At 26.8% G+C, this 72089-nt stretch overlaps 4 protein-coding genes across 8 annotated transcripts in view; 2 read left to right on the top strand and 2 right to left on the bottom strand.

Moving 5' to 3' along the window:
- The first annotated feature begins 16003 nt into the window (after positions 1-16003).
- Positions 16004-35636, top strand: LOC112601437 (sphingomyelin phosphodiesterase). Of its 5 annotated transcripts, XR_003115055.1 has the most exons (13): positions 16004-16533; positions 29610-29699; positions 30163-30359; positions 30722-31039; positions 31165-31329; positions 31825-32052; positions 32116-32288; positions 32431-32799; positions 33294-33486; positions 33562-33746; positions 33808-33993; positions 34176-34257; positions 35174-35258. XR_003115055.1 is itself a non-coding variant. In XM_025349074.1 (12 exons), the coding sequence occupies exons 2-12, from the start codon at positions 29624-29626 to the stop codon at positions 35244-35246; spliced, it is 2163 nt and encodes a 720-aa protein (XP_025204859.1). In that variant the 5' UTR covers positions 16004-16533; positions 29610-29623; the 3' UTR covers positions 35247-35636. The 5 variants fall into 5 exon arrangements, 4 of the variants coding, with proteins under 4 accessions (XP_025204859.1, XP_025204860.1, XP_025204861.1 ...); XM_025349074.1 differs by lacking the exon at positions 34176-34257 and having other exon boundaries at positions 35174-35636; XM_025349075.1 differs by lacking the exons at positions 16004-16533; positions 34176-34257 and adding an exon at positions 23537-23626 and having other exon boundaries at positions 35174-35636.
- A 1250-nt stretch (positions 35637-36886) lies between these two features.
- On the bottom strand, positions 36887-41515 carry LOC112601432 (F-box only protein 43-like). The gene is made up of 3 exons (XM_025349070.1): positions 41000-41515; positions 38126-38911; positions 36887-37303 (listed from the first exon to the last, which is right to left on the bottom strand). The coding sequence occupies exons 1-3, from the start codon at positions 41498-41500 to the stop codon at positions 37037-37039; spliced, it is 1554 nt and encodes a 517-aa protein (XP_025204855.1). The 5' UTR covers positions 41501-41515; the 3' UTR covers positions 36887-37036.
- Positions 41516-60500: 18985 nt separating this feature from the next.
- LOC112601431 lies at positions 60501-67150 on the top strand. Its single transcript, XM_025349069.1, is given in 7 exon segments — positions 60501-61159; positions 64728-64989; positions 65152-65211; positions 65762-65830; positions 65997-66056; positions 66648-66810; positions 66885-67150. Coding segments are annotated over 7 exon segments (1080 nt in total). The 5' UTR covers positions 60501-60813; the 3' UTR covers positions 67005-67150.
- Positions 67151-69768: 2618 nt separating this feature from the next.
- The window catches only part of LOC112601455 (zinc finger protein Xfin-like), a 6449-nt gene continuing 4128 nt past the window's right edge, over positions 69769-72089 (bottom strand). Inside the window, exon 2 of the mRNA XM_025349098.1 lies at positions 69769-72089. This exon is cut by the window's right edge and continues 2450 nt beyond it. Within this exon, the coding sequence (XP_025204883.1) occupies positions 70895-72089 (1195 nt within the window). The 3' untranslated portion in view covers positions 69769-70894.

Genomic DNA, 72089 nt, shown 5'->3' with positions numbered 1-72089 from the left:
AAATGAACTATATTCTTATTTATTATAATGAATGCATCGTACGTTTAATATACAATCAATATGTTTATAGTAAAAATATGTATAGGTATTAAGTAATTAGGTTATTAGGTACCTGTACATATAAAACATACGTATTATATCATATTAAATAAACACACGTGGATAATAAACAATGTAATATCATCATTAAATCATTAAAAGAGTAAAAAATATTTATACATTGTAAATAATATATTACTAATGTCCAGTTTATATTCTATTGTCTACTCCGTCAGTATTACATAATATACGGCTACGTTTGTACTTATCGAACTATTGGACGTTTTTTGTATAGGTACTAAAAGGTATAATTGTAAAAATTCCTACCTAAAATTAAAATGTTAAATTTTTAATACCTATGGATAGTAATACACATTTCCGATCAATTACACCATTTCGTTTACGCGTTTACCTAATTAAAGGAAAATAATGGTTATGAGTTATAACTTATGACACAATTATAATAATATAGTACTCAATATAATATACAACTTACTGTGAACGTGATAAATTTACATTGTATTTTTACTATTATTTATCAACAAACTAGTAACTTCATATAAAAAAACGGTTTTCACCTTTTATATCGAATATTAGTTATTCTTCATTCAATAAGCATTTAGCTCAATTATCTAATTAATCACGTACAATAGTTTAAGTCTTATAAGAAGAAAATTGAGAAATAAATAAAATAGTAGATTTAAAGTAAAACCTTCTGTTGTTTTGTTGCTTGTAATTATATTGGTTAATATTTGACACTTCAACAAATATTAAACATTGTAGTGCCAACAAACATATTATAATTACGACTGCTTATGCAAAATACTTATAGGTACTAAGACCGTGTAGTTATGCGATAGCTGTATCATAGTAATTAAATGACTGATTAATTTCAATAAGTATAATTAAAAATAACTATTATCTATTTAGTTAATAGAATACAAACAAAATGTAAACTATTAAAATATACCACAAAAGACAATAAATTAAGAAATATAAAAATCGTTGGCCAACAAAAGAAAACAACCATCATGCCTTAATCTGTAAATATCAATAATTATGATAACCTAATATAAGTAGGAGGTGCAAAAATTCAAAAGTCATTCATAATTTAAAATTGCTGTTAATTAATAATTTTAATAATGTTAAGTAATAATATTGAGAAGAATTCTAACATATTTCACATGTAATTATTTGTATTAATTATTAGTTATAACTTATGATGAATAAAAATTTAAAATACCTAATACCGTTAATTGAGCAGTATTTTTTGTAGACAACGAGAAAATTGTAACTTATAAATTATAGTGACTATTGTAAAACAATGACAAAAACGAAACCAATTAAAAAAGCCTGTTTTAAAATAAAACCAAAAGTAATTAAAGAAAATTACAAGCAATACTTTTTAAGTAGGTATTTATTTATATAATAAGTTTAATTTTAAAATTTCAAAAATTTTAAATTTTAAATTGTTATGACGCAATTGAATTGCTGAAAACCTATAACAATATTGAAGGTAATCAATAATCATATAGATTATTTAAATAATAATGTACGGTGAGTGATAGTATTCAGTATAGCCATTCAGTAGTCGGCAGACTATGGGCGAACAAAAGAAAATGACCACCATGGCGGACTTAATTTGTAAGTATTACTGTTTTTTATTTTATCTGCTACTAAGCCAAAATTATCCTGATAAATAAACTAATATTACGTACAATTCAGTTTGTTGATAACATAACTAATTGTTTGTTTCAAAAAAACATCCTAGGTTGAACATAAACATGGTACTATTAGGTAACTAATAACCAAGTAAAAGTATTTGATTTTAATTCGGATCACGTGTATTATATCTATGACTTATTTATAATATATTAATAAATAATTGAAAACAAGTTATAGACATAAGAATAATTATTTACAGAATTACAAAAAATGAATTAGAATCGATTTGGTAAAAAAAATGGTATTTTGTATTTTTTTTATTACAATACTTACAAAAAACAATCAAACATTTCAACTACATAATATTTTATATTTACCAATTGCCAGTGCCATTATTGCATCGAATACATCGTGATAACCAACAAGATAGATTATATTATTCATTGAGAGAGATAAAACAATCACCGTAGTTTACATAAATCATATAAACACGAGAATAAATTGCTTACAAACGCTATATTTTGTTGTCATTCAGGTTGCTTTATATTTTAAAAAAATGAACTTGAAAATCACAAAACATTCATAGATCGATGAGATGAATAATGAGTACCTATTAATTAATATATTATAATATACGTATATCTTACTATCAGAAATTACAACTCAATATGAATACCTTTAACTACGAATTATTTTAATTAATTTATAATTTAAAAAATTAGATAAGTGTGTTAACTGTATAATTTGACACCAATATAACTAGCATTACAACAAAATAAATTTACGCGTAAATCCATGGATGACATTCGTTTGCACAACGCTATTATTTTAAAACCTTTTTGTTCTATGTAATATGCATAATTTTTGCCGCTTTGTTATTTCTTAATTAAATAATATAATAAATGCGAAAAAAAATGTAAAAATCTAATACTTCAAATTCAAAAAATATCATGTCAAAATTCAAAATACCTTCCCTATTAATAATTAAAGGTAAAAAACAGTCTAAAATTTTTAAAACAGGTTCTAGTCAATTTAACATTACTAGTTAATAAAGTTTATATTATTTCCTTCGATGAAATGTGAAATTTAAATTTTAAAATTAGTATTTCGACGATGTTTAATATTAATATTTTTCCAACTGACTGATTAGGCGCTAGTGCAATTAAAAAATTACCATTTTTAACTCCAATACTACAAAATATAACATAATAAGCTTCTAACTTGGGCAAGATATGGTACTATAATTTAACAAAACAAGATAAAATAATATAATATTACCAACCCACTTAGCTACTTATATTATTATTCAGTGTTCAAACACTACCTAAACAATGCACAAAAGGTTAACTCAATTTTTATTATCTGATCCACTAACTCTAACCACCAAAGCAAAATTAAATAAGTCATGCTACTCATCCTTCACCAACGTATTACAAAATAATGACCGTAATTCAAACAACACCTCAAGGAATTCGTTATTTTTATGCACAACAAATGCAACTGCAACAACTGCAACGAGCCATGAATAATAACGATTTAATAGAAACACCGGTCCTTCGTGATTGAAACATTCTTAAAAATCACATGATATTACGATAACTCATTAACTGACGGTGCTCAGAAATTCAACGGACTATAACAACATAATACATATATATCGACTGTAATCATTGCTTGACAAAGGAAAATACAGAAGGGAACTCAGTATAAAAATTTGTTTTTCAAATATTTAGTATTCCTATATTTACTTTATAATGTACACTATTTTAATTAATAGTTTGATTATCCTTCTTTTTAGATTCTTCAAAATTATCATTTTTTTATATTAGTTTACCTTTATATACTTATAGAACCAGTAAAATTAATCAATACTTATTAAAATCTATACAATATAAAAAATATAAAATTTTAAAATAAAAAGAAAGACACTTTTTTACTGAATTTAAAATACCTATTTTATCAATCTCGTTTAATTATGGTATTATCTTGTGCATAATAAAATAATTGGGTAGAACACGATTGCATATGCAATGTTACCAAATTTATAAATATACAAAAAGTTTACCATTTATACATAATATATATATATATATATATATTAATAATCTGCAAAATAAAAGTAAATTCAAAAATATATAAGAAAAAATCTAAAACTATAATATAAACTAAAAACCATCGAAACAATAATTCATAAATTTTACCAAATCACATTAATACTGTCAAAAAAAAAAAAAAAATAATAATAAATGTTTTCTTTGGTAAATAGAGCCTATTTTAGATAAATACATCATATTATTTTTTTTTAATGGAATCGACACTTAATAAAATAATAATCTTTTTGCTGTCACGAAACACCGTTTTTGCAACCTCGTGAGCAACAACTTCAAAATCGACATGCAATTGTTTTATACTTAGCATTTCAGATAAATATTTTGAGCTTAATTCAATTAAATACGTCACATTTGAATATTAATTTCTTAGCATTTATCAATTTAAAAAAACAATAAGCCAAAGGTAAATAATAACCGTTTTTTTTAATCCGTGTATCGTATAAAGTTAGCAGTTCAGCAGTTGCATAAAATACTTGGATGCGAATTTAAAAGTACCATCTACAAATACATCTTCACGCTATAACAGTACATTAATATTTGTCTTCGTTGTAATACAAATAAATTGCAAATTGTCTGGCATATGAAAAAAATTTTCATTTTTTAATTTAATACCACCATTTCCTTTCATTTTCTCAACTGAAGTATAGCACAGGTCAATGAATCTGGGAAAGAATGATCATTTTTCCGTCTTTTTTCATACATCTTTTATATCTGAATGCGGCACTTCAAAATCTGTCCCCATTAGGTCAGATCTAGTTTTTTTTATGGTCTAATTGAAATTGAGTCATCTGCTTTACGTTTACAATTTTATCGTAAAATTTGGTGTTCGATTTTCTCCATTGTATTTAAAATATGACTGTGCTTATCCAACATTGATAATACTTTTGAATGGTCTGATAACATACTGGCAAACCATGTCCTGTGTATTCATAACCATTAAACATGCCCGTCTTTTCATTGTCTTATAAAACGATATTTGTTTGTACCAACAAATGCCAAGTCTCTCCCTCGTTCAGACGTAATTATTTGTATAATTTCATTTTCCATTTTAAATTACACAATTATACTACACTTTATACTACACTCAGAACGTTCGTCGGTCAATTATTAAAATCTACTGCAGTTATAAGTAGTATGAACTTATATTTTACAATAATCACGATAATCATTTAATATTTCCAGTTTCGTCTATATGTGACTTCCGGCTAGCATGACAACGTTGCATAAAAATAACGTACACAATCGTGTTATGAAAAGGTTGAAAAAGGTACCGACGATAAACTGCGTACGCGATCGTATTCTACCCAAATAATTGTTGTCTATGGGGTAAACATGAGTTTCAGCCCAGGTTTTTTTTTACGTTTTATCCGAGTTACGGTCAGATTAATATTTACTATATAATACAAATAATGTAATGATTAAAAAAAAAAGTAGTGATGAAACATTAAACAAACAGACTTGAAATAATCAAATAAAACGAAAAGCTGTTAATAATATCGTATTAATGAAAACCCGAGTAAAATTATTCATAGTTATATTTTACAAAATGTTAACACTTTGGCAACATCATATATGTTAAAAAATATCCTATATAGGCCGCAATTCGTATGTATCTATTATTAAAAAAAACTCGAGCCGCTATTAGAAAGACATTCTTATCATATGACGCAACTATAGTAGCTACCAAGAAAACGCATACCTATTTGTTAGTCATCAGAGTATACCTGCAACTTTTTTTTTTTTTGAATCAAACACTAACTTGAATAATATTATACAATATTATTTACCAAATTCATGACGTTTTACGAAAACCAAACCAATGGACAGTGACCACTAACGAAATATTCGATGAATCATTGTAACAAAATATGTATGATAGGGTTATTATCAATAGTTATATACACACATATATAATAATTATTTACTTTAATAATTTCATAAAACATAAGAATTATAACGATGTTATTCGTTAACAGAAAATTTATCGCAAATTGCAATCACTCGTAAACCGATAAAAGTCAGTACACCTCTACCTATAACCTACTAAACCCTATTACATATCGCTGCTGTTAAAATTACCATTTGTCAGATGCGAGCACCGCTACTTGGCATATTTTCAACTCGTTCTATCCACTGAAGAGTGCCGACTTACAACTGCAGCAACGATAGACGACCGGTTAGGCACCAACACTTTGAGCGTTGTATTCCCCTAAACATTTTCGATAGGAATAATTTCAGCTGATAGTATTTTGCACATTGAATAATTATATGACAGATGTATAGTACTGTAGAAACAAACAGCTCGTCGAATTCAATAAATGATAATTTGCTTATACTATACTATTATAACTGTCATTTACGGTCGTGTTGATCTAACGAGGATTGGTAAAGATAATAGTATCGTAATTAGTATTACATAATAATATAACATAAACACAATTATTAACTTATTAAAAAAAAAAAATACTTTTCTTTCCAGACAAAATTGCACAGTGTTGCATTCGTGCCTCAATACTGTTTATCACAACGGGTGATGATTGTCGTAACTCGTAACGCGCGAAACAACACAATCAAACTTTCGTTCCGACGATAAGGAACGGAACAAATTTCAGACAACAATCGTTTTTGCTGTTTAATAATATTCAATGCATAACGTACACGAAGCCTAACAAGGAGTAACTTTTATTCCATAATTTAATCACTTTTCAACGTTAATGTTAAATATCACGAGTAGGAAATAAGTTTATAATATAGAAGTCCGAGAAAAAACTTAATTTGTATACGAATTCATAGTAATCAAATCGCCTTTCACGCTTGATACCACAAACCAAAAAAAAAAAGGTTTTCACACAGTTATTAAACATCATACTTTCATTTGTACGCACCCCAAAAAAAACTCGGCCGTAATTCGAAAAAAATTTTTAGAGATGTCCTGCAGGTGCAAGCAAAATGTTTTTTCAGAGAATGTCAGCGGGATGTTTGTTTTTTTTTCTCAGGCCCAAGCACTACATAGACAAAACGAATTCATGCAAAATCATTATTTTTTTTTTTTGTATTTTCGAGTAATTTTTAGAGTAAAATCCATATGTCAAACCCTCAAAAACATTATCCTCTATAATTTTTGTAATAAATGATTTTGATTTTACACTATTAAATTATTAAAAAAATTATATATCTAAACGATGTGTTTAATATTTTTATCTAAGTGTCTCGTGAGCCTGAGAAAGAATACAAATACCTATTTATTGCGCTGACATCCTTTTAAAATTTTACTAGTTAATTATAAAAAATCATCTTCTGAGTTTTGATAAAATAGGTACCTAACATAATACGGAACGAGAAAGAAAAAATAATGGGTAACGGTGAGTAAATTATGTTTCCAAACGGTAAAATCTTAACGATTCATTACTAACGAACCGTGCAACAGTACGACTATAGATCTTAAGTATTTCATAGGTATAAAATTGTATAAAATAAGTTCTAAATATTGATGCGTGGGCGCTAGTATCGTTAGGTTGGTTTACAGCAAGCTACCACGATTTAAACACATCGTCAATTAATTTGAAAGCCTCTTATCATGAAGCGGTGGGTAATCATAAACCGTGGTATTGGATAACCGGCTGTAAAAAATAATAACACGCGAGGGTGACCGTCGACCGATAAGCGCCTGAGCGTCTCACAGTAACGGCGCCCACGGTAAATTCTCCGAAAAAAACGGGTTTTCGTCGGACCGGAAGTGTTAAGACTTGTAAATATATAAAATACTCGTTTCGCAGAGATGTCGCACAATACTTCACGGACGTTCGCGAAACGATTTGGTTGAAATCAAACGGGACGGCGCGTCGACCGCATTTCTATTTAGCCGGACCGATTGACCACGAAAACATCGCGGTTACCCGTTCGCAAATATACCGTATACACGGTATAATGTTTTCCGTAGCGAGTAAGATGGTGTTGAGGCGGTATTCCACTACCGTCGTGTTCCGTGTAAACCGTGTTCAGCATTTTATTTAATTCACCAAAATAAATAATAACGTTCGTGCAAAAACAGAGTTTCTCTCATCATTAGCAACTATAGGTATTTGTTACGACCTGTACCTCTAACTACCCAATCCATACAGTGAAATAGAACAACAAATAGTATTATTTTCTACCGTATAGTACGTATATTGTGAAAACATATGCTGATAACGTGGTTTACGTGGAACACGATATGATAGTGGAATATCGTGTTCAAGTGAAATAGAATCGGACGGATTTTTCTTAACACTGATCAACGGGCGACGAAGAATATTTCGGTTATACTGAATATGACACACACATGTAACACAATGTTAATATCAAACGAACGCATTATCTACAAGATGAATACATTTAACTATTTTAACTCAACATAACACGGTGAATTGTTAACACCTTTAATCGCTATTCACGAGCGGATTACAGCGATATGACTATTAATCACAGTTAGGCGTGTATCGCTTAAACAGCGGTCCACACTATGCATGATAGTAAATTGCGAGCGCGTACGTCGTACCCACGACGATTTCGATTATCACATATCTGTCGTCAACAATTTTTCCCCAAGTCTGACGGGACTTTCGTTTCTGAATCAAGGTATAAAAAATTAATCAATACACCATGTCACCTATTATTCGTAGGTTCCCTGTGGGGGTAGACAACAGTCATGCATATAATTCTACAGCCGTCATTGTTTTTACTATTTACATAATAATATTGCCAATCATTTTTTTTTTTTTAATTTCTCAAATACTTACTGTATATTTTGTATATTTCTCATGAATTAAATGTATTTTGTAGAGTAGTCCTTATTACACATGTATGTAATTACTCGTGACTCGTGTAATTCGTATAGGTAGTTTTGATTTGCGTGTATTTGTTCGTGGCATTAAAGTTTTACGTGTATTTTTAATTCACATGTATTATTATATTATTTATACGTGTATAAGTTCGTGTTATTTAAGTACACGTGTAAATGTGTCATTAATTAAAGGTTTAAATGTTATGACTTATAAGACATAAATATATAATCTATTTAAAGTTCTAAAATTAATGACTTTATTGTCACAGTAGTTTAGTTTAAAATTTTAAAAAGTAAATAATCGCTTTTATTAGATGAAATTATTTCAACAATTAAATTAGTCTAATAGTCTTATCGGACGAGTTTTCAGACACCGAATAATGTATAAAATATGTGGGTACCCAAGTGATACACGAAATAGTGTTTTATAAAAAATATATTATAATAATACTTAATCCAACAGGCATTATTCTCATTACTGGAACAAATGATAATGTTCACTTTACATTAATGATTGCATATCTTATCCTCATAATATATAATATATGCATATTCCATGTAGTACACGTGTATTTTAAAAACATGTCTAAAATCGTTACCTCCAATTTTATATAATGTAAATTTTTATTCCCAGATGAAAGTACATAGGTTTAATAATATTCAAACTAAGCCTTGATGAAATAATCGCAAATTTAAGTCCATCGATTTTTTGTAGATACCTCGTGAGTATAGTCAACTTAATATTATAGGTATAATCAAAATGTAAACGTAATATAAAGGGGCGAGCGTTGAAGCATGCTTAAAATATCACCTTACGGTATGTAAAAAAAAATATGATTATTTAAAACCTTAATCGTTAAATTAACAGAAAAAAATAAATACATTTACTAACCAACATCGACATACATTTTTACCGTAAAAAACTTATACGGTATATACACATATAATAGCAATATACAAATTTCACAATTTAAAACAATAATTATAATTTTTAAACTTATTTAACTAAAATCATATTTAATTATTACTTATTCTTTACGATCAGATAAAAAAAAAAACTGATTGATAGTACTATTTACCTATAGATACCTACAGTGTTTTATATGTATGAAAATGGAACAATTTTTAATTAATTTATTATTATTATTATTATTATTATTATTATTACTATGTCGTATTTATCATTTTTATTTTGCACTGTATATTTGAAGAAAATGCATTTTTACTGTATATATATTTTAACAATTAAAAGCGTATCGAATAGTGTATAGTAGAGTGTTATATGGTTTATTATTGTATTAGTATATTATATATGTTACGGTAAATGATGTTAAATGGAAATTAACGTTATTCACCGGTTATTAACGTTATTTACCAAATATACAGGTAATTATCGTTATAAACTGGATAATCACGTTAATGACCAAATACACAGGTAATTGATGTTATAAATCAGATAAGCGCATGAATCTCAAATACTACAATTTGAAAAATTATGTAAGTACCCAGATATTTTTAAAAATAGAATAAATGCATTATTATTTTTTATTTATTTTTACAAGTTTTACTCCCATGACATTTAATATAACATAATTTTTCAGCCCCAAGGTAAGCACAATGCTTATTATTATTACAACTAGTCTTGCAATGACAACGCTGGTACCTTCGAGGGCTCGCAACCGAATTATTACTAGCTACTTCCCTCAGTGTCAACTGTCTACCATCTGCTAATTTTATCACATTGTCCATGTCTAATAGATTTTATTTGCAAACAGCTATTTTTGGCATGTGAAATAATATTTAAGAAAACTATATTCCGTATTTATAAAATAATAAAACAAATTTTAATTTTAATAGTATATTTTTTCATTAAGAATTAACTTACAGAGTTTGTATAAATCATGTTCAACTTGAGTGACAACTAATAGTATATTTTGCATAGAATCACGAGCTCTATCAACGTTTGGTATAATAATACACATACAGTTAAGCCTATTTCAAGCTGAGGAAACTTTTCTTTAGAAAATTTCATCATTTCCTCTCCTTGTTTTTCTAAATTTTTTTTTGAATTTTTACATGCAATACAAATATTTTCTTGACAATCATCAAAAAAATATTTAAAATAATTTTCAAATATTTATATTTTAGTTTTATTTTTGTTATATTTAAAATTCGGAAATTTATCGTTAAATAATTAAAGAATATTTAAGTACCAAGTTCCGAATTTTTTTCTGCGATTTCTATGATTTAATTTCCGATTTTGTCTTCTTTGATGATTGGTTCTTTGGTTATTTTTTTAAATCTTCCGCAATAACCTCTTTTATTTTATAATCAGATCAAAATTTCCCAAATCATACGGTTATTAACGTTATTCACTAGAAAATAACGATAATTCCCACATTCGTAGGTAAATAACGTTAATAACCGGTGAATAACGTTAATTTCTGATATAACATCATTTACCGTAACATATACAAGATACAGCTGAGTAGTATACGCACAATAGATCGGATTTAACCGAGTGCGCACGATGATAGTAAAACATTAATACGCAATAGTTACAATTGTGACAGGCATTAATTGTTATTTAATATAAATTACCACGATAACTATATATACATAACTACATGGACACGGGCATACCTAGGCTTTTAAATTTAGGGGCTTCAGCCTAGCACTTAAAATTATATTTTTAATACACCTACTTTTTTTCCAAAACGTTATAAAAAATACTTATTAAAACACCTATTTTTTGTTCTTAGAGTAAGTTGTTTTCCACTGCTCTTCCCTACCATAAAAAATGTATGTATACACCATGAATACACCATTATTTACCCATCATAATTAATTCCATTAAAAAACAAATAATATAAATAATACTCTTTACACGATTGCACTTAAACAAAGACAAATTTTATTTAATATAGACTTAGGTACAAAAACACATAATTTTCTTTGTAATTTATTATAAAATTAATGATTTTTATAATTTTAAGTTCTAAGTACTTTGCAAATACTTTAACTATGAGTTTGGCTTTCATAAAATTGTTTTTCATATGCAATTTGATGATACATAGTATTATACCATAATATAATAAAATTGCTTTCAAATATTTAAAATAATAAAGTGCTTTCAAATACATTATACACTCATCAAAATAGCAAAATTATGGCATACCCAGTGACCTTATTTGCTCGAGTTCCTACGAATACGTGTTGAATTTTCTTTGTGTGGTAATTATATTTGGCTTTTTGAATTTTAATTTTTTTGTTCCAAACTCGGCAAACCTAATCCTGAATAGTAATTGGTAGGCACACGTTTTCAAGTCTCTCGTTTTCTATTCAATGATTTTTATTTAATTTCCAATACTATATTATATTTTGACAATAGTTATTGCTATTTATGGTTAAAACTCATAACATATAACTTATAAGTAACGAATTTATGTTTAGTATAGATAAGTACCTACTATATATTTTACATTAATTCAATTTATCCACCTTAATTGCAGATTATATTAGATATACTGTAATTTAAAATGTAATTAATATGTAATTTTACAATAAAATATTATGTAATTTTTAATTATATGTTTTTCTTAGTTAGACTATTTAAGAAGGTATAAGTAACTATTGTCCCATTATTTAATATTTGCTAATAGGAATATGTAAATTTCAGAGCATTTATATTAACTATGCGTTAATATTATATGTATAGCAGTATAACTATTATTTTTAATCAAGTATGTCGATTGAAAATGGTATATGTTGTTCAATCAGATAAATTTACAATAATTTGATTAGCTGCTGATTCGCGTTTACAAAATATAATAGTGAAACTAGAATTAAACAAATAAATATACTTAGTAACTATCATATTATTATAATGAAGCTATACAATAAGTCCAATTTTTAATTTTGTATTTTCAAACTATTATAATAATTTGAAGACGTTAGGAATACAGTATTCATAAGTTCTTGCTTTTATGTTTTATGAGGGATGTCAGTCTAAAAAGTTTATAAGTGCGTCGTGCGTGTAAACCTTAAACCCAAACTTAAATTAAATATGAAGCATATTCAGACGACCTTATTATTTATTGATATCCATAGTCAAAAATTTCAAGAAAAAAGATTTAATGTACATCTACTTCCTCTAAAATTATTACTTCGGCGGTCGTAAACTGGATTTAAAATTACCCATTATTACAAAATAATAGTATTGTTGTCACTTGATCACGCAACCAGTCACTAACCCATTATCTAGCTCTTTTCCTTCATTCTACATATCTAACAATAGATACTATTATTATAATACAAAAAAAAAATATTATACCTGATAAATAATAAAAAAAAAAAGTTAATATAACGTAATTGTAACCGGCAATTACTAAAATTGTTACATTTTAAGTAAAGTATCTATGTAGAAACTCTGCAAAAAATATAATTTTTTAATTAAATTTATCTTCATATATACCTACTTACAACTTATAGTAGGTATCTATAATATATCAACATTCAACAATTTATTTAACTAACAATATTCTTGTGTTAAACGTTAAACCGTTTAACTATTTTAATAGTTACTAAAAATTTAAAAAGTTATTCTATGCTTAAACAGTAAATATAAAAAAACGATTTCGCTCAAAATCGATTTTCGAAAGTAAATATTTATAACTAATGACCGAGTTTAAATGTATTAAAAATTTTAAAATATGCACTTCAAAAGCACAAAATATGCTTTTTTATCATTAAATCTATTTAATTATTGTAAAAATATAAAATCAAAAAAAAAAAAAACTGCAATATTATATACAATATAGTTTATGATTGCGATGAAAAAATACACAATTTAATCGTTATTGGAAAAACAATAATTAACAATATTATGTTTCATATTGATCTCAATTAAATTATAACGATGGTTTGTAAGAATGTGTTTATATGCAGAAAAACTTCGTTCCACATCAACGGCTGTTATGGGTGCATATTTAAAACTCGATAACATTTCCAGGAAAAAATGTTTGATAGAAGAACTCTCCAAAATAACGTTCTCACTTGATATATTTTATATATGTCTTTAATAATGATCTACCGAGACATAATATTATATTATTTTTAAAAATATTTTCAATTTTTGTGTTATAGAATAAATTTATGTATAATAATTGTATATAAAACGAAAAAATTCAAATGTATACGTAATATGCAAAAACAAATGTTTTTATGAAAAATATACAAAATTATGTAAAATAAAAATGTACAATATTATTTATTTAAGCATGATCGATAAAAATTCATTTATTGCATGTAATTGCTTATAAAAATATGAACACGCATTATATTATGCAAAATCCAGTCTTTATTTATAACAGTATTACCCAGGTACTGTACAATATACCTAGGTGTTAGTGGTTCACTCAAATAAACTCATCCCATAACGACCACAACCAATAACTAAACGCTAAAGCATTTGTCCAACATTTTCTACTTTAAAATCCATATTTATTTACTTTACAATCTTTACTTGAATAAAGAATATCGAATTATAAAGGCCAATATTTTATTATGTAAATACTTTAAAATGGATGTATTGCATACATATATCAACGTCACATACTCACATGATTCATAAATTTATTGGAAATAAATATTATAACATATTATAGGTATCTACTTATAATCTGAATTAGAATAAAAAATAAATAAAACATTCCAACTCATTTTTATGTCTTCGTAAGTTACGTTGCTAAGAATTTTATATCACTAATTTACAATAATTGATATAATTTATTCGATAAGAACAAATATAGTACTAATTAGATAATATACATAATATATGAAATTAAACTTTGTACCTTAATTTAATTTTATTAAATGGTCAATAGTTTGAAATTTAACAATTAATACTTTATATCAAAACTAAATTATATTTTTATAGTATTTTACAATACATAAATCGCATTTATCACATTTTTTAGTCTGCTTCATTATATTTATATTACGACCTGAGGATTTTTGCGAAGTACAAGAGTATAAATAATAACGCTTTTAGTTTAATATTAAAATATTTGATTAATATTTAAAGGATACTAATACAAAATATTATATTTATTGGATATTAATTCATGTATAATATTCACTATTGTATACATCTATGTATTAATTAATCGTTATTGCCTATATCAATATTTTTTAATATTGCATTATTATTTTATATATTTTTAAATCAAGTTAAAATGAAAAACAAACAGTTAAAACAATTTATTATTATACACAAATGCTTCTTTATTTTCAATAAACAAAAAAATAATTAATTAATTAAATGTATACGGTTAACAGTGACATTTAATAAATAATCATATATTTCAATAGATTACATAATAATTTCTGCCCATTGTCACCTGTACTGCAGTTTGCAGTAGAGTAAAGACAATTCAATTTCGCATGACAATTCAATTTTATTTGTCTATATTATGCTATCCTTTATGGCTATTAGCAATGATCAATTAATTTTATATTGATGTATTATGACAACCGCATTTGAAAAAAATAATTTTATGTATGAATTTTATTTTTTCATTTCGTGAAATCTTTTATTTAAGTTTATATATAAAATGTTATTATAAATTTATCCTCGTTTTCGGTTTTGATTTTACTTTATAATTCTGTTTTAGGCTATTTTCTTAGTTTCGATTTCAATTTCATTGAAATCTTAATTAGTTTACAAAGCCTCTTTGGAAACTAGCTACAAAATTTGATGATAAGTAATAGCATAACCTATACGGTTTGGTCTTTTGGAATTGTTTCCTCAAAAACTTTGAATTTACGCAGTAATAATTTTCAAAAAAAGGTCTCCAACAACCACGGTTATTATGCAGAAATGCATACCTAAGTTCAAGAGTTTTACAACGAGCTCTGTCATCGTAAAACAACAACCAACTAACAAGCGTCATGTGAAGTATGGATTATAATATTATTGTAAAACGAACAACATAATAATATGAACAATACAGTAACAATATTATTACATATAATATGGGTTTACAATTTTTGGTGCCGACAGCGTAGAAAAAAAAAAAAAAAAATTACGAAGACGACCGCCAATAATAATAATAATAATAATAATAAATTAACAACACGCAATAATATTGTGTGAATGTTTAGGTAGTATAGCGTAATACGTATATATATATATAATGTATATAAAATATAATATAAATAACATCTTTTGGAGACTTAAGTGAGCGTCCGGTACGTGGCAGCACTGTGCTAATTATTACTATATCTATACGTGTCGATGTGCGTGCGCGCGTGTGTGTGTGTGTGCTCTCGCGACCAACGGTATACGAAAATCCACTGGTGCACTGGTGCAGTCGGTAATATCGTGTCCACTGTGATACTTTCTCGTGTATATACCTACAGCGCCGCAGTCGTCGCCGTCACCACGCCGCGCGCCGTCTCGTATTCGAAAAAAAAAAGGATAAACGGTTTACTTAAAACGACATTATATTATAACTCATTGACATAGGCATTACATTCGCTCGACGTCCTCGCGGAATATAAATTCAATATCATAATCGATCATCGTAAAAGTTCGTCGTACACTTAGACGCGTATACCTGCCTACGTTTCTACTACTACCGTGATATACATACCTAAATTTAAATTCGTAGTGCACTTGTCCGAAACCTCGTCTTGTTCTTGGAAACTAATTTCTTTTGTTTTTATCAATACGTCGTGTCATAACAAGTTCAGCCTCGTAGTAGGTATGCCGACATTGTGAGACGCAATTTTTTTCCCGTCGTAAAAAATTACGACAAAAGGAAAAAAGAGGGAAAAGCGTGTTGATCGCCGATTCATGGTGGTTATTTTGAACACGAAATAAGTGGCTCGCACGTGAGTATAAAAAAAAGAAATTAATAAATCATACGTTTTATTGACACACTCACATATGTGAATATCGCTTTCACTCGAACCTATCCAAGTCGTAAGTGCACACGCGCGACCATTGTAAACACATTTTTTAAAGTTCCGGGAACGGAGGTGAAATCTTTTGGATCCGGAAACGGTTCGTTCGCTGGTAGTACTTTTATCTTCCATAAGTCCCATAAGTACATATTATGTAGATGAACAAAATTCTTACAAAAACGGCGGCCTTTAAAATATATTAACATCTATACAATTGATTCTATTTAAATATTTCAATTTTAACCCGATTGCTATAAAAATAGGTGTCCCATATTTCCGAATTCGATCTTTGAAATGTCGTATAACGGATTTTATATTAGGTATAGGCGTCTACTAATAAATATAATACATCTACTCTAGTTATAAAAAACTCATTATATATGTACGAATACATCAATTCTAATCCACTATTCAGTTAGTAAGCACAATCGAGTAAAATGAGTTTTTGCAATCTTTTATTTGAAACACTGTAAATATTTACCGATATAAAATAATTATTCATCCAACGCACAAACACCAAACGGGTTCAACGTATTTTCTTTTCATATATTAATAATAATTACAGTAGGTAGGTACGTCTCTATAGGGAGCCATCTCTAACCAAGTAAAACATAATAGTAAACATCAATATCATTAGTCTAGCTATTGTTGCTAGAATTGCCAATTTATGTATTGTTGTTGCTTATTACGATAGTATTTCAATCAAAATATTAGTACGTGAATAAATACACGAATTATTAACGGTTTAACAATTAGATATGTAAAATATTACTCGAATTGCAGGATTCTCTAGGAATATTCGTATGAGTAACTTATATCAGTCATATCAGATACAAAAAATACATAATAATAAAAAATTGAAAATTTTTATTTCTATAAACATTATTATATGATAAACTGTTATCATGGTAATTTTAATTAAAAAAAATTAATTACCCTAGTGTGAACTTTATTATAATACCACATCAATCATACTTAATAATAATTAAATTTTCTGTAAAAACAAATACCATAGTTAGGCCATATTGTATATGGTTCACAATAAACGAAAAATATTAAGTTAATGTTACATTAATGTGATCCTAAACGTAATATCGAATTATTTTTAAAAACTTCAAGCCTAAAAATAAAATCGTATTTTAAATACAATAATTAAATTTTGTAATTCTATATGAATGTTTTTATATTTAATAAAACAGAAAAACATATTTCTCGTGAATCAATAATGTTCAATACGCAATGTACCTGCATAATACATTATAACCTTGAAAAAGTTCAAGTTTATCTTCCTATTTATTATTGATTATTTTTTGTTTTACGTCAAAAACTATGCTCTGATAGTTAAAAATAATCGTCAAAATAAATTGTAAATCGTTAAATTTAAATTTTCCAATTTTAATTTTTTCCGAATACATTTTTATACTAGAAATGTATACATATATTTTATAATATGTATATACCGTGAAAAATATTACTTGTCATATTTCATAGTTAAATAATAGTATAAATGTATTTCATAGTTTCTGAGATGCATATTTCATTCATAATAATAATATAATATGAAACGTGTAGAATTTCAAACACTATAATATTGTTTTGCAAGACGCACTTTCCATGTAATAACTTTTCACATGTGTAAGTTTTTATCACTTCTGACCACACATCAGCCATAATATTTGTTCGGGCGCTACAATATTGTTAGTGATCAAATGTGAGCGAAAGTCGTTTTTTCTCTAATCCTCGATCACTTATCAGACGATGCGGTTAGTTATGATTTTCATCTGGATGTAGATTGATGATGGTCTATTGCGGTAACGCGTGTTTTATGTTGTTATATACCTGACACGTGTGTGTAATGTACATTATATAGTGAGAGTGGCACGTCAAAACGGTTGTTTGACTGTCGATCGGTGGTGAGCGTCATTTCCAAGTAGGTTAATCTCGACACACCAGTCACGTACCAATATTATTATATTATCACTATAGTATGACCGGCGACATCTGATGCAGGGCACGGGGAAATAAATTGTGTATATATTATTGTGATTGTACGTAGATTATAGGTAGGTATAATAATATGACCTGGGAGTTAGCATAAATTAATGAACATAGATAATATTGTGCTTATTGTAAAAATTTTATAGAGCTACCTGTAAATTGTTATTTTATCATAAACATCGAACGAATGACAACAAAATTGTTTGTATCATTCCGTATATCATTCGACGACTAATTAGCACGTATTCGGCGTAATATTATGTTATATCAAATAATATTACGCGCACTACTCGTGTTCCCATATCGAAACATTGAAATTAACGTTTAAAACTATTTGAATGGACATATCTTATTTGAATAATATTGTTTTACTAAAATATCAATCGATAATAAAAATCACAAATATGAAAAATGTTTAGTGCGTTATTCGTTAATCAATAAGATTTTTCTTTCTGTTTTTCATTTTTCAATAATAATTGTTAGCAGCGTGTTTATTTTATTCACGCAATACTATGATTCTTATATTATGTATATTTATAATTTGTTTAATAATTATATACATATATATTATCCTCTTATTTCTCTTGTTAAGACTCGCGAGATAATAATAAATAATAATATTTTTGTAACAATTATGTTACGAAATATAAAACATCATCTTAAGACTTATTTATTTAGTTTGGTTTTACGAGAAGCTCTTCAAACTACAAACTACTGCCCGAATTATGACTTCAGACTATATCTTTAAGTCTTGTTACCTTAAAAGTATAGTTTTTAAACTTGATTCAAATTTAGAGTATGCCAATTTTTCTGTTATAGTTTTATTATTAAATCTAATGGTGTTAAAAATAATAATAATATAGGTAATGTGGATAATTTATTTAAGTTATGATTCAACAAGACTCCCCACATGTACAACCATGACAATTTAATACAACTATTCCAAAAGAAAAAATACTATATCAACCGGTTGATTCGGTCATGTAGCGGACCACCGAGACTAGGTCAAGGTTACAACAGTAACAAACTTTATAATAATCGTTAAATATTGATACAAACCTAAATTTTTAAAACTCGATAATGATTACAGAAAATTATTAGATGGGCACCCGACTTTTTTTATTTATCTATCAAATACTATTTTATTTATACTCGTAATATACTTTAAACACATTTTTATTGTAGAATAAACATTTTGGTACTGAAAATATTTTTAATTCAAAATAATTGTATAAATTGCCATGCACCTCTGTCAAATAAAACACAGCTTTTATTTTATTTTCACAATAATTTATTTTCATTATGTTTTCAAATGTATAATTGACCACTTATTATGAATAATATTCCTGTTCTATTTCTTAATTCCACGCTTGATAAAGATCTAATATAGTATATAGTGATTTACGTGTCAAAAATAACTAATTTATATCATTACCCATAAAACAATATAATACTACTTCTTTATTTTAAATTTGCATTAATTTATGAACAAATACAATTTTATGAGAAAAAAATTCGAAAAAATGATGTATAATTTGTATAAATCTATTTATTGCTAGTGATCACAGTTTTTTTTAAATTAAATACTATAATTTTATATGACACTAATTTTTTTTATAGTTGAGTAATTTATTCTTATTTTTTTAAATAAAAGACCGATAATTTATCCCGGTCAAATATTTAGACTTCTTTAATACGAGGATGGTAGTTTATATTTTAAATTCTTTTTAGAAACACTTACGACTTACATTGTAAAGTTACAATAACTTACCATTTTTACACTAAATAAATGAAAACAGTCGTATTGTTAGGCAACGACCCACGATCATTATTTCTATAATTCAGGCATTATAAAATATATATTTTATAGATGCACGAAATAATTATTATCATTATTCGGTTATATAAAATAAAAAATAAAAGAATTTCGGTTAAGAAGTATAATAATAGAAATGCAGCTATGTAATAACGATTAAGTGTTATCTCGAAATATTAATGAGATACAATTTTATGAGGGTTGTACGCTCTATTCTACACTAGTGATTTGATTAATACTACAAACGAGATAAAAATGTATCTTACCGTGGTCTTAGATTAAATGTTACTACCGGAACTCGTTATCGCTAACACGTTATGTGTCTACCTAAATCTAGATAATTATTCAAAAACCTTTTAGCCTTTATATTATATAATTTATCATACAGATTAGAAATAATGAAATAAACAAAAATATCATTAGAATTAAATTTAACTCTAAAATATTTAGGTGTAATACATTCATTAGAACCTATAAAAAATAATATTTAGGTACTAACTATGTACAATTTATTACATTAGTATTAAATATTTTGGTTTTTGTAATATTCCAAATAGCAAATATGTGTAAAATAAAATACTATTAGGCAAAATTTAAATCATTAATGGTATTTATATTTATAATAAATGTATTATTTTTATGTTTTTCAAACATCAACCAAACCTAGAAGCAATGTATAAAATAAATAAATAAATAGTGTAATTTATATTTATTTATTGTATAATATATACGTAAAATAATTAAAATACACCAAATATTTATATAACTTTTAAATCAAAAATCATCCGATCTTAATTTACAGGTAGTTACAGTAGTAATTTACAAGGCACCCTACACAGTTTTAAGTTGTAACCACACAGTCCTTGTACAATGAAATCACACCATGATAATTTCTCTCCCTTCTATTTAATGCATATCCCTCTCAAAGATCTTATCGTTTGAATTATTATTTTTTTTCTACCCATCATGTTATTTACTTTCAATTCTTGTGTTATTTGAAATAAACAAAAAAATAATTCTATTAAAAATGAAGAACTATTTTATTGATTTAAGTACATTCCGAGCATAATTTTAAATTATATTTTAAAACCTTAGATGTTCCTTAAATTTAAACGGAACGAAAAAATAAAATATAGCTATTAGTTTTTAATAAAATATACTTTACATGGAAAATACTCAGCTTATATTGTAAAATCCTAAATTGTAGGTAGGTACTTAAGATTCTATTTTAATTTTTACTTACTTTCACTCCTTCAGCAACATATATATTACCTACCTATAAACCTATATAACCTAATTTACATAATATTTGCAAAAATAAATGAATGTCAACTAACGGAGAATATATTATGAAAATTCTTTTGTAAACTTGTAATATAATATAGTGTTGGTATCTCTCAGGTAGGTACTAATTTCATCAGACATTTAATCATATTTAACTTAGCCTTTTTGTATTTGAAGATTAGTTTTTTAACGAAATCCTCATTCAATATTATTACGATATTACATCCAAGTACCTACCCTGTGATAATATTATATTTAATTTCTAGTTATATTATTTGCGTCATTAACATTCAATTTTACTGAGTCAAGGTTCTATAAAATATAAATAGGTAGGTACGTGAATAAAATAAATTATAAACCGGAAAAATATTGATACCGATGAATGAAATGTGTAATTTTTTGTATACTATGTAGTTTATTCTTCAAATTAATTTAACTATTTAACCTGATAGTTAAATTTAAAAAAATATTTAATACAGAATAAAAATAAATAAGTACCTAGTACCTATTATAAAATATTAATATTTTATCTTCTAAAATAGTTTGTATAACTTAACATTCAAAATTATTTCCTCCTTTAACAATGACCTCAATAAAATATGATCGACTCGATTCTACACATCATTTTTACCGATAGTATCTTTGTTAAGGACAAACAGGAAATTACTTAATTAAAAATAAGCATATCATTATAATATACTTTTTCAATAACGGTGCCTATAGATACCATTTTGAATCACGTCAAAACAAAAACGTATTTTATTAAATTTGATAAAAATATTTTTAGAACTTGGACTTTTTTAATAAATTATACATAAATGTGAATTTTTAATAAATTTAATATACAAATAAATATTATTTATTTATAAGAAGTTAAAATAAATATAATGTACTCACAATTGAAAATAAACTGTAAATTCATATTTTTTACATTATTTTATATTGGATTAACTTTTTTGTGTTTCTTTTAATGTTAGTATATCATAAATGCCTATTGGAATATTATAATGTGTTAGATAGTTACTTAAATAATACTCATCAGCCGCCATGACTAACTTATCTATTTTATAATTAAAAATTCTTAGAAATTTAAGATTTCATAATTAAATAACTGATAGGTAAATGATTATTAAATGAGGGAATATTTCTACACGAAAAGAACATTTTCTTAGTTAATAATAAAATGTTAAAAAGAACTGTAAACTATAAAACTGTTATAAAAAAAAAAAATGAAAACACACATTTATTAAAAAATGTAAATAATTTTATTTTTAATCAGTTTTTAGCTCGTATACAAATCTACCTAAAATATAATTGAGTAAAATATGATCATTTTTCATTTTTTTTATGCGTATTTATATTGTGTACTCACATTATAATATCTACTTATCGTGTGATTAATAAAATTATAATGTATAATTCTAAGCATTCCACAAAAAATATTAAATTGAAATATTATGAATAATAAATATAACATGTATACCTAATGTTTGTTATTTATAAATCACAGCCCGCTATTAATTAATTAAATATATTTATTTAATATGTTGTATTTTTAATTGTCTTATTAAATTTAAATAATTTAATAAATTGTTATTAATATAATAATTATGTATACAAGTATATTTTTATTACATTTTAAGTGTTTATATTTAACTTAATTGTATTTGTATTATAAAGTAATATATAAATCTACTGAAATCAAATTATTAAACACTCATAAAAGTGGTTAACCGTTCATTCTTATTAAGAGGGGGTCAGTAATGGTAATGCAGTAGAACCTACACGAGGTTAGGTTTGACCCGTTGACCATTCAGTGATCGGTTACAAGTAGTATGAACAACATGAAGTACGAAGATTCTTACGAGGTTTATATATTTTTATTTAAAATTATAGACAGAATAAGTTAAATGTATTAATAAGGTATGTACATTAACTAAATATTTATTTTTCTAATTGATTATGGTTAAAAAAAAAAACATAGAAATACAGGAATTATATTTAAATTTTTATAAACATGGAAAAATTTTTGTAAAAAACTGTGTATGCTTGGAAAACGTTTTATTATTGAATAATATTTCACCTATCGCAAAATACCTACACAAAAACATTTAAAATTAAAAAAATGTCATAAGCTAGGTATATTACACAAAAAACAAATTAATTATAGGTATTTTGTCTCCATCAATAAATTTTCTAACTAATTTTTGTAATCAAAATTTTACAGACTATTACTATATTTTATAATTATTATAGCGAAGTTAATTTTTCTATTTGGGGTTTAAAATCTGATTTTTTTCAACAAAAAAAAAAAAAATTTAATAGGTTAATTAATTATTTAAATAGTGTTAAATAAGTGCAAATGTATACAAAAATTTGAAATTATTAAATTACATATAATCATAATATTCAAAAAAGAAATGTTAGAAATATTATAAGTTAAATCAAAATCTCTAAGATCTTAAATCTTTCAAAATTATATCATTTGACTTATTATTTCAATAATTGAAATTCATAATATTAAAGTAAGTAAATACCTATATGTCCTATATTTAAAATACATTTAGCAGCTACCACATCGAAATTTTTTTTAGTTAATCAGTATTTTATATAACTAGCTACTTATCTTTGATAGAATGAATGCTATTATATAATTATTAATTAAAACTTTAGTTATTTCTATATTTTGAACTTCTAAAACGTTTAAATAAGTACTTAACTTATAATTCGTAAGTTATAATTATAAACAAAATATTGTATATGGTTGTATGTAGTTTCCTAATTTGTTCAAATAAATAGAATTAGTAAAAATAATTTAATAATTTGTAAACTCCAATTATTTGTTCTCTCAAGATAGAATGTGAATATTACAGCATTTGTAAAATAGTTTATAATCATAACATCTAGGATTGTGAATACTTTTTTTTATCAGACACGTAACTAAGTTTACTATTTTTGTATGTGATGTGACCCTGATAATGTTTTGAAAAGGTTATTTGGTCAATTGAAATACGTATTATTAAATACATATTAAAACCGTTATAAATATTATCGGTATAAAAAGGAGAACGGCGTGCAATTGATCGGATTAGACGATTATAGCATGGCGCCAATAACATAAGTATTATGAATGGTCAAGGACGAATCCTATACTTCTGACGATTTTAATCATCTTATAACTGAAAAATAACTTTGACGTTTATTAGTTATTACTAATACTTATCAACTTTTTAGATTATTTAGGTAGATACCTATCTGGCTATCTATTTAAAATCCTGAACAAAATTCCAATGATGTCGTTATAAGAAAATTGCACATTTGAAAAAATATATATGTTAACTATTAATTCACTAAAACAAGACAAAAATCATCAAATATTGATTTTACGCAAGATTTGTATTCTTTTATTTTATTGAGATGATAGCTAGGCCATGGATTGGTAGTAAATTTTTTTTTTTATTCTCAATACATAAACAAAATGTTTATAATAGCTGTAACATAATTTTACCATCTCGGTTTAAATGGATTATCAATACAATCATAAATCATAATTGAATTCATACAAATAAAAATATTATACATTAAAAATAGTTAATGATATACCAAACAAATATTATACATTTATAGACTAATAAATATAAATTAAATAAAAGTATAATATTTTAACCTATTACATTTTTTTATACTCAATAGAAAGGACGTTTACGTATAAGTAACAACCTATATTTTTATATCCACATTTTATTTATTTCCTATTCTTGTACATAGTACTTGAATAACAATCAATTTTTTTTCTTATAAATGTATAAATAATAATAAATATTATTTACTTTATTTGTATTTGTTTACTATAAATTTTATACCTCCGTGATGAACTCAATCGAATTAGTCGTATGCATTAATACTAGAGGAGATATTTTTTTTATTTTATTATACAATTAGATAATAAAATTTAAAAAGAATTTAAATTTATGTCAATTGATAATTTATAAATAAAAAATATCAAACTTTTACATTTTTAGAGACGTCGTTTTATCAAATTAGAAAATAATACGTACACATACTCATAGTATTCATTACTTTTCACCATTTGCTCATGTAGGTACACAAACAATTATAAAAAAAGAGTGAAACTCGAACAACGCGAAAAATGTTAGTTTTATCTATATTGCCTACATGTATAAAATACTTGACGAGATCATTACAGATTGTTATTTGTTTTCGATTTTAAATGATTAGTGGCATTGGTATAAAAAAGAGAAACATACGTGTTTGTACACATTTCATAATGATAACAGGAGAAAATTTAAGTCATATATAAGACATATAGGACATAGGTATACGACTATACCCATTTTTATTTAATGTATATAGTCCAGTTATACACATAAATCATATTAAAAATTAGTTACTGAGACCTAATTAATAAAATGTTTTTAATAGAAAATATATAGCTACGATTTGCATTAAATATTTTGATGAATTAAAGTTAAATGTTAGTAGTGCACATGCACGTCTATGTATAAAAGGTCTAATTGGTCTAATCTCATTTATTTAGATAGATTTAAACACCAAATTCCTAAGTAAGTGAAATATATTTATAATAAAAATACAAGTAGATAGTCAAATAAGTCAATCGACTATTTTTTACGATATTCTTAAATATTTTAAACTAGTACCTAAGGGATAAACTATACGAAAACGTGATAACACAATAACACTATTAACAATTTATTATAAATCAATTTATTATTAAACGCATTAAAAAATGAAATGAATACAATAATATGCTTTTATATCTATGTAATTGCTTTCGCCTTGACTTCTAATATCATACGGATTATTAAACAGCTTAAATAAATAAAAATATTGATTTTACATCATTACAGGTAGGTACTTACTACGTAGTACGTACCATACCTAATCGCTAATACCTATTCAAATATTGAAAACCTCAGTACATCACTATGATACACTTACGGATTTATTTTCTATATATCATACGAGTAATAAAGAAAAGTAAACTTATATTTTACATTTATTCTATTATTATTTCCTGTTTTATTGTTGGCTATATTATATTAAAATTAAATTACATTGACGTTTTGTTATTCAATAATTTTTCTCTTATGTTCGAAGGATGTGCTATAAAGCGTAATTTATTTCATTTATTTTATTTTATAATTGTATTATAGTCAATTTGTAGCTATAAGCTTGTATAGTATACAACGAACCTATTTAGAAACAAAAAAAATAATATTTTTATTTGCTGACAATTTTTTTCTAAATAATATATTATATATTATAAAATTTAGTTAGGTACCTATTAGATATCAATTATTATTTATTAATATATAGAAATAAGTTTCTTTTCATTCTTATAACTATTTAACCAAGTTATTATACGTATTACTTAACTATATAAACACTTGAATAACGATAAGAATTAATTTCTTTTAAAAAAACTATTAGCGTTAGCTATATCAAAATGCTAGTAAATGAACATCAGTAACATAAATCAATGTCAACTGTTAAATGATTGTGAAGCAAATTTTCAAGTCAAGTAACTCCAATTACTAAATTATAGCCTATGTATAAATTAACATTTAAAAAAACTAACTGATAACAAAACTACCAATTATGATCATAAATTTTGTCTTTAAATTAAAAAAATAAATTTTGTCTTTTTTTTTTTTTTATAATTTTTGTCTTTAATTTTTAGTCTTTCGAAATTCTCAATGACAAAAAAATATATAAACAAACTATATTCACATGCAACTTTATAAAAACACCACTATAATTTTTCAAAAATAAAAAATTGGATTAAAGGGTTTATCTCAACGAAATTAGTATTATACTGTCCGTTATCTCTTTACCTAATATTATTACTTGCCAATAAAAAATTATGAAATTTATTAGATCATAGCACTAAATTTATGTATAGGTATACATATTAAAAATCTACGATTTACAACGCAAACATATCTTAAAGAATGTGAATCACATATCCAATTAGGAACTGTGAGATATTTATTAATAAAACAATAAAATAAATATAATATATGTATGTAATTTAATACTCACAAATATTTATTAGATATTCAAGTTTAATGTATTATGCTTAGTGGCCAAAATATAACACAATATATAATATTATATCCGAAACATCTCTCGAATTAATAGCTTTACTTATTATGAATTTATGAGCTAATATAACTAAAATGTGTTTTATTATTTAAAATATGAATTGCTAATCAAAGCATTATTGATATGGATTTTATTTTATTAGTATGTGGTCATTAGAAAAGAACGATTATATCTATAAAATCTTATCAAATATAACCATATTATGTTGAAAAACTACAATTAAAAAAAAAAATATTTCATTTCTAATCTTAACTAAGTTATTTTAAACAATATAATTTTAATATTATATTTAAATTTTTACTGAATAATTATTAAAAAAAAAAAAAAATTAATTTAATGATTAAAATATTACTTTTTACTTTTTTACTATGTGTATAAATAAAAATTAATACGATCGCTAGTAAAAAATTAGGTCATTTTATCAAAAATAAAAATATATCAATACATTTTATACAGTTTATTTTTACACATTTAGATAAGCTTAAATATATCGATAGGATAAATTATTTTATAGACACTTAATGTTTTAGACTCTAACACTAAACAATTAAAGAAAGGTTTTGAATAATTGATATTCTTAAATAATACTTTTTTTCCAGTAATAAATCATCATTCCCCGGTTCTATACTAAATAATTATTAACACTGGTGTAACTTTGTTAGGTTCCAACTTAATAGTTAAAAACAAAAAATAAATTGATTAATTAGTTGAAAATAAATTTTTTTTAACTGTTTTGTGGTATAAAACCAAAAAATGTTTACATTTGAGTTCTGTGAGTGTACATTTTAACCTTAAAATTAGATTTTTGTTTTTAATATCTCTTAACATTATAGCGCTTCACATAAAATTTTAAATAATTATAATTTATAAATTTAATGGTATCATAATATAATATTAGGTACTTTTCTTGTAAACTCATCGTAAATTACCAATAACCACGAATTTATAAATCTGAAATGGATGATCTACATTCATTTTTTTCAGTAAAAACAATATTAATTTTAGTAAATAATATAATAGTCAATAAATTATAAATAATATTTTAGATAAGATTTGATGACAATTGTATTTATATTTTTAATCTAAGGATTTTAATGCGTATGAACTATTTATTATATAAATAAATAAATAATATATGAAATTTCCAAAGGAGGAGGGTAAAGCCCTTTGAATCCGTGACTAAAAATATACAACACATTACATTGTATAATGTATTATAGTATTTAATGTGATTACTTTCATACGCGGTAGTACTCGCATCACGCCATATTATAATCAATGATGTGAATTGCTAATAATTTAATAATAATATTAGGTAGGTAACTCATTTGTATACACCATGTCAGTATACCTCATGATTCCTATTATTCCTGTATAATTAATATACTGACTTACTGGTAAGTGTTGAAACCGTTTGTGTATCTTAATACTATACGTTGGTATATGCGTATAATTGTCACTTACTGAAAAATTAGTTAAACGTATTGTTAAGTGAAATAATATTTTTCTAAAGAATTAAAATTTTAATACTTACGGGTCTTAAACTGACTGTATACCATCTATTATATATTTAATGATAGCATGTGTGTATTTTTAGTTAAACACTTACAGTATCTAAATTTATATTACCACAAACAAATTAGATATTTACATATTCTACTATTATATATTATTATATATTTATATCAATATTAATTTTCATACAAACTACAACATGTACTAATTTTTAATTATGTTATTATTTTGTTGTTATCTTTAGATTCTCAACATATTATGCAGTTCAGTTTGTTAACAACATGGTCACGTCAGATAGTAACGTTCATTACTGTGTGTGCAGTCTTCGCGGCAGGTAATACTACAATAACGACGATGATAATTCATAATATAAAAACCAGTAGTCAGTACACTGCATTTGAAATTCTAAAGTATATTTAAAATTCATACATTCTTCGTTCATATAACAAAGGCCGTCAATTTGTAGAATCAATGGACAAACATGCAATTAAAAAAGTAATGTAATGACATCAATAGAGTTAACTACATCCATCCCTTTGCTTATTCAAATCAGTGGCATTTTTAATAGATATAAGAAAAATATGATTTATTTTTTTTAAACTTAATTAATTTTTAACTGAAACTCCATGACTAAAATCATAAAGATATTTGTTTGTTGTTATTATTTTTGTTTTTAAATACAGCGAATAATAAATAGGTAGGTACTAACCTATATAAATGTCAATTTAAACGAAACATTTTATCTATTTATTTATAAATCTAAATATGCTAAATTTACATTTAAAAATGTATTATAGGTGTTCCGGTAGAAAAACTACGAACGGCAGCGCCACAATGGACCACTCACAATATGTCATTGTGGGAAGACGTAATAGTATTGAGCTCAGATTCCAACCATCAGCCGTTGCTGATGATCAACCAAACTGGTGTTTACACTGCCCCAGACATCGAAAAAATGGAAAACGAGACATTAAAAAAATTCCAAATATTAAAAGTAATTTATCAAAAATATTTATTTTTTTTTTTTTCAATGAAATAGCTATAGTGACACATTATAAATATAAATTTTAAATTTTTGAAAAAAAAATCGGTTATTTTTTAATTTATATTTTATATATTAATGTAAATAAATTAATCGAGTATCGAAAATTAGTTTCTAAATAAACACTTAACCTTCATCACTTCTTACTTGATGGAGGGATTCTTAATTTAATTTATTACGCAAAATGTATTATTATATTTAACTGTACGAATATAATATTATAGATTGTGCATATTTTAAATTAAGTTACATGTATTTATATTTACATAATATATTAAGTATTTTGATTAGATGTATTTCTTTTCACTATTCAGGCAAATTACACCAAGTATTTCTATGACATTAATGGTACAAAAAGTAAAGAAGACAGTCGAGCTTCTCGGGCTGCACTGCCTGGATTTGTGGACAAAGCATTACAATTACTCAACTTAAACCAGGTAGTGGGTGAGGTAGAAACTAGCGTTATGTCTAAAATGTCATGTACCGCTTGTAAAGCTGGCGCTGGTCTTCTACAACACTACATAAAACATGGTAAAACTCGAGATGACATTGTAAAAATTACCTACCAGTTCTGTACAAGCTTTAAATTACAAACGCCACGTGTCTGTGAGGGTATTACTGAACTATTTAGTGTAAGTCATTTTCATAACTGAAATTAAATAGCATATATTATATTGGTATAAACTATAAGATACCTAATACAGTTATATCCAATATGCATTTAAATTAACACTATGATTAATTTTACCAACTTTAGGGTGAAGTTGTTTACGTTCTGCAAAGAATAAATATCGGACCTGAAGAAATTTGCAGTTTTGTTATTGGTGACGCCTGTGGAGATGTTTACAACCCAACACATGAATGGGATGTAGTTTTTCCTCCTGTTCCGAAACCCACTCCAAATGAAATTAAAATATTAAAAGTAATGTATAGTTTATATTGTATGGAAAATTAGGTAGGTATACTATGGAGTGAGTAAACACTTAACATATTTAATACTCATAGATAGGTTAAATTCAGTAGTTATAAATCATCAACATAACTTTGTCAAAATATATAAAATGTGAAAATTTTTATCAGTTTGGATAAAGTTTTAAAAAATTAATTAATATACAATATAATATACCTACCGCTGGTCATGATGATAATTATTAACTTAAAATATATAAGTCGGTAAGTATATATTATGATGTAAAAATTTACTTAAACTATACTTTACAATTTACACTTCTAATATCTTAATCACTTTTAAGCAAGCACATAAATTATCATAAATAAATCAAAATGAAGAAATAACTATTAATCCAATCTTTCGTCATATTCGTAAAATTTTAAGTTATTATTCATAATCCATTGATATATCTTAGTAATTCTATCAGTAAATTTAAAAATAATTGTTAAATTTAAACATTTTCAGGAACCAGTTCCTCAATTCAAAGTTCTCCACTTGTCTGACACACATTTTGATCCATATTATGAAGAAGGAACAAACGCCAATTGCAATGAACCTTTATGTTGTCGTTTGACAAATGGCCCAGCTGCAAGTCCTCAAAATCGAGCAGGAAGATGGGGTGACTACAGAAAATGTGATACTCCTAAACGAACCATTGACAATATGTTGCAACATATTGTTTCTACACACACTGTAAATAACTTTTAAATAAATCAATTGTAAAATTAGAAACTTAAGATAAATATTTTATTTAAGGACATCGATTACATCATATGGACGGGTGATTTACCAGCACACGATATTTGGAACCAGACAAAAGAAGAAAACTTGAACATATTGAAGGAAACTGTTGCTCAATTACTCAAAATGTTTCCAGGAATTCCCATATTTCCAGCACTCGGCAATCATGAAGCAGTTCCGGTGAATAGGTACTTAAATATATTATATACATTTATATTGGTGCCAAACGTTTAATATTATGCGCAAGTATAATATTAAAATTTTGAAAAATTAAAATATTCTTATGATCATGAAGTATGTGTACCTTTTAAAAATTAATCAAATTTTCAGTTTCCCTCCGTCATCGTTGGTAAACAAACCTGAATATGCCATCGACTGGCTGTACAGCGAATTGGACACACAATGGCGACGTTGGCTGCCGGGTTCCGTTAGCAGGACCATCAAACGTGGGGCGTTCTACAGTGTATTGGTTCGGCCTGGGTTCCGCATAATATCGTTGAACATGAACTATTGCAACAACAAAAATTGGTGGTTATTAATTAATAGTACTGATCCAGTCAAAGAACTCCAATGGTTCATATACGAGCTGCAGAATGCTGAATTTAACGGTGAAAAGGTCCACGTGTTGGGACACATACCACCTGGGCACCCGGATTGCTTAAAAGTCTGGAGTCGAAACTATTACGCCATAATCTCTAGGTAGGTTTTTCATAGACCGGCACTACAATTATGGCATTCACCTACAGTTAATTATTAGCATTTAGTACTAGGTACCTAATTACTTTATTGATTACATGAGATCGTGTAGGAGTAAAAGGTGTCAAATGCGTGTAGATACAGCTATACATATTAATAATGTACCTATTGTTACAGAAAAAATCATGTAGCAACCTACGTTGATACTTGATTATATCAAAATATAAATAGAATTAAAAAATATGTTAAATAATTTATTAGGTACCTATCTATTGGCGATTTTGAACAACTTGTTAAACACTTATTAACATTTTTTATGATTTAAAATAGCATTGTGTACCTACGATTTTAATTTCAAATTAAATTAAATAAATACTAAAATGATATTTTACCAATTAAAAAAAAAGTGTTGCTTATAATTGTAAAAATATAGTTACCAGCTAGTATATTAAATTTAAAATTTAATTATATTACAAAACAAATATTTATTTCAATAGGTACGAAAGCACGATAACAGCTCAATTTTTTGGCCATACCCATTTTGATGAATTTGAACTGTTCTATGATACACAAGACCTTGGTAGACCAGTAAGCATAGCGTATGTTGGACCTTCTGTTACTCCATACTACGACCTCAATCCAGGTTACAGAATATACTATGTAGATGGTGATAGAGAACATTCAACCAGAGTAATACATTTTAAATTATTCAACTTACAATTTACAAATTCCAAGTGTATTTAATTTTTATTAATGCATCTGTAGGCAGTGCTAGACCACGAAACATGGGTGATGAATTTGAAAGAAGCTAATTTATATGACTATCCTATCTGGCAAAAACTATATTCTACACAAGCAGCTTATAATCTACCGTCATTGAGACCAGAGGACTGGGATACTTTTATTAATAACTTGGCTGAAGATCAAACTGTATTTGACTTATATTACAAGTAAAAATAACAATAATATATTATTACAAAAAATTATAAAATATATTAATGATATTTATAGGCATTACTGGAAAAACTCTCCAACAAGACCTGCATGTGATGCAGAATGCAAAAAACGTATGATTTGTGATCTCAGATCTGGCCGATCACATGATCGAAAGACCTTATGCCAAGAAATTGAGTCACGTATTGATGCTGGTTCACGAATTAGTTGGCGTGCATGGCTTTACAATGGATTCACTGCCTCGTATGTTTCTCTAATATCTATCAAATATTATTGGATACCTATTATAGTGCCAAGCATGCCAGTCAACAAAACACAGGGCTTTACTTTAAAACTAATGCTATATTAACCGCTATACTTACTTCTTTTAATAACTTAACACAAAAGAAAAAAAAATAATATATTTTATTTTTACTATTTCTAAGAGTGACAATGATCTAAATTCTAAGGTGACGGTCATCTGTAACTATCACTGTATATTCACCTACAGCAATCTTCTATTTATTGGTGAGTGGGTTAATTTTAATACCTAATAGAAATACTTTAATAGACAATTAAGACAAAATAGTTGAGAAAATATTTTAACTACATTATTTTAAATTTAAATTTTAGGATTTTATCATATAATATTAAAATCAAAGTACCTACCTACCTGGCAAAATTATTAGTAAAGTTTAAAATGTTAGCCATAAAATCAAATTTTATTTTAATTAATATTTATTTTTTTAAATTTGCATTATTATAAATAGAGATATTTGATAAAGTTAACCAAAAATTATGTAGATAAATAGTTTCAAAAAAAAAAACAAATTAACTTTTCTTTAAAAGTTCAAACTAAAATACAAAATAATATATATATTTAACTTAAAACTGAATAAAATACTTTTAGACAACATAAAAATACATTTTTATCAATAAAATTATGTTTATTTTAATTAAGAGACAAATATTTTACTAAAAACTCTGTTTATCAATATTACTGTTCAAAAATCCACATAACAAATTCAATTTTCTCTATACATTATACTATTATATTATTATCCTCATACAGACTGTTCCAGCTTCAAACAAAAAAGTTATAGTTATTAATAAATTAAATTTTTATATTCAATTCCAGTTGAGAAATAATAAAAAATAATGATAAAATTAAATATATATTAAACAATTTTGTACTGGAACTAACTGTACTTAACTGTTACTTAATAGTTATATTGATATTTGATTATTGAATTACTGTATAGTAGTTTTATCCGTACATGGTACATGCCACATACCTAGTTAACCAAAAACAATGCGTTAGACAAAATGAATAGCACAGTAGGTGGCATGTACAACACAATAATTCAATATTACAATAAGCAATAGCCATTCACTTACTCATTTTTAAACTGTTATATTAATTTACAAACCGTATTATTAATAGGATGTCTGTTATCATGTCCATACCTCACTACACGTACCAGATACCGAAATACCTACTAGGATACACCAGATGAGAAGAATAGTGAAGTAATGAGAAACAACAATAATTAAATGCAGTACAAATTACAGCCACAATCAGATCAAATAAGTTGGGTGACAAACCATTTATTCTGAAACATTTGCTCATTTCAACGATCAAACAAAAGTGATGCGATTAAAAGTAGGTCGCTTTTACACTTAGAGAATAATCAAACAACACACAGGCCATGGGCCATGATATGGATTTAAATATACATACACACAAAACATGCACTACTATGTATGTGCAATTGTGTATGAGTATATTTAATTGACATATTTTTTTTTTTTTTTTACCAGCATTAACATGTTATGTGCAACTATTAATGTAAATATATTTATTTATTATGCGCTTAAGTCTGTTGATGGATACTATTTATTATGTACAGCATTTTAAAATAGAAAATTGAAATAAATTAATTGTAAATAAAAAGAAAAGTACATAAATATCATTATTTTACATTTTGTTATCAAGGCAATTTTTTCTCTTTCATATTATAATGTAACGATTATTGAGTCAATCAAAGAAAATATTCCAAGTAAATTAAATTATTCTCATTAAACCTTATATGCCTGGACCATTAAATTTAAGTTTTTATATGTTATTTTCTACAACTACCTATACTAAAATCCAAATAATACTATTGAGGAGTATTGACTATAAATGATAAATAACATTTACAATTAAATATGATACTTGTTATAAATAAAACATATTCCCTTCTAAATATAACTGTAGTGTTAAGTATAATTGTTTTAAATTATAACACTTAGAATAAAAATAACTGCAATAAACAATATCATATAAATTAATTTTTATTTCAAATCAATTTAAGTATATATTATATTTGTATATATATATATATACACACACACACACAATTTTCTTATGTAAATAAATCTTAATAAACTATAAAGTACATTTAATTTTTTTTATTACTTAACTTTTAAGTACTATTTAAAAGATACACAGTATAAAAAAAAATTGAGCAGAGGAATGTTTAATATCAAGTATATATTTATAAAATATAAATGGCATTCTTATCAAAATAATTTTGGTTAGCAATAACCATAAAATTAAATGGAAAATAGATTAGTAAACAAAGTGATCAATACAAAATAAAAATAAATGAGATTCAAGTGTAAAATTAAGTCATGAAAATCAAAAATATGTACCCGTAAAGTTGTAAAAGATGGGAACATAAATATATTAAATTATTACAAAAAAAATCACTTTACGTTAATATAAAAACTTAGTTAAAATAAAAAAAATACAAAAATTAAGTAGAACTTTTTTATTTAAAAAATATAAAAACAATTATTATACATAATTATATAAATACATTAGAGAGCTTAATTAACTTGTACCTAAGTTTTCAACTAAAATTATGTTTTTTTGGTAACATTACTTTTTAAAGTTCAGTCGATAAAATATGTGATTTAAAAACTTATATGTAATCATTTCCTTTTTTCTTTATATATTAATATTTTGAGCAAATAATTTCAATTATCCACTTGAAAATAATAATTATGCAAAATAAATTTAAGTTACATAATTGAAATTAAAAAAAAAAAAAAATTTATAATTATAAACAAGTAACTATATAAAAAACCAAATTGGTCAGAACATTGAAAAAAATTAAATTAATAACAACAACATATAAAAAAAATATGATTCTCATACAGTTACAAACACATTTTTAATAAAGCATACAACTCCAAATGTTTAGGTAACATTTTAAGACACTGTCGAGAGATAAAATGTTTTGAAAAATATTATATTTACTTACAGTCTTCGCAAGTTATGTTTCCTTTTGCTTAAATTGTAAACCATTGGGCGACAGTTATATGATGACATTGATAATATTGGCATAGATAAACATTTGTGTTCAAATTTGTTAGAATATTCACACTTACACTCTGTGCAGAATATGAATTTACAATGAAAACCTTTACATTCTGCTCTAGTTGATTGGGAGGGTGACCATGATGCTGGCCTTGAACACCGTGGACATGGAACCAATTGCTGATCTGAACTTAATTTCTTGGCTTCCTAAAACAAAAATATAAGTCAATATTACATTATCTTTACATTATTTACTATTTAGTAAAAAAATTGTTAAAATAATTATGATTAAAAAAATTGGAAAATGTAGAAGTTGCAGTTGCATATTGTTCATATTTTGGGAAAATTAGGCATATTTCATTAGTTTTAAAAACAACACATTACATTATTACGCATACTTAATATTTTCTTGAAAAAAAAAGAATGATTTATTTTTTTCTGAACCTATATGTATTTGAAATAATATTGAACATACATTTTGTACTAATGGTATTTATTATCATCGTTTCAGTTGAATATTAATTTGATGATAATAGTACTATGTGTATTTTATTTTTATTATGCTAATATGCCAAAATAGTAATTTACTGTCGTTAAGTAATTGACTTATGTGAATTTTTTTATTATTATTGATTAGTAAAGCAGTGTACAATTTACGTTTTATAGTATTTATTCAAATTTTTATTTTTTAATAAAATATCAAAATTTCAACCAGTTTTCCATCATATTTTAAATATTACCTATCTATTCAATTTTTCCATATTTTACATTTCTTTTTTTTTTTTTGCACATATCATTAACAATAGATGTTTTTTACTCAAAACTTTGAATAATTTATTCATATATTTATTTTATTTTAGCTCTTAATTCTCAAGCCCTAATTATGAGTATTTAAAATATACCTAAGACTAATGCAATATTTTTTCAAATTACAAAATTATCTTTACGTCATAAATATTTGTGATTAATTAAACTAGGTATGATATAGCATAAATACAAATAGTAAAATAAATTTTAAGTTTTACTTACTTTTTGGAATACATGGAATCTATATTTACTAGGACTGACAGGAGGACTTCTTTGAGGTAATTCTCTTTTTGATGGAGAACGCATAACATTGCTAATATTAGCTAGACATCCTTTGTTGTTAAAAGCTGAACGGTCTCGACCAACATATCCACAGCGATTTTCTTTTGATAATTTAAAATACTTCTGTTTCTTTTTTTGAGCAATAGGGGAATTTTCAATAGCAGTACACCAAATTTTAGATACCATACACATTGACATAATATCACTACCAGATAAAAAAGATAATATTTTTTCTATGACTGGTTGGAAATGATAACGCTCTGATAGAAAATACATTAAGTCAACTTTTTCTCGACCTTCTATAGAAATTCGTTCACGGTTTACATTTTTTGGTGGAGAGTGTTTCTTTCTTTTTAAAAACTGACTGTCATCATTATTTGAAGGTCCGTGTAAATGAAAATCTAGTTGCAAGTTAGAGCACAATTTTAACTTTTTTGTAGGAGACTCTACTTTATTAGTAATATCTTCTAATTTTCTATCATTTTTGTGTATGGTAAAATCATGAGTTGGTGAAGATAATTGAAGTGAATCAATATCTGATTGTGTGTGATCAAATGAAATAGATACTTCAGATATCTGACTGAGATTAGAGGAAATATTAGAACTTGGAGTATTGTAGCCACTATCATTTATGCTTTTGTAAGGTGTTGAAGTAGTTACTAAAGAATTTTTGTAACAAGGAGATTCTTTCATAGATAAGTCTGCCATTGTTTTCTTTTTGATTATCTAAAAATAATAAAAATTTAAATTAAAATAATATAGGTATGTACTTCAATAAAATCATTGCATGCGTAATATTGAAACATTATAGGTAGGTAAATAATGTAAGTAATTGATAAATATAACAACTAAAAATGTACCTAATATTTATTGTTCCAATTATTTTTTATTAAATTTTGCTTTTAGTTTTTATTAAATATACCTAATTTTAACTCAATACTTAAAAATTCAGTTAATTAATAATTTAATAAATATTTTTATAGTGTCTAGGTTTAAAACAAGTACAAAGTGTTGATACAATTTGTATATTAAACAATTATAATTTACCCTCAACTGTTTTCATTTAGAAAGGACTTTATTAATGTCATTTTAAAAAATATATATAAATATATATACAAAAATTAGGAATTACAGAAATATGATAGAAAAATATTAGTGAAGTTTAAACATTTTTACAAAAGTAGTTACATAATAAAATAAAAGGTAACCTAATAGAGATAATACTATTAAATATTATTCAGAATATGTTATCATTCAACATTTATTACAATCATACCTTTGTATGTAGCTAAAAATTTGTTATTAACATTTTATCTTATTCTTTGAAATAAAATTTAATATACATATTCAACTTATTCAATCAGTTAGAAATAATTAAGTGTTATTCATTCAGATCTTTGTGTACAACTATATAACCCTACACCAGGGTCAAACTATTATCATCTGAACCATTAGGAACATCAATGGTTGTCGGTTGTTACCGAAAAATACGTTAATTTACATTGTTTCTAATGTCTAGAGGAAAAAAAATAAAAAAATAATAATTTTGATACAAATGCATTTATATTATTGATATTTAAATGGCATAAGAATGGTAATCATGAATTAATTTTGAATTTTTTTCAAATTTAAATAATTAATTGTATTACATAGGTAAACAATTTCTTATTAAAAAAGTATATTAACACACCTTGATAAAAAATTTAACAATAAATAGAAAAGTATAAAATAACATAATATAAACTAATTAAAAAAAAAAATTATAAAAACAAATATTTACTATTAAATTACATTTGATATACAAGTAATAATTAAATACCAGATTAAATAAGTTTAATCTAATAAGCATTAGCCAGGTTCAAAATATAATTAGCGCGAATTATTATGAAAAACAATTTTGCCGCCATTAATTATAATTAGGAACATTTTGACTAAGAAACCCATATCTAGGTACTTTTATAACCTAATGTAGAATACCAGAAAAAATTATCATCTATTATTTAAAACACGAAAAAAAAACAATTTCGAGAATCACAAGTCAGCTATTCCGATTGCTCTTGAAGCTCATAAAATAAGCCAACAATCGGCGCAAAAAATTTCACCATAAACAGTCTGATAGGAAAAAATTTGGCAGCGAACAGTCACACAAAGGTAAGTACCCTTATCTCAATGATATAATCATAACGGGCGGGAAAAGCAGAAATCGATCGATGCAAGACTATAACATGTAATCGTACAGACATGTCTAATAATAATCGGTATCATAGTCTTAGTCCGCTAATAGTTGTAGAATACTACAAAATCGTACTCGTCAAGTCGTAACAGACAGAAAACAAATGGTACGCAAAATCGGGGCGAAGGGACACAAAATACCGGAACTCGCGCGTTCCGATCTACTTAGTTGCCGACTGCCGAGACAGTGTCGTCGGATTTGGCGTCCTCGGCCATTTCGACATGGGTAAAACACGACTGCTCAGCGCTGAAAACAAACAATACGCACACTCGCGACACTCGCCAAAGGTGATCTCGAACCGTAGACCCGAGTTAGATCACTCGCCAACTTGAAAGGGATAAATATTATATGCCCCCGACTAGTGTACCTAACAATTATAATAATAAATTGTAGTCACCGCAAATAGACGGCGAAGGTCAGACGCACGACGATTGAAGTATCCTAACGACGAGCAATTAGGCTAATTGGCGGCGGTACGTTTAGCCCGGGACATCGTTATTATTGCCCATTAACTAACTACTGTATTAAACGATAATTATAATTAGTCGCCGTGCGTTAGCTGCTATAATTTACATCATTACCTGTTCCGGTCGACAGGCGAGATTTGAGACAGTTGATGAAACGCGCGCAAAAACGTCCCGCCGACGACGTTCTAGATCACGTAAAAACACGACGGATTTTCGTGGGTCACGCCGACGATTTGCGTCCTTCCGGCGTGTGTTCGCAACGGCGGCGGCTGCACCGCATGATAACGACGGACGACGACGATGATGATATTGTTGAGCTCGTGTGTACTGCACACGATCGGACGGCGATGTTTCTTCCGCGGCAACAAAACGAATTTTATCACTATTCAGTAGGAATGCCGGATCGGATTGTCGGTTAGGATTCGAAACTCGGTCTCGGATGACGGGAACCGGAGAACATGTGTACCGGGCCGTTGTCGCGAGCGGTGGGGTTGAACGGGCGGACGGGTGGGGAGAAGGTAACAGCCGGCCGGCTGGCCAATGGGAGGCTGCGGATGCGGCGACGGCGGCGGTGGCGGCAACCGGACACGAACAGAGCCGAACGAGCGCAACCATGAAATACGACGGCAACGGTCGAAATTCGAAAAAATAAAAGGAAAAAAAACGAATTCCAAACGCGTTTTCTGCGTAGTGCGTACTGCGTAGACACTAGACCGTTCGCACCGTCCAGGGTCCCGACGACCGGTTGTCGGCGCTGTTGTTCGTTAGGCAGGTTAGGCTTAGTCGTTGTGTCGGACGGCGGAGGAGGGTCAGCGTTCTTCGTACGATACTACGATGTCATAACCCGAAGAAAAAAAAAGATCGAACACACTCGCTATACAGCGTATGGTGCACGCACGTCTATATAGTACCATGTGTGTCGAACGTATATAATATTATTATGTTTTATTGTTTTGCAAAGTTTGTTTGCACAGAATAATATTCCCATCGGTCTATTTGTTAAATGTTTGTTGTCGCCCCCCTCCCGCCGACAGTGATCCTGCCGCACGCACTCGAGTAGTAGTCGTGTGCAGTACAACACTGTAGTCTATAGATCCTGCATTCGGAGATTTTAAAACTATTATCTCTGTCTGATAGGTAAACATGGTACACGTCCTTTTTGCCATTCGAGTATTGATACGACCTCGTCACTGGCGAGTTACTTTACTTTTACCAGTAGAAAGCTACTTTGGTATTCACCGCGTTTTCGGCGAAATATATTATAATGTTTATACAATGGGTAGGATTTAAATTGATTAATATCGAAAGTAATAATATATCAAATTGTTGGTTTTTGTTTTATTATGCGGTGTACCAATAATACACGTTTTGTAAATTGTCTTAATTGTAAGCCATTTGGGCACATAATTAATGTACACTGCGATTTGTTTAAATTTCAGACAATTTTCTTGTTATTTTACGCCAGGGTATTCCCGCACGACACTTGGTCGAATAAATTATATATAGAGGCATACAACCGTGTGCTGAATTACCTACGACTGATAATATTATTTTTATTAGTATTGAGAATTATCGACGTTTATACGGTAATTCGCCACTATCCCCGTCCGTTTTCCACAATATTCGGAATTCAGATCGCGTGTCAGAGTCTACTATGTAGGTACCTACATAAATATTCATGTCAATGCCACAGTATAAAACCCATAAAAATTTAAGAACGTTCAACAGCATCCCGAGCTTGGTAAAATCAAATACAATTGTATTAGTATTATAGCACATATAAAAGTTACGCCTAGCACATTTATATAGCACATACAAAAGTTACGGGAGGAGAATCATTGCCGTATCGGTTCGCAGAGTAGCAAAACCCGTATATTATATCTTTATTATTTATGCATAATATTATAAATAATTATTATAATGCGACACGCACTAGACGGTTTTATCGTTTTGACTCCGTAAATAAAACGACGCATACCACGACATTTACGTGTTTTTCAGGACGTGTATTGTGCGTACAAAACTAATGTGAATTAATAACTTGTATATATCGAAATTCCAGCTCGGCTGGCCAGACGGGTGTCCGGCATAAATTAAACGCGGTTCCCCGCCATTCAATTATTGTGCAGAATGTATCTTCAATCGTAGTAACGAATTTGACTCCCACAACCCATGTTAAAAACTACAACAATAAGTCGATATTATTGTTTGAATGTTTGTTAATTATTACGTCGATTTTAATTTTAACGTTGTTTGTTTGTTGTAGACAGTATACCACGAAAACAATCGAACCGGATTACAATAGTTAAGAAAAACTATTGTAATAACATTATGTAATAAATTTAGTCATTTATTATATAGCTCTCGGCATCTTAAACGCTATGAACAAATGTTATTTAAACTTTGTATACATAGATATGCCATTAATATAGTCGACAGTATAACTATGGATTATTATAGCAAAAACATTAAAATGTTTTCGAATAAAAATATGAAATTGCCTGAATTGATATTAATAGTTTTTATGAGAGTATTTCCGTACAAGGCTAATTATTTCAGTAGGTACTAGGTAGACATTTCGTTTGGAAAACGATAATTTATTATTGAAAATATTATATTATAATAATTAAATATTTAACATGAATTTTATCACTATTATTACTGAAATTGCATTTTTCAAACACTTTTTAATTCTACGAACTTCTTTACTCGTTTACAGTCAATTGTCAAGTGTCATTATTATGTTCCAGTGCTATAACGTACATTTACCATTCAGATAACGATTAAAAAAATTCTAAACTCCTGAATGCTGCAACTGTAGAAATATGATATAAATATATTTTATTATATGCTGACATGTGTAAAATATTTGTTTTTCCCATAACAAGAAATAATTCTTATCATATATTATATCAATCATATCCTATAATATATTATAATCAAGCTCCTAAAATATAAAATGTTACAAATTTATTTAATTTATAAATAATACTAAAACCCTATACGCCTATACGGCTATACTCAACGTTTTCCACAGTAGTACATAGTTAATTATTTAATAAAGATTAGACAAAGCCATGAGAGATTTTTTAAGCAAAAATGACTTCACTCATTTGATTACTAGTCTATTTTTAAATAAATTATTTTATACACTGTACCTAAAAAGAAATCTGTATCGATAGTATCATAAATTTAAGAATATTTATAACTTACTGTACCTACTTGTAATAGCATCTAATGCGTTGAAACAATTTAATTAGGTATAGTAAATAATTTAAAAAAAGGATATTTATAATTTAATAATTATAATTTATATTCATGATTTAAATTTTAAAAACTACTGGGACATCTTCAGTTTCCGAGCCTAACAATTAACATCAAATACTTTCAAAATTATAAGTAAAAAACTATTAATTTATAAATTATTGTTATAAAAGACTATTCGGCATTAGCTATATACAAAATTTCATATTATCACTTTATTTTCACAAGCAACTGTAAAGCAGTTCCGCATAAAACCCAACCTAACCTACCTGTTGTAATACAATTCTGAAAACCGTTAACACGACGATAGTAAATTGTCCGTCTGGACTATACAGTGAAGTCAGTGAACTATTCAGAAAAATATTGACCGTCACAATCGTGAGATCGGTACTATATTCTAGAATCCAAAGGTTCAATGATTATAATTTATAAATTTATAAACAATATAAATGCCCAGCAGATGATAGGTGCATCTTATTCATTCGCGACCCGTCTATCGATTGTCAGGTAAATATTATTTCTGTACTTTTTTCCGTGAATTTTGACAATCGAAAAACAAATAAATAATATCAGCTGATGACTTACCTATCTACAGTTACTGAGAATTGTTGTTATTAGAAAAAAGTTTTTCGGTTACCATTCGTCACAATATAATTGATATACGTACATATTATATATAGATTTTTAATTGATAGTGCATAATCACTTCTATTTTCCAACTATATATAGGTATTAACAACAATGTACACTATATAAATTAGATATTTTCATTCCTTATCAGTTGTTTCACAAGAGTAAAAATATTGAAAATAATTTCAAAATAAAGTATAAAGTAAAATTATATAATATTATAATATTAAAATGGACATTTTCAACCATGTACGTGGATAAATGGACGAAATTTCCACAAAATAATTGCAAAACAAAAAAAAAAAGAAATGACATTTTACAATGAATGTACAAACTACAATCGATATAATAATTACGGATGTTTGAGTTCCATTTCCATGTGTACAATAATTTCAAACGGATACAAACTTACCAAGTATATTTTTTTGAGACTGTGTATAGTATATTATAAAGATAATAAAATTCGTTAGTGGTGTTCCTTCTTTTTCCGTGGTTGAAAGACAAAAGACAACGCCGAAGTCGTCTTGCCGCCGAGTGAACGCATGACTGCTTGAGCATGACTCTCTAGCGTGAATATATAATAGGTATAATACAATACTATTTAGTATTATTTCTTTGGGTGTTTATCTTGTCATCTTTTAAATTCCCAAGTGGACTTTTCACCCACTCGCTCCCACGTGAGTAAAATATTAAGAAATTTAAATTTGTTGTCGCCATCTTGATTAGACTACAACATGTCAACATGCAAATTACCTCGATATTTTTTCCATACTTTTTGAATGTACACAAAAAATACATGGGAGTAACTCTACATTGAAGCCAAGTGGAGTGCTAACTGAAAATATACAATCTATAGTTTATACTTTGTATTTCTACACTCGAATCACACATGTAATTTGAAAAATTGAAATTAAATTACAACTACAATTATTTATGTAGTGAACTAAAGTGTCGTACCGATACTCAAATCACTCATATTAAGTAACACTTGTTAAAATCAATGTTTTATACTCTGTCACTTTAAGTTAATGTCTTAATCAAAATTAAATTTGACTAGAACTATTGACTGAAGGTAGGTATGAAGACTGTATGTCTCCACTCAGAATCGTTTTTCTAGTACCAACAATAATTTATAATTTATTGTTGAATTAAAATCAAATTTAACACCATCATTACACAATACACAGTGACGAGGTACTTTTGAAACTTACTATTTGCAGACTGACTTACCCTGTTTTTTTTTTTATAAATTGTAGTGCATTATCACGTATTATTATACATTTTTCTTTTGATTCAGATGTGTACTAGCGCATTGTGATTTGTGATCTTTAGTTGGGACAGTTAGAAATGTTAGGATATATTTTAAGGAATTATTATGCAAATATGCTGTGGTGATCCAAGGGAAGGAGCAAAAAAGCCGACGCCTCCACTTCCAATCACTAAAAATATGTTTATGTATATAATATATTTGGTGTGTTCGATCATCTTTATAGTGTTATTAGTTTATCATAACTATTCTAGAGTATTATAAAATTACAAAAATAAAATATAATTTTATATTGAGTAGTACTAGTGAGTACCTATAGCTATATTTCGTTCCGTCATCGATCGTCGTCAATGATAAACAATTTACGAAGTACCTACATGCCACATTATTTTTATTAATATTTCTTACAATAAAATAATAAAAATAAAATATGTTTGACTAAACAATAATAATCTATAGCTATATAATTGGTACTGTGTCGATTGCCATCGACGATAACTATTTCCCGAGAAAAAAAAACATTTAATTTCGCAAAATCGAGAAGAAAGATTAATTAAGTTAGCACCAAATTATATTCATAAAGATATTAATATTGACAGTGAAAATAACATTAAAAAATATAATAAATATATTTAAAAAAAAAAAGGAAACTTGATTTTTAATATGAAAATATAGGAGCTTTTTATTTACTTATACTGCGAATTATATAATTAAAAAAAAATAATTTAATTTCCATTACTATTTAATTATTAAAAAAACAAGATTATTTTGTAAGCTTTTGTTGTTTTTATTTTTCTAGAATATTAGTATAACATTAATATACTTCAAGTGTTTAAAAAATAATTATTTTAGAATGTTCTTCTGATACAATTTTTATTTTTATACATTCCTAAAGGCCAACATACTTTTTGTTACTTTTACATAGTATATTATAATTTAGGCGGCTTAATCATAAGTATAAAGACAATTTTGCCTCCCCACCGTTAAACATTTCTGGATCCTCCTCTGCACGGATGCTTTTTAAGCAAATATAAAAGTTTTTATACTTATTAACTACAAATCACTGTTTTTAACTTATCTAACTTAGTACTGCTATAAACTAATACACAGATTTTCTTTTGTATTATTAAACGAGGTTATGCCTGATTGTCTCTATGACATGATACTCGATAGCTTATGAGTTGTGAGCATAATAACCAAGGAGCCCATTTGTTCAACTACAGTAGGGTGAGAATCGTTGGATCAGCAAGTTTGAACCCGAGTGTCTGGTCTCGTAGTCATGTACGTCAGTTACATCAGTGTAATAAGTGTATGTATGTAATAAAATTTTAATATAACTTCATACAATTGGTACACAAATTTAACAATCAATTATGAATAAAAATCAAATAGATTTTAGTAATAAATATACCGTTATTTACGGAAATATAGTATACAGCTTTTGATAACCATGTCACTTCCAATAGGGATATCCTGACCCCTGATTATTGATTACTGGTTAGTGATAAATAATTACCTAAACTAATATTATGTTATTTATTATTATTTTTAGTTTTTACTCTAATATCAAAACAAAATATTCTATAGTATTTTAATTAAAAGTTTAATGTTCAAGCATGGGCTGTATTTAAATATAGTTTGTGATTTAAGTTTAATTGAAAAAAATGTATAGGATTATATTATAATATATGTTATTGGCTAATTAAGCTCATTTTGTACAAATAAACCAGATAATATTAAGTTGTATATCATTTATTAAGTACGTGAAATATAATGTAAAAACAATTAGGTATAATAATATCAAGTATTATGTAGTAAATATAAATATTAATATAGTAATAATTATTATTATGACTAAGGATATGATTAATATAATAAGAATAAGACTAAGACAATGTATAAGACTGTCAAATTTAAACATAATTATTGTCTCAATTTGTTTATAAATATAATTATGTTTTATAAATAATATATAACATACCTAAAAGTGTTAACAATGTAAAGTAAAAATACTTGTAAAAGAAAAAATATATTGCTCTTATAATCACCTGTATGAGACTGTTTAATAATATTGAAAATATATATTTAACATACCATATTGCCTATTTTGTATAATTTTAAATTACAATAGTATATACTATATAGCTAGGTACTATTATTTAATATTTTATCTATATTAACCATATTATATCATATAATATGTTAAAATATTATATTTATGACTAAAGCTTAATATAGACATTCTATATTTTATAGTTTATACAATACTTATTACTACCTAAAATAAATACATATTTAACTCTTTATATAGGTATCAGCATATTACCCATATAATGAGTGAAATAACTATCAATGTCAAAAATAACTAACTTTTGTCCGTATTTTTACCGTAAAAAGGATAATATACAATATAAAGTTTAAACTAAATGTAACGATTTTAGACATGTTTTTAAAATGCACGTCTACACGAATTTTGTTTAATCGTGTCATCGTGACAATCATGTACTTAAATTTTTAATGCATACGTAATACGTATTATTGATTCGTGTATGCATCTAGTATACGCATCATACGTCATATCATATTATATTATGAGAACAAGGTACGAAAAACATAAACATAATGTAAAGTGAACATTATCATAATTATGTTCTCATACATCGTAGTTATACACCGTACAATACCCGTTAGATTAAGTAAAAATATTATTTATAAAACATTATTTCATATTCGAGTACCTACATATTTTATACATTATTTGATAATCACCTAATTGGACCATTAGACTAATTAAATTATTTAACTAATTTTGTTTAAAAAAGCGATTATTTAATTGTTTTTTAAATTTAAAATTAAATTACTGTGACAATAAAATCATTAATATCAGAACTTTAAATAGATTATATTTATTTTTTAACATTTTATAAGTTATAACATTATAAAAATATATAAACCTTTAATTAATGACACATTTCCGCGCGTACTTAATTTAAAATATAAACGAACTTATACATATGTAATAAATAATAATATAGTGAATTATAATTAAATACACGTGAAACTTTATAGGCATATCAAAACTACACGAATTACACGTGTGATAGGGACCACTACTATAAATTATAGAAATAAATAAAAAAAAAAATACGTTTGTTATACGTAGAATCAAATAATCAACACTGACTATAATATTATATATATATATATAACGTTAAACTTTATATTATATTATTTATATTATTAATTAATAACCATGATTATTCACAATCTATAGACTATAACATTTATTTTTTTATACCGAATTCTCTTTACAGCCTACAATATTAGCAGATAATTTATACCATTAGAGTCATTAGATTGTTATAAAACCATTCCTATGTTTATTAAACGTAGTCTTATAGAATTAAATACATCACACATTTTTCATTTTTACTTGCATAGTTATACCAATCAGTTATTATAATTTTGTATTTATATTATATATATATACAAGTATAACGTATAATAATATAATGTATGCAATGTATATTACGTATATTGCAGCCGGTATGGCCGTATATAGTGCACTTATTCTGGACTGACGTAGTGCCGTCTGGTGGGTTTTATTTCTGGATATTATGGGTGTATATTTTGCTTTATAGATTTTAATTATAAATGTTTTATTATAATATGTTTGCATAATATAGGTACCAGCATTATGATTTATGATATAACATAATATTAATTATTAAATACTACGAAACCATACAAACAAAAACTCGTAGCGGTCGTAACAATGTAGAATAACTTAATAGTACCTATGTTATCGAAAATGTCGATAGTTATTAGTTATTACTACTAAATAATACCTACTTACTACTTATTACTTAATTGTCTACCTATAATAAATAAAACCCGTTCAATAAATTAAATTATCTAGATAATGGTGATTTTTATCTTAGATAACTGTGTTAATTAATATTCTCTATTTATCTAGATAAGATAAAAGATAAAAGAATATTTATCTAGATAATTTATCTAGATAAATTTATCTAGATAAACTCAACACTGATAGTGCGGGACGAACAAGATTATACCTTAAGTTTAATATCTTTAGTTTTATGACAAGGTCCAGAAATACGAAACTAATATTTTCATAGGCAAAAAATATCTTAATGGACTTAATGTTTTATTTAATAGATAAATAAATAATATTCAAACTGTGTTCAATTCCTTATTACTAATTAACACTAAGTGTAATGATGTTCAAAACTTAAAAAATAAAAATAAATTTAACTTTTATTAGTGTGCAATTATATTATGAAACAAAGATACTATCAAAATTTCAAGTCTGTCTATTATAGTTTAAGATTTACATTGTTTTTTTTTTTTTTTGTCAGACAGGAATTAGAATAAGGGTTTATTGTACACGTATAGACTATATATAACTAAAAATGTATATACCTCATTTAATAAATTTAATAGTTGGCTTCATACAGTGAGATTATATTCGGCATGTATATTACCTATTATACTGTAATAAATAATTTATTATCACAATATTATGTGTTATTTTTCGAATTCAAGATAAGTTTTTAATACGTTCTTTGTAAATTTAAATATTTGAACGTCATTAAAATAAACATCTTTGTCAATTATTTAAATATTTATATTTTATTTAATAGTAGCTTGTACACAAGTGTAATATATGTAATTACCTAATTATTAATTTTGATAACACTTTTATTATTAATCGTTTGATAATTGAAAATCTGACAAATTTAAGTAATAAGTAGGTACCAAATAAATGATTTACTAATAGGTAAGTAATAAGTAATAATAGTGTATAACCAGCAATCTATAGACTATAAATTAACAAATTAGTTTTAAAAGTATTATTTCTGTTGACTGTGTACTTTTGTTGGATAAATTTTTAAATAAACAATAATGTAAAATTTTACACTATAGTTCCTATAATAGTTGATATAGTGTAGGCAGTGTAGGCAGTGTAGCTTATTGCTGTTGTCAATAATAATTACCTAACTCATGTATATTTATTATATCAACATTTTAAATGTGTAATATTAATTTTTAAATGCTGTGTAGATATAAATCCAGGGGTGACAAATATTTCTAACATTTCGTGCAAAAATGATCTGATTTTTTTTTTTTTGATGTGCCATTAAATGTCATTATATTTATTTATACATAGGTACCTATAAATATGAAGAAATATTAATTTTAATGTATTTATTATATTTATTTAGAAAACAAATAAGAGATTTAATAAAAATATTAAGATTACTTAAATATTTTTTTATTTGCATAATGTATTTTTTTTTTTATACACTAAGTCAATTCATACAATTTTGAATTATGTTAATAATTTGAAACTTTAAATGATCGCAATATTGTATTCATCCGTTATAGTCGTTACACATTAATAAGTTTCTAAGATTAGATTAGATAATATTAATTTTAAAAATGAATGACTCTAATACCAGTAGTACTTAATACTTGTGTTATAGCATTTATATATTGTATTAGATGAAAGAGAACGAATTAAAAATAAATATCATATTTTATAAAAGTAGGTAAATAAATAATTTATTCCTTCTGAACTTTTTTTGGGTAGGTACACTATTGGTCATAACATCGTAAAAAACAATCTGGAGTTTGGTTTCAAATTTCGAAAACTCTATGAATTGGGTCCCAACGTATTTTATTCAGTACACACATATTTTATCAAGTACATAAGTCTACACTCAATACCAATGACAATATCTTCTACCATTGATTTTATAATAATATTTAATTGCTATCAAGACCTGGTTAGCAATATAAATTATGTTTAGTGCTAAAATATTTTTAATACTGTGTAGTGTTTACCAGATAAATATTAAATAATAACTGTTTAATTTTATTAAGTAAATTTAAATCCTATCATATTTTATATTGTATGAGTTACATTGAATAATATCCGCTGACCGTCTCTTATCAACCGATAGTAAATAGTAATGAAAACATTTAATATTTATGTCATTATTTGGAAAAAAATAATAAAGAAAAGAGTTTCTATGAATATCGAATTGCGATTACACTTATACACTGTATATAAATGTATATACTATATTGAAATTTATATGTACTGATTAAACGCTCATTTGATGCGTCCCTATTTTCAATTCATATATACATCAAAAAAATAAAATATTGTCGTTTTTGTTTTGTTTCAGATGTTTCAATATTATTATTTATCAACACCTATCATCCAAAAATGAACACAAATAACAAAAAAAAAAAAAAAATATACATACACATTTTATTGATTACAGTTTTCTAAGAAACAAAAATAAAGTATATCTAAACATTCTAAACCAATTGTACAAAAAGGCTTTATTGTTTCTGATCTGCGGAAACATTAAGACAATTTTTTTAAATTATATGTGGAAGTCAGTCAAAAGTTTTAAAGACTTATTTTTCAAGTTTGAACTAACTTTATAACATTTATATTATTTTTGAACTGTGGTTCATCCAAAATTTCTTCAGGGGTGAGTGATCTAAGAGCTATAAATCTATAATTTTCGTAATAAAAAAAATTAAAATTTATTACTAACTACAATGTAAAATATATTTAAAGGGTCGAAAGTCAGAATAATATTATCAACGATTGTCCATCGCTATAGAAATATTTACATTAAATTTACAATTTTATCAATAAAAAATGTAACTGAGGAAATCAAAATTTGGATTTCTGATTAATTTAAAAACAGTACTTCAATTAGTACAACAAAATTGTCATGCCTAATAGTCATGTATTTTTTACACACGTTATTACATTCATTACTGAATATTGTTCGACATATTTCTAAGTAGATTGTGCAATAAAAAAATCTTCTATGGTTTAACTATGATGGCCATAAATTTATAAATGAAACAAAGAAATATATAAGATATTAAAATATTGTATAAGGTTCTATATGTTAACGATATCATATTGTCAATATGAATATCTAATTAGTGTAACGATTGTTTAAGAAAAAAATTTAAAAAATGTATGTACCTATTATAATATAATATGTTTGAAAATAATAAATAATATCATAAAAAATAGCATCACATACTTATTTTAGCAGAAAAAAAAATGTTTGACAAAATTCGTCTCCATCCGGCAAAAAATTAAGCAATTATTAGTATCAGTGACTAGATAATATACATCTCAGTCATACACCTCGTTTCGTCGACAAATCAGATATGTAAAAGGCAATCAACTTGTTCTAAATTCAATAACTTTAGAAAATTAATTAAGCGTTAACTCAAATCTCTAAGAAAAAATATAAATATGTAAATAAAATGTAAGACATAACATAAGTGATGTAAGATAACTTTTACACGGTCAATGTTATCGGTTAGCTGAGAAGTCAAAAATTTCAAAATAATATTAAAATATAAATATTGTACACGGTAGCGCCATCTAGTTGTAAACAAATTAAATATTAACAGACAAGAAAAATTCTTCAGACATCCAAAAAGCATTTATTTTGAGTGATAAAGTGACAAAAGTACCATAAATTTACTTCTTATTCTTAGTTTAAGGTCTACGAAAATTTTAGAACAACTATCTGGCAGTTAAATTTTATAATCTCTGCCTGTAATCTGTATAATAATCATATTTGATATATATTCATAAAATATTAAAATATTTTAAATCACTTAGCAGTAAGTAGACAAAAAAAAAATTAAACTCCCAACAAACTAAAAATTCTTAAATATTAGAAGATTAAATTCTAGAGGATCGAGGGACTAGAAATACCTTTAGTGTAACTTAACACTGTGTGTAGTAAGTACCAAATGTCTCTAAATCTATAATCATACCTACTGATAGTTATCGCCTATTTTTGTGTGCAATACGAAACAATGACTGTAATAACAAAGTGAGTATTACGAAAATATAATTGTTTTAGGTAGCTTGATAAAGTAGCTTTGATAATTTGTATTTTAAACATTTCACGTTTTTAAATAGTACATCAGTTTGTGGATATAGTATCCGTTTAGCTACAGTAACCGCTATCTAGTTTATTCGAATTCAAATTATATAAAAATAATACAAAAAATTTAATTTATAGATAGTTGTAACTTATAACTTGTATTTTCCATCCCAAAACAATGTTAAAACTCATAACCAAATAACCAAAATAAATGTGTTTAATAGAAACATTTTTTTTTTTTTTTTTTTATAATGAAATTGGCGTAGTTATAATAATTGAAGGAGTCTGGGGTGTTTATTAGTATTTATATTAACCACTTCTTCAGGTTTTATAATTATTTCTGGATCTGGATGTATATTAAACTATTGAATTATCTTAATTCATTCAATAATTTTTCTCACATAGTTGATCTTTAAGTAGGTTTTAATTATTTTAAATGAAGAAATGACCTTTTGGATATGCATGTAGTTTTGATAAGAATGGTAGCGAATAATATTAAAGGCCTTTTAACGTTTGGATAAAATATTGTTTCCAATGCAATGAAAATAATAGTTCGTTGAATATTTTTTTTTCTATATTACATCCCATGTTTTCAATTCACTTTTTAATTAATTAAAGTACCTGGTAAATCAGTTGTAAACAATAATGTTGCATTTAACATTTTTGAAACGCCAATAATTATAAATACATTGACTTAATATTGTTACAATACTATACTTAGGTATTTTTAGTTTCAAATCTGTATTTTAATTTCAGTTAACAACGAATCTAGGTATGGATAATAAATAGACATTCTAAAATAACTCACAAGTCACAGGTGTATTTGATTCTTATGAAATATATAAGTGTTACGTTGTTTATTTGCTATTTTATGGTAGGTATCTAGGATTTAAATGTTAAATATGCATTAGCTAAATATTCTGATTTTTTAAAAACATCTTTTAAGTCTAAAGTCATTTTTCTTACGTTGATTTGTAAAAACAGCTAGAGCAGATTGTATTAAAAATTATGACTCAGATACATCAAAAGTTGAAGACTGTAGTTTTTTTGATAAAGGTAGTGTACAATTCATGGTATTTATTATAATAATTTGTAATTTCAATAAGAAATTAATATAGTTCGATAAGTTAATACTCCAGAAATAAAAAAAGTATAAAATACGATGAATGAGGGGGGCATGGGCCTATCATGCCCTCTTAAATACACTGGCACACTGCTATAATTTATAATTAATGAATAATAACTGCCTTTTAATTACGCACAAGGATTAACCGCATTGACAACAAGAAGAAAATAAAATATTCTAAAGAACGGTTATAGATTACTGCATCTCGATCTTAAATTTCAGATAATATCTTGAGTCTGAATCACATATTTGTGGTATAATTTATACCACTGACTTATACCTAAATAGTTCCATAATGTATTACAATTTACGGTCTTTTAATTGTAAGTATAATATGTCATACTAATAACACTCATAAGAATTTATAATTACATATTATGTAATAAATTGTAATATATTAATAACCATACGATACAAAAAATTAGTAGGTAACCTGCCTATAATAATTTATAGAATATATCTGTAAACTGTAGAAAAGTAGAAGTCTATGATTGCGATTAAATATGTTATATGTCTCTTTATAGTTATGACTTTTTGAGCAATGTCTCAATGAGCATCTTGGACATCTTGGTTCGTGCTTTTAAGTCACGAATAAAATTATTAAATTAATCAATTATTTACGGAGCAGCATTTGCGTTCTGGTTGGTCACACTGATATTTTTTGTATTTATATACGTATAGAATAATTTAATATTATACACATATACTTATTATTTTATCTATTGTTGCCCCAGAAGAAAACACCGACGTCATTGATAAATGATAAGCCGACTAGAAAAATCCTTATGCACAATTTGAAGTTGGACTTCGAACTAAAAATTAACTAATACTAATATTAATTGTGCAAACGTGTAAAATAAAACCGTGTAAATCGTATATCTACTTTAGTCTGTTGTATTCAGTTATCCAAGGATGAGTACTCTCACAGTGGGTAAGTGCATTTACTGGTTTAAAAATTGCATTATGTTTAATTCAGGTCAAAACACAAGAACTAATGGTTTATTAACAAACATTAATATCCATATATTTAACATATTAAAATGAATAGTTAAATTATTATGTATGTTGTTTTTATTAAATAATTTAAATTTCTATTTGCAATCGTTTCTAATAGTGTATTGACTAATATAAATAACTAATGTATTAGACATCTGTTTGAATCACCTAAAAAGAAGCTAATGATTTACTAAAATGTACTTTATTTATTACTTTTTTGATGATTTATTATCATAAAAATAATTTATCTAAAAACAATCGCATAATATTATTGGTATTTACTATTTAATTTGTGGTTCAATTTTATAACAATATGTATTTACGTTAGTAAGTTTTTTGTGATAAAGAAATACATTAAATGACCAATGTTATTAAATATTTACAACTTGCTTCAATTTATTTATAATTATGTTGAGTATAAACAAATATGAATTGTTATATCATCTATTATGACTATACACATTAAAAATAATTGTTGATAATTAATTTTTACTGTTTTGTGTTTAAAAAATTATTTAGGCACTTTATTTAATAAAAATCATATAGATATGTCTTGAACTTAAATATTATTATAATTTTCTATTTAAATAAAAACAATGGTTTATTTTAAATTCCAGTAATTTTTTTATTGAAATATTTTTTGAGTTAATAAAAAAAGATAAAAAATGATTATACATTAATACCCACCTAATTAATTTAATATTTAATTATAAGATATTGAAAATACTTATTGTAGTCTTAGTGAAAATAGGTACTATCATTATCACTAAGTTCTAGTAAAGATAAATCAGGAATACTTTAAAATAATAGTTAAAATAAGTATTATTTGAGCAATCAGAGAAATTCTTTTTTTTCTTTTTTTTTTATTAAGGCATTCCTAGCTAGAGTAGCTATCTAAGCCTATTTATAATATACATACAATTTTCTTGCTTACATAAGTGCGATATGAAATACTAAATATTAATTATTAATTAAGTTAAAAACTAGAATTTAGAGAAATTCTAAAATTATTTATTAGAAAGTAATACTTAGTTTTAATGTTATTAACTTTATTATAAAAATATGTATTTAATAATAAATAAAATTACACATACAAACTTGGTTATGGACATAAAATTATGATAACTGAGAAGTCCCTAATAATTATATATTTATTTGAATTATTTTGAGTTAAAAATAAAGCAATACCTGTTTATTTACCTATTAATTATAACCTATGGAGTATTAATATAGTATAAAAATAATTTTTTTTTAAATGTTTTGTTCTAATTTTTAATGTGAACTAAGGAATTTAAATACATTTTCTTCACTTGTGTAAGGTATGATTCTGATAGCAACTATTAGTATTTTATCAAATACATAAACTATGATAAAATGAAACAAATCTAAAAAAAATATGAGTGATTCATGATTTATTTTTAGTGCATGTTAATCTTATGAGTGAACAATAATTAAACATATCAAAAATTATGACAGATTAATATTTTAAGTACAAATCTATAACTACAGCAGTCAGCAGAAAGTTTAGATAAGTGTATGTCTAGTGCTGTTCTCCTTAATTTATTTTTTAAGTGCTGTTAAATAATAAAAATGGTAAAAAGTTAATGTTTAGTCATCACTCATTCGAACAATTAAACTCTCAAAAAGTCAAAAATTTAATACGGTTTTAATTTTAACTATTCGCCTATCCGCGTGTTCGTAATATGTTATTAATTCTATTTTCATTGAAAAGCGGAACTCGTAAACTTAATTCTTTTAACTTGACTTTAACAGAAAAAAAATTTGAATCAAAATTATTATTAAATAAGATCAAACATTTTTACACAAATTCATACTTTTCAATGATTTAAAAAATTTAATTTTTGTTTTATTTATTACGTTTCATTTTTTAGCAAGTTCTTTTAAAAAAAGGATAACACAGAAACACTTATAAAACATATTATAATCCTAGCAAACTGAGTAACTTCTCCCAATAATTAACATGATTGATTTTGAGTACTTAAATATTTTATTTATTGTTTATTTTTTGCCTTCGGGATTCTGTAATTCGTAACCTACCCAAAAAAACACAGACGCATAAAGTATTTTTTTTAATGATCACATAAATCCATATTTTAGAAATTACTATCCAGTACCTATTTTTTTGTGGAAGTTAGTTATACTTTTATTAGATCTTTAAATTTTTAGTAATTTAGAGAATTTTGATTACGTACCTATAACCAGTGATTATAATATAATACTACTTATTTTAAGAACCGATAGGTATAACCATTTAATATGTCCTTATAATATTGTAATAATACTCGCAATATGTTTATATAATTATAATTTATATTAATCGTATAAATCATATTGGTTTTAATTTTGTATAAATTAAATTGTTACATTTATTAACCTAATACATTTTGAATAGCTGTTTGAAATAATATGAAACCATTTTCAATATAATATATAAAAATCAAATTGATTTATATTTAATAATCTTAATTAGATATTTAATTGAAACTTCTTAATTTAATGAAAGTATGTTTTATATTTATCTGTAGTTACATAATTATTCAATATTAGTTATTAAAATATATTAATTATAAATAGATTTATGTAGACAAACAATCATCTTTTATCTGGTGTGATATTAATGTTAGTAGTGATAAATTTCAACAGCTTGAACTATATTTTTTTTAGTCATAACTTCTGTAAGGATCACGATTATTGATTAGATTATAGATTTTATTATCTTTTATTGTGATTAATATATAATATAATAAATAAAAAATAAAACATATAGTAAAACGTAAAACTATCAAATTATTAAAAAAAAAAAATATAAGACTTGTACTTATTTTGATTTTTAGTAGAGAAGCTATTATCTAAAATAATTATTGTCCAGAAATTCGATTTCATGGATAAATTAATTGGGTTTAGAATTCACTATCTTGGCCATGTTACTCAATAATTATTTCTCTTGGATATTGTCTTAACTTAAGAAGTACAAAAATCTTTTTATTTACCTACATTTTTTAAATAATTATAATAATTTTAACAGTTAAAAAAGTATTTCAAAAAACACCGATGAGATTTCAATAATACATTTTGTACTGTAAAACTACTTTTTAACGCAGTTTCGTTTGTTTTTCTCGGAGATGATTTATCGACGAAAACACAAGCTAAATTCGTTTTGCACGAATCTTATACTTGAAAAAATGTATACTATATAATTATATTCTATGGTTATCGACTATAAATTGGTATTTTTTTGGTTTATACTCGATTGCGCGAGTATATGGTACATATCTAAACTAGGCTTGCCAGATTTTAAAATCACCAAACCGGGATATCATATTAAAATAACTTTTTTTTTTTTTTTAGTATGTTAGTATAATTATATGGAAATAATAAACAGATAACATAATACGATAATCATGTAATAATGTAATGATATTATGTACAATATTATTCCATGTTTCGATATTAAATAATATAATGTTAAAGTTATTTTTGCTCGGCTTCCATTAACCGGGACAAAATTAATGACCGGCCGGGACACCGGGAAATGTTAAAACCGAGACTGTTCAGGTCAAACCTGGACGAATGGCAAGCCTAATCTAAACTATCGAATTATCAACATAATATTATATCAAAAATAATGTATTAAAATTATTTTACCAATCATCAATTTTGTTTTGATCGTGTACTTTTTACCGTACTGATAAACATAATTTAGAAAAAAAATGACGGTATTTACTATTTAGTCATTATAGCGCGCGTTTCGGTACAAACAATAACAAAACAGTTATGATAATATCATGTTGTTATCGCCTTTTATTATTGGGTTCAACCGCAAACGGCGTAGACTAAAATATAGTATTTAGTAAATACTCAAAATATTGTGTAGGTATAATGGATCAATAATTATTAATTATTCGATTTGAAAACATCTTAGTCGTGTCGTCATACATCGATATAATATTATTATGTGCTTGCGTGTTACCTCCTCCTAATCGATAAACGTGTAGGTATCTGGTATATTAGGTTTCACGGTTCCTACCCGACGTGTGACCCGACGAAAACAACTCGGACGATAATATTATTATGACGTGCGCACGACAAAAACGTTGAACCCACACGGATCCTGATGAACGATTTTGTTTACGTACGGTATTTCGTGGATTTCGGTTGGCAATAATGTCGTGTTATTAAAGTGGTTTTTTTCATCGGGCGACGTGAAAAATAACGCGTTCGATTGAGAGGGGATGATGATTCCGAGCACAAGCCGTACACGCCGTGCTAACGCGGGTGCCGGAGCGGAGTGATACGGAGCGAGAAAGAGAGAGAATAAAAAACAAAAATGCGAACAACGCCGCGCGGAGATGACTGCCGCCACTGCCGAACCGGTCTTCTCCGCGATAGTCTCTTGCCACAGTGCGCAGCCGGTGACGTGCCCACGTCGAACGTCGCGTGTCGTGTTTTCGCGTTTTCCGCGCCTCCTCCCTTCGCGCCCGACCGCTGCTGCAGAGTGCAGACACTAGCTGGACTACTTTCGTTCCTCGAGCGTCGCGCGCCAGCAATCCGACGACGACGGCGGCCGGTTGTTCCGTGTTTCGTTGCCGTCCGGAAAATGCGCGACGTCCACCGTCGTATCCGCCGCCGTTGGACGTAACCTAACCAATCCGACGGGATGGCCCGCGACGCAATCGTGCACGACGTCGACCTGCCGTCGTTGGAGTACGACGACGAGGAGACCGCTTACATGGCCACGGAGACGCCTAGTTTCGACGCGGACGACGCGACGCTGGGCAGCACGTTCGTCATCGTCGACGAGGACACCGTCTCCGACCCGGACGACGGGATCGGCGAAGAGGACGACGTTTCGCCGCTGGTGCATCGGCCGGCCACAGTCGCGGCCGCGGATTCGCGGTCGCCGTCCGCGGCCGGCGGCAAGGTCAAGTTCTTGGACAAGATCAAAGAGCACAAGAGCTACCAGAAGCTTTATGAGCGGTGATCGTAGGAAGTCGTGCTTCGGGGTTAGCCTCCCCACCCCTCATATCTCGGTTATCAACGCTGCGCGCAAGACACACGGTCGTCGTAGCCCCGTCACGTACTCGCTCGCATTCCATTTTTCCGCGCGTGCCGACGAATAATCGTCAATAATAATAATTATTATCGCGTTGTTTCCACTCGTGGCGCTATGACACCACCGCGACATACGAGGCCAGTGGCGTAGCCAAGGTGTGGGGTTTTGGGTGTTGTAACCCCCTCACCCAATTGATTATTTTGATATTTTTAATTCTTCAGTAAATCTGCGTTCGAAACACGAAGACTGTGGTCTGTGGACTATGGTAAATGAAATGTAGTTCAAATACTTTCACATTACACACAAAATAATTCTATAATTACTTATAATGCATATATTTTGAATGATCTTTCTTTTTTTTTTTTGGCGCTTTCTGTGTTTTGGCTCGCTACAATTTTCGACAAAAAGTCTATCCCTGGTACAAACCTTGACCACGTTCAAAAGTTCTGGCTACGCCACTGTATGTGGCTTTCTCCGAGTTTTCGTTGTTGTTTAAGTAACACACTTAAAATCTGTAAGACAGTAAGTCTCGACTGTGTACCGTGTCAACGGACGAAACTGCGTATATAATACTATATATACAACAGCCGCGGAGAACTGTTATTTGGTGTTTTGGTGGGGGTCGGTATGATATTGAAGGTGCTAGACGTTTTTTGTTCACTGAAATCGAATTAAAATTTTTTAATTTTATTTGATAACGTCGATTTTATAAGACATTACTTTAACTAAAACAACTTATCTTCGTAGCTCTATTTGCGAAATTGATAATAATTAATTTCAACAGGCAAGTAAACGAATGATAAACGATAGTTACACGTAACACTATTCGAGTATTTCGGATTCGTATAACAACAACGATAATCGATAATATTACAGTAAATTGTGCTGCATGCGTGATTATAATATATGCGTTCGGTCACTCGGGCAAAATCTTCAGATTAAAATTAATTTTTAATTTTCTTTATGTAGTGAAGAAACTATTTCGTATAATCATATTAATATATTGAAGTATTGAACTTTCTAAAGAATAATTTTTCCATATCTGTGAAATTATTTTAATCATGCCAATAATTTGAGTGTACTTTGAGTTTTGATAATTATGTGTGCGTTAAAATGATAGATTATTAAACGTCATATCAGTAGTTCGGATTTCGTTTACAATTATTTCTTATGATTGGGAAGAGTATCATCAAGTAATTTACAAAATATACAACTAAGACATTCGTTCCTACATTAATTACTGTCAGTAATATTGTAATAAAAAATAATCATAATTGGAAATAATTAATCATGCTTTTAAATTTTTATTTCTTTATGGGCATTGAACAGTATTTTATACATATTTCATATTATTGTAACATTTACACACTGATATAGTACCTAGTTTATATGCAAAGTCTGAAACGAATATAATTTATTGCCGTTAATAATTGCATAAATAATTTTATAAAAATTTAATATGTATAGTTAAATCTCGTGATCATAAAATGTATTCTTTTTATCATTGTTCCAACAAATAACGTAGTTATATATTTTTACTAACTATTCTATGTAAATTAATTTTATGTTTAAGTTACCGAAGTAGTTAAACCTCCTGGTTAAAAATATAAAGTATTATTATTTTATGCTTAAATTTTAGACGTTCAATTTCTATATTGCAACATGTGCGTTATTACTTACGATTTAATTATATATCCTGTATCTACTCTTATATTTAGTATATAATATAATGTTATATATTATATATGTATTTATTTTAAAATTAAAATAATATTTCTATTTTATGTTCAATCATAATAACAATAAATTTATATTGAATCTAATATTCTAATCTATTCTATTGTTTTAGTCACACTGTTTGTTTGTATACAAATAAATGTAAATTAAAACTTAATTGTAAGTGTACCTTGGCTTACATTGTTCTCACATACTTTGTAATGTTATGATATTTTTTATGATCGAATTATGATGATCTGACTTAAATAACGTACACTATTTTCGAATTCAGTTACGCATGTTTATTAGTTATTTATATATCCAGTTTTTACTTCGGTAATTATTATTTATAACACAAGTCGATAATTAACGCTTGATCAGATTGAATAATTTGCTGTTATTTTTGAAATAATTTTTTATTTAAGTTTAATATGTTTTTCGTGTCTTTAGATATTTTACCCTTCAAGTATATTGTTTTATCGTTAGTATGATCAGCTTTTAATTTTCATACGCGTATAGTAATCGTTGCATGTATTTTTTAAACTAACCTAGTTTTTGAATGAATTTTAACTATTGAAAAGCTCGAAAGCCTGTAGTATATAGGTATTAGGGCACATACATACATGTATAATTTACGTGATTTGCAGCCCCAATAACTATATTCCCAATTGCTCAAATATGTATCGTACTATCGTCTATACATCGTATTACCCGCGTTTCTTTCTTTTTTTTTATCTTTATATAATGTAATTTTTTATTCGATCAATACATTTCGCGTATTGCAGTAATGACAGGTTAGTTGATCATTATAGTTTGTGAATATGTGTTAACTTCAAACTAGTGTCGGTAAAAAAATAGTATTGATTTTATTTATTACCTATAATATTATTAATCGCAATGTATTATTCAAATAATTCAGGTAAAATTGAAAACTTGACACTCGTATTTACAAATTACATACACGGATATTACAGTTACTTATTTGCCGTTATGTCTACAGTAATTTATTGTTTTAATTTTTGTTTAATTTTTTGTCGATTTAATACGCTGTTTTGTGTAACGTCGTGTTTGGAAATCATTTAAACCATTGTAAATATTTACGTGCTCAGTAATCTAACCACCAATAGGCAATAACAATATAGTAATAATGCATGCATTTTGGTTACGGCTATCGTGTACTAGTTATTTGCTCCTTACTCGTGTATTTTCATGATGCATGCATTGATGTATTTATTCTAATGCCGACGTTTCGGATCCGTTGTGGGTTTCAAAGAAATTTTTCATCATATTAAGTTATTCGTTGATTTGTACCTTGTAATATCTTAAAAAATTAAAAAATAAACAAAAATAATATTAATGTATGAATGAATGTATGCGTTCTATATAATGTCGCGTACGGCATACTGTATTATCTTATATAGTATATAGTATGGTTAAAATTAATTATGATTATTGTAATATTACACGTAGCTACATAGACATTAATTTTATGAATTAGCTATATTCACGAGTAGGTACCTGATCTCAAGTTATTGAAACCCGTAAATATGATTTGCTTGGTGTCATTTAAAAATTTAAGTTATATCATGAAATGTTTACACATTGTGTACAATTAAGTATTACTTGGATTTGTGTAGGTTTTGTTTTGTCTCATTCACTATAAATCATAATATAATTAATATTATTAATTATTTACGTGTTTATTGTACCTCCTAACTAGCTTATTGTTCACGAATTATTTACTGTTGGTGAGACAATGTTATTGTGATAATGTTGTTTAAAATTATTTTTTCATGTTTTAGGTGAAGAACCACCAGTAATCATGTCGCCAGATTCAGGAATTAATGAATTACAAGGTCTTAGCCTTGAAGAACAGGAAAAGCAGAAAGAAGAATGGCAACAAGAGCTGAACAAGGTGGAAGAAGAAATTAAGACGTTACGTGAAGTGTTGGGTTCAAAGGTGAAAGCATCTCAAGAGCTTAGGCGTAAGCTTGGTTATACTGTTTGGCAAGAGATAAGTGAAGATGTATCACAGAGCTTACGAAATGTTAAAGAGTCAAATGTGTAAGTTCAGTAATGAATATTTTCCATCACACGTGCTGAAGTTTTTTTTTTATTTTGCTAGCTTTCAGTTTATTATTCTTATGATTTTATCCATTTTTCTATTATTATAAATATATGTTTTTTTTTTTTATTTTATTATTATTATTTTATATTTTTATATAGTTATCAAAATGTAGAAGACAAATTTAGCCAAATTGGAAAAGCTGTTGTTGACGCACCAATGTAAGTCTTCTGTACAAAGACAAGCATTTTCAAATTCCTAACGTTTATTTTATGTATCAGTGTTTTATTAACTGCCAAAATGAAAGATATCTTCAACACAGCTTCTAAATTAGTGCGATTAAAATTTGATTATTAATATAATTTAACTGTTAAAATAAAGCATCTATTAAATTTTTAGTTCATTTACATTACAGTACAAATTAGGTACTTAATCTTGCTTTTATAATTTTTGATAAAATACTATATCATAAATTATAATGAATAGTATGTTACAGTTTTAAAATTTCATATTATTTTTATTTTTCTTAAATTTAATAAATACTTTGTAACTATTGAAATCATACTTCAATAGTTTGTAGCAATGACATTGTTATTTGAAAGTATATGTAATTCATTATTGTAGTCATAAATCCTATACATTTATATTTAAAAATGTTATAACCAGACTTTTGAATCGCACTAATTAATTTTAGTTAACAATATTAAACTAAATTTGTATATTGTAATAATACATGATTTGGCAATGACAATATTGTATTTTCTTTACTAGATTCAACTTTTCTTTACCAGATTCAGACGACATGCGCACCCCAACCAGGAACATGGTTCTAAAACACTGGTATATAAAATCTACGTGTACATTCATGCATGTACTCTTGAGTTCTTTAGAAAAAAACATATTATGCTTTGTTTCAGTTCATTATTGAGTTGCTTGTAAATGTTTCTTATTTGCACTTTTGCTTTATCTTCTAATTAGTTATTTCTATTTTTGTAAAAACACTTAGTTATCAAAATGTAGAAGGCAGGGTTAAGCAGTTTGGAACAGCAGTCGCCGAAACGCCAATGTAAGTCTTAGCCTTATATTTGTAATGCATGAACACACAATATGATTTAGAATGTTATTTGTTTGAGTTTTGTATTTTGTTCTATGTTCAATCGTTAGATTTTATCTATATTTTTTTGTATGCATTAGATATTTAAAAATTACTTATTTTTCAATATTCAAGCCTTAAATTTAAAAATGATAAAACTAAAAATATGCCAATTATAGTATGTCTTTATTTTATGATTGTTCAAATCTTTCATAATAAAATCAGATTGTTTCAAATTTATTATTTCAGTGTGTGATATTGTCACCAAAACCTAACATTTCTATTTGGATTTTCAAGTTTTTCTAAATGTTTTTTTTTTTTTTACTTTAGGTTTATTTATTTTGTTTAATTGATTCTAAATTTCCAAACATTATTGTGTGTGTCAGACTTCTTAACTAATGCTTTAAGTGTTCTTTTTTAACCATCAAGATTTTCTCTAATATGCTAACTTCAATGACTTATAAACTATTTTTAGTAATTAATAATTACTAATGAAATGGTATGTAGCTTAACCCTTTGTCAATAGCCATTATAAATATTTTGAAATTATTGTGTTGTTATTAGCTATCAAAAAACCGAATCGGTTGTAAAAACAACTGCTGAGAAAGCTACTACAATATTTGGAGGATTTGGCAGTGGTCTTACAACCAAACTTGGTCAAATCAAGAATTCTGAATCATTCCGTTCTTTTGAAGAAAAAGTGGGTTCAGCTTTGGAAAATGTTAAGGTAATAATTATTATTAACAATATAAAGTACTATCAACTAAAATATATTAAATTATTGTATGTATTTATTTTTAGACAAAAGTGGCATCTAGATCTAACTCTATGCAGAACTTTGATGAGATATTGGAGGAAGAAACTCGTTTGGCAAATGAAGAAAAACGTTCACGAGAAGAACGTGAGGCAGCAACAAAATAAGTTTTTGTTATCATAAGTCATCTCTCTTGTACTTTGACATTTATCATAATTGTGCAATCTTGGTCACTTAAGTACAGATTTACCTTAAACTAGGCACTAAAAATTCAATTTCTCACAAATATTTTTCTCCTGAATTTAGTGTTGAATAAAATGTTTTTTATTATTATATTAAACATTTTATTCCATAATGTTTATCTTTGATTTGTGATTTTTAATAGTTATTAATCTTATTTATATAAATATAATATATATATATATATATTTATTTTTTTTGTAAAAAATAAACTTATGAGCGCTTTAATTCTGAAATATTAATTATATTTGTGCCTATACAACGATATTGTACACCATACACTTATTTTAAAAATATTCCAATTATTGTAATTAAATTAGATATTTTTTAGTTAAGTATTTATACAAATTAAACTATATTAATTATTATGTATTCAAAAGAGCATTTATCTATTTAATGGTTAATAACTACTAACTAGGTAAATTATAAAATCTCAGACAATTTAAAAAAAGATATTAATAATAATAAAAACAATTTTTTAACCTATGTTGGTTTAGACAAGTGTTTGATATCAATATTAATTCTTATAAGTTATAGTTTAAACCTTAAATATTATTCTACTTTAGACATACAAATATTTTTAATTAGTGTTTTTCAAATATTTAAGAATTAGGATCTAGTATAAATTTATAGTGTATAATCATGTCATATATGCCTTACAAAGGTTTGATGTCAATAACAGATGCATTTTTGTTATTGATTCCCAAACTGTCAAAAGAGTAAATATTGACACCTGCTAAGAATGCTTTTTTAAATTATTTTTTTTGTGAACACATTAACAAATATTCCACTAAAGATAATTTAATAGATCTCTCAGAATTTACACTTTAAGACTAAGGTTACTTTACTCTCAAACAATTGACCATGATAACAAGTACTGGAAGAGAAAGCAAGTATAATAGCATCTTGCAACCTTTTACAAAAGTGTTTTTCCACCTCAAACTCATTAGTATGTATTCTTGAAATTAAATGTTATAAGACAAGGGGCAAAAGTATTTTTAAAAAGAAAAATAAGTAAACTTTGGTTAAAATCCTAACCAAACTTTCTTATTACCCACATAGTTCTGAACCAGCCAAATCTAAATAAAAAATCAATACTCTAAAAACTAACACCAATGTTGAGGATTTCTTTAAAAAAAAAAATACATAATCTTAATAAATAATATGTATATTTTATAACTCAAAAAAAATTAAATTGATATTAATTTACTCAAAAAAAAAAAAAAAAAAAATGATTCATAGGTAGTTCACTCTTATTACACAAATAAATTAATGGATTTAAAATAATGCTGTAATACTTTGTAAAAATAAATATTGTATAAAACACATTTATAGATATCGTAATACACACTATTTTAGGGGTTGTTTAAAATAAACTGAAATACAATAAATTTAATCTTTTGAACAAAAACAAAACAATTAACCTTTAAAAACTTATCGTTAGCCACGACTTTCCACCACTCTTCTCAACCGTAAAGGTCTTGTTGTTGCTGTTGCCTTTTGTTGTTATTAAAATTTAGTTGACTTGATCTGCTTCTGATGTAATAATAATTTAAAGGTAATATAATATGATTTTTTTTAAGCCATTTATAAACAAGTCAGGGATAGGTGCAGAGACGAATTTAAGGCATTGCATACTATCTGGGCACACAAGGTGGCAACATTGTGTTGAATATTTATTTTATGTAATAAAATTAAATAATTTGGTAGGCATTCGTGCAGTATACCTACTACATACCAAAAAAGTTTACAAGTAAACTTTACTGTACCTATTTTATTAAATACAATTTTTCAAACTAAAACTTACTTAGGTAATATACTGCTGTTAAGTGATTATCATCATTGTCAACTATTTTATAATATTGTATAATAAAATATTGTCATACATCATTACTCATTATATATTATTTTTTACATCATCCCAGAAAACCAAATGAATTGAAATGAATATCTTGATAATAATAAATAATAATTCATAAATTAATAACAAATTTAACAGTGATATGTTATTAATATTTAACTATTTACATAATAATCATTAGGTCGGTTAAGATTAATAATTTATTTAATTTTTGTATAACTTGTTTTTTTTTTTAAATATTAACTTTTTTCTGGTAGGATTATTTATAAATCCTGCGACCTGCACACGAAAACAGGTTCAATAGATGCTGAAGAACAAACTGGTGTTGAATAATTGAAAGTTTTTTTTTATAGTATGAAAATTATTTAGTATTTTTAAAGATTTATTTTAATCATTAAAAAAGTAACCACATTCCAATTCAGCTTTTTTTATGATTTTATTGATTAATAGTTGCGATGAAAAACGATACATTTTTTTCATTTTCATCACTAGAATGTATTAAATTATTACTTATATAATTTTTAAAACTATTTACCTACTACGTCATGAAATAATTAAGTGTACATGGAAGATTATTTTAGAATTTACCCAATGTGCTGTAACTCCCATAAATGATTATCGAGTGAAATTATTGACCGAATATCAGCTGTTCCACATAAATTAAGTATTAGGTTAGATAAGAAACTTTTTAACTTTTCGCAAAAAATCTGTAATTTTCTAAAAGGCGATGGACTTAAATTTTTTCTTGAAAATATTGTTTCAATATTATCATAATTGTTGATGTATTAATGTACCTACGTATAATAATCTTTTAAAAACCTTTTGATATTGAACTATTTAAACGTGAAATTTTAAAATACAATTTTTGTCAATTTATTGATACGTAGGTACTCAATTGTAGCCATGTTGATAGTCAAGTTATCGACATTCAAAATATTAAAACTATTTCAATAAAAATATGATTTATATTTATGTATACAGATGAGTTTGGGATTAGGTTAGATTATACATTTTTTTTTTTTTTTATAATCCGACGTATAAACACAAACAATGTTTTAATTTTTAAATCTGATAAGAAGCTATTCGTTTCAGTATTATGGTTATAACACAAATTAGTTATCTGCGTTGGATGTTTGCGAGATGGAGACAAATGACAATGGATGCATGTGTTTATCAAGAAAATAAACTACAAATCAAAAACTAGGCAGAATAAATTTAAAATTTCATTAAAGTATTTGAGTATTTATAAATATAACGTATATTTATTTGTATAAAATATTTTAAATTCATAATGTGTATGGTTTACAATGAAAGTATATAAAGCTACGTATATTATTTCATAGGCTGTAGCAGAATATATCAGTACATGGTAACATAATATGCACAAAAAATTATATATTATAAAATAAATAAGAAGTTGTGAACAATATATACATGCAAGAAAAATACACTGATTCTGGAAAATATAGTATTCAATCCTAAAACGGTCTCTATATCATAGAATTATTGGTCAAAAATAATTTATTATAATTTTAACCGTAATCCCATATTAGTTATGGAAACAGATGTACATTTATTAATTTAATACCTAGTACTTATTTGCCTGGTGTAGCGGTTGAAGTAATCTTTTATTTTAGTTTTTTTCAATAAGTATAATGAAGTGGGTATTGAAAAATTCACATCTGTTTTCCGAGGACACCACACATGCAAGCACGGCCCCTGCGCCACGTAACTATAAATATCTATCTTCTTCCAAGTACCTATTGAGTTATTTACCTTTTATGTTGTTTTTTTCACCATTAAGAGGGCGTCAACAACCTCCCGAAATGGCAGGACACCTTTCACACGTATCCGGTGAACGGTTAACTTCAAAAGTGTCGACAGAAATCAGCGGCCAATTTATGTCACGGAAAAGGTACTCCCGTTGAATCGGGCCGTCGTCGTGTGGAATGAGTCCTAACCGTAATACATGTTGCTGTCGGACATCGCGATGGCGGTGACGGGTTGATTGAAGTGCTCGTTCATGGCGGTAACGGGCTGGCCAAACGACGACTGGCACACGGCGCATTCGCAAGGTCTGTCGCCGGCGTACTGAGGTATCCTATGGACGTCCGGGCCCGCGGCGTACTGAGATCTGTTTCTGCTGACGTCGGACGCGTACGCGTGTCCGAACGACTTGTCTACTGTGTGGTGTGCGGCCTTGTGGGCAATGAGACCCGACGATTGCGTGAACGATTTACTGCACTCGTCGCAGTTATATGGCTTTTCACCCGTGTGCGTCCGGTTGTGTGTGTTCAACGTCGACTGGCTGGCGAACGACTTGGGACAAATGCCGCATTTGAACGGTTTGTCTCGGGGAGGCGCGGGCGGGCGCTTGTTCGCCTCGGCCCCGGCCCCGTCGCCCGAATGATGGTTCCTCTTGTGCAGCACCAGCACGTACGATTGGGTGAACGACTGACAGCAAATGTCGCACACGAACGGCCGTTCGCCCGTGTGCGTCCTCCGGTGACGGACCATGTCGTTGCGCTTGACGAACGCTTTCTGACAGAAATCGCACTTGTGCGGCTTCTCGCCGGTATGAGCGCGCCGCTTGTGCGTCTTCATGCTGCTCAGCAACGCGAAAGTCATGTGGCACACGTCACAGGTGTACGGCTTTTCGCCAGTATGCGTGCGCCGGTGCGTTGTCAACGTCCCCAGTTGCAAAAACGTCTTCTGACATATGTCGCACTCGAACAGCTTCTCGCCGGTGTGCACCTTCTGGTGTTCCTTCAGATTGCACGAGTCGATGAACGACTTTTCGCACGTGTCACATTTGAATGGCTTCTCCCGGGTGTGTGTTCTCCGGTGTACTTTCAGTTTGTACGAGTCGTTGAACGGCCGTTGGCAAATATCGCATTCCAGTCGTTGACGTTCGCCACGTTTCTTTTTCTGTTTGACTACGTCATCGCTTTTTATCGTGGACGTCTTTTTCACTTTCACTGTGCTAGACCTGTGCACTTCCCTGATGTGTTTCAATAATAGAAAGCTTTCGTCATAAGCTTCTTTGCACTTGGCGCACTTGAACTTTTGCGGCAACATGTTTATGTCAATTTTCTCATTTTGGTTGTTGGGCACGGTTTGAGTGGGATAGTGGGCCACTACGTTTTGTATG

Source organism: Melanaphis sacchari, unplaced genomic scaffold (genome assembly GCF_002803265.2).
Source record: "Melanaphis sacchari strain LSU unplaced genomic scaffold, SCAv2.0 Contig78_pilon_pilon, whole genome shotgun sequence".
NCBI classification, from domain to species: domain Eukaryota; kingdom Metazoa; phylum Arthropoda; class Insecta; order Hemiptera; family Aphididae; genus Melanaphis; species Melanaphis sacchari.
Note: the sequence above shows the minus strand (reverse complement) of the source record. Positions and strands in the feature narration are given on the sequence as shown.

Excerpts from the sequence above, each read along its gene's own strand:
- LOC112601437 (XM_025349074.1), top strand. The coding sequence starts at position 29,624 with ATGCAGTTCAGTTTGTTAACAACATGGTCACGTCAGATAGTAACGTTC. Across the intron at positions 30,360-30,721 it reads AAAAATTCCAAATATTAAAA|GCAAATTACACCAAGTATTT; the intron begins GTAATTTATCAA and ends TTCACTATTCAG. Across the intron at positions 33,487-33,561 it reads ATAGAGAACATTCAACCAGA|GCAGTGCTAGACCACGAAAC; the intron begins GTAATACATTTT and ends ATGCATCTGTAG.
- LOC112601432 (XM_025349070.1), bottom strand. The coding sequence starts at position 41,500 with ATGGTTGCGCTCGTTCGGCTCTGTTCGTGTCCGGTTGCCGCCACCGCC. Across the intron at positions 38,912-40,999 it reads TCGCCTGTCGACCGGAACAG|ATAATCAAAAAGAAAACAAT; the intron begins GTAATGATGTAA and ends TATTATTTTTAG. Across the intron at positions 37,304-38,125 it reads GATTCCATGTATTCCAAAAA|GAAGCCAAGAAATTAAGTTC; the intron begins GTAAGTAAAACT and ends TTTTTGTTTTAG.